We start from the raw sequence: 50,691 nt of genomic DNA, 5'->3' as shown, positions 1-50,691 counted from the left end.
ATATATTGATCTCTCATCAATGCAGATATTACTGGATATACTGGCTTTTCAGTTTAAGGGATAACACTGCCACGCCCGCAGCTCTGTCTGATGCGTACTCTTTCTCTCACACTCCCAGAGCTGCGAGGCGGGGTGGTGGTACTGGCCTGCTAATTTCCAAAGACTGGACGTATTCTCTTTGTTCCCTGTCACAATTCTCTCCCTCCTCCTTTGAATTCCATGCTGTCACTGTCTCTCATCCGGTCAAGCTCACCATTGCTGTTGTTTATCGCCCACCAGGCCCTTCCGGGGACTTCCTAGAGGAGCTCGACACTCTTGTCTCTCACTTCCCTGACGACGGCTCCGGCCTCATCCTTCTTGACGACTTCAACATCCCGACTGAGAAACTTCACCCTCTTGTTTCTCTTCTTGTCTCCTTTGACCTAGCGCTCTCCCCATCTCCTCCTACCCACAAGGCTGGCAACCAACTGGACCTCATCTTCACCAGGCACTGTTCTAGCGCTGACCTCTCCGTCACTCCTCTACATCTCTCTGACCACTACTTCATGTCCTTCACTCTCTCCCTCTCCTCCCCACCCACCCAATCTCCCCCCACCCGCATGATCTCTTCTCGTCCCAATCTACGCTCTCTCATCCCCACTGATCTCTCCTCTTCTGTTCTCTCTGCTCTCCCTGCCCCTGAATCTTTTTCTCTTCTTTCCCCTGACACTGCCACTGATCTTCTTCTCTCTACCTTGTCCTCCTCTCTGGACAATCTCTGCCCCCTTATCTCCAGGCCTGCACGCCCAACTCCACCGGCCCCTTGGTTGTCGGACTCGGTGCGCACTCAGAGACGGAGCTTGAGAGCGGCTGAGCGCAAATGGAGGAACGGCAAACTCCTGGAGGACCTTCATGCCTTCCAATCGCTACTTTCCTCTTTCTCCTCCTCTCTCTCTGCTGCTAAAGCTGCCTTCTTCTGCACGAAAATTCAAACCTCTGCTTCCAACCCCAAAGAACTCTTTCAAACTTTCTCATCCCTTCTCCAACCCCCACCCCCTCCTCCTTCCTCCTTTCTCCTCCCAGACGATTTCGCCAACTTCTTCGACAAGAAGGTCAACGACATCCGATCCTCCTTCCATCATCCGCCAGCAGTCCTGTCTCTACCACCCTCTCCATCATCTCCCTCCCCAACTTCCTCTTTGTCCCAATTCTCTCCCCTCTCTGCCCAGGAGGTCCTCTGGCTCATCACATCTAGCCGCCCCACCACCCTGTCCCCTCCTCTCTCCTTCAGTCTGCTGCACCGGATCTTCTTCCCTACCTGACCCACGTCATCAACACGTCTCTGGCCTCTGGCTCTTTCCCCTCTGCTTTCAAGACTGCTAGAGTCACTCCGCTTCTAAAGAAACCAACTCTTGACCCTTCAGACATCAAGAACTACAGACCGGTATCCCTTCTACCCTACCTATCTAAAACTCTTGAACGTGCTGTCTTCAATCAACTGTCCCTGTACCTCCACCAGAACAACCTTTTGGACCCCCACCAGTCCGGCTTCAAGGTGGGCCACTCGACCAAAACGGCCCTCCTGGCAGTGACCGAGTCACTCCAAACTGCTAGTGCGAACTCTCTCTCCTCTGTCCTGATTCTCCTGGACCTGTCTGCAGCATTTGACACGGTGAACCACCAGATCCTTCTCTCTACCCTTGAGGGAATGGGTGTCTCTGGCTCTGCGCTCTCCATGTTCGCGTCCTACCTGACAGGTCGCTCCTACCAGGTAACACTGAGAGGTTCTGCTTCGAAGCCACGTAGGCTCACCACTGGGGTTCCGCAAGGTTCGGTCTTGGGCCCTCTTCTTTTCTCCCTCTACACAACATCTCTTGGTTCGGTTATCCACTCCCATAACTTCTCCTACCACTGCTATGCTGATGACACCCAGCTGATTCTGTTGTTTCCTCCTTCTGACGCCCAAGTGGAGACGCGCATCGCTGCTTGCCTGGCAGACATCTCGGGGTGGATGTCGAAGCACCACCTGAAGCTCAACCTGGACAAGACTGAGATGGTGTTTTTCCCAGGGAAGGGCTGCCCGCACCGAGACCTGGCCATCACCATAGATGACTCCGTGGTGACGTCTACTCGGACCGCGAGGAATCTGGGTGTGACCCTGGACGACCAACTGTCGTTCTCGGCAAACATCGCTTCGGTGACGCGTTCCTGCAGATTCCTCCTCTACAACATCCGGAGGATTCGTCCCTTCCTCACCGACAAGGCAGCGCAGGTGCTGATCCAGGCTCTTGTCATCTCCCGCCTGGACTACTGCAACTCCCTCCTTGCTGGCGCCCCGGCTTCCGCCATCAGACCTCTGGAGCTCGTCCAGAAAGCTGCTGCTCGTCTGGTGTTCAACCTTCCCAAGTTCTCCCACACAACTTGCCTTCTCCGTTCTCTACACTGGCTCCCCGTAGCTGCTCGCATCCAGTTTAAAACTCTGGTGCTAGCCTACAGGGCAGTGAAAGGAACAGCTCCTTCATACCTCCAGGCTATGGTCAAGCCCTACACCCCCGGCTGACCACTTCGCTCTGCTGCCTCCAGGCGACTGGCTGCCCCGGCGCTCAGCGGCCCCTGCTTGCGATCAATGCGGTCACGGCTTTTCTCTGTTCTGGCACCTCAGTGGTGGAATGATCTCCCGACTGATGTCAGGACAGCGGAGTCGCTGCCCATCTTTCGACGCAGGCTGAAGACCCATCTCTTCAAGAAACACTACCCGGATCCTCCCTCTTAGGACATCACCTACTCTGTCCTAGCTCTTCTGATGCTCTTGTTTTCTAATCTTTCATTTCTAATCTGTCCTTTTTTTTTCTCATTCATTATAGTACCTAACTTATTGCACTTCTACTCTAGCTCTAGTTCTGCTCTTAGCTGTTGGTTTAGGAAGGAAATGCACTTACGATTTCTTGTGACCTGAAGTTCTTTTATCTACCTTTGTTGAACACACTTATTGTAAGTCGCTTTGGATAAAAGCGTCTGCTAAATGACCGTAATGTAATGTAATGTAATGTAATGACTCCTCCCTACATAACTGAAGAGCAACAGTAGTCTCAGATGCAGAAAAAGCTTCTGAATGGATTTTTTTTGTCAGATTATACCAATTTGGTTTTGATGACTGATTCACAGACTGGATTAAGAGTTTATACACGTTCTAATACACATATTATTCAGAGAGCTGCAGTCACTACACATGCTTTAACTTCACCAAGCTTGACCCTCCATTTGGGGGACCAGCAGAGGGCGTCCACTCTCTCTATCCCTCTTCACAATTTTCATTGACCAACTGGCTGCTGCATCCAAATTATGAAATAAAAGGAATTCAAACAGTGGGGTGAATTATAAGGTCAGCCCGTAATGCTGATTCTACAAAACCCACAATCCTAGCTGCATGAAACCCTCTCCCCTTTGACAGGTTCTATTCTGGACTGTGGCGTCCTTTGTGAGAACCAGGAAGAACATTAGCACTGTGAGTGGTGAAGAGAAGAAGAGCAATTGTTAAAATGTTGTCATTTCACATGTGTCGGTAGAGTCCCTGTGTTTATCACACCCAGCACGCACTGAGAGAGAAAGTGGTCCACCCAAAAGACCCCACACACACAAACACAAGAGAAACAACCTGATGAACCATTAAACAAACTCATGGCTCAACACAGGAGGGCCAACTCTTCAGGACAAGACTCAGCTGTTCAACTACACCAGAAAGACAAGAGGGACAATAACGTGCACATCCTGGATAGAACAGGGAAGACGGTTTGATAGAGGGGTAAAAGAGACTAGCTACGTAATAACAGATAGAAAAAACATCTTTGAACAGAGGAGGAGGTCTATGACACCACTTCCTCTCCCCAGGAGACTTAACAACCATTCACCTTCCAACAGACATGTTACAGCACAAAGGAGAACCCCAACTACTGTTGTTGTCGTCCACACCGGGCCACAGGGGTCTACACGGACGATTGTTACAGCAGCGAGGAGGACCAATCAGGAGGATCAAGGATCCTGATAATGACTCCACAGAGGTGAAATCCTGGGAATCCCTGCCAATCAGTCAGAACTGCAGAAGCCCCTCGGATGAGAGGCGAAACGTCCTCAAGTCTGTACTACCAAGTCCAGTTGCTTGAGAATCAACTTTCCTTGGATACCATGACCTGGATGACATAACCATTCACGCTAAACAATAGAGGATACACCTACAGTATTGCACTTATGGGGAGGGTAGTGTCGGTAAAATGTTACCGTCAATACTACTAATAATCCCAATCCCACTTTCCTCCACGTGGTTTTATCATCTCCACCCCTACCCCTAACTCCGCACAAAGTCACTTCATCAATAATAGAAGCACTTGAGGGCAGAAAAACATTCCACCAAGCTTCTCAAGTGTGGGCGTCTGCCGCACAACATCGATGCTGCAACTGCCAGATACATCATCGGTTGAAAGCCAGACTGAGGACCAGCTAAGACTGAAAATGTACTTAGATAAGTTTCAGCATTGACATTTGTCACCAACAGGAAAAATGGTCTGCTACTCAGGTGATGCCTAACAGGCTGGAGGAAAGCTTGGTAGGAGCACAGGGGAGAGAGCATGTACACCAGATAATACAAGACAGCAGGACAGTCCAGAAGGAGAGGATAGTAAGAGAAGAGACAGCTGATTCCCCATCCTCTGACTAAACTTACACTACCACTGAACAACTATGGCCAAGCTAAGTCTTAACTAAAACCGTCTAAGCCTAAACTACATTTAGGCCAGATCACTTTCCAGCAAAAGCAGACTTGTTTACAAATTTCCCCCTGGGCTGTGACACATGACTTTCTTAGGAACGACACAGTCAATGACAAAGAAGTTTAATGTTAGGAAAAGTGTTTTTATTTTGAATTAAATGTATTGAAAACACAGAAACTGTCATATAAAAACAAAAACAAAAAATCTTCTTAACATTGTCATGTGCTGCTTCTGCTGCCAACAGTGTCAACAACAATAATGTGGCATTTTATAATGATCATTATCAGCACTTACCACATCAATTAGGACAATAGACCATTACAGAGTTCTATTTTACTGTTTAATTAAATCAAAAGTTTAATATCAAAGTTGTGAAAAAGAAAGTTGTGTAATGAAAAGCGATAACATAATGTGATAATATAGTTTGAGAGGGGCTTTGAAAACATACACACATGTATTGCTCAGTCACTGTGTCATTAGAATTGAGAATAGAACTCTCCGATGCCTCTCAGTCATGGAAACATATTGTTACAACAAATACAGCAAATTGCAGCAGAAATTACTAATTTCTGAAGTTAAATTTGTCCTGACAGAAAAACCTCTTAAGATATTTGGAAATTTCTTTCATTTTCAGTCCATAGATGATTGGATTCAACAAAGGATGATACAAAAACACCTGTAAAGTCATGATTAAGCGTACAGTCTTTGTTAAACCAGATTCCACTCGAATTATAACAACATCATATGTGGTTAAAAAGGAAATGCTGATTAAAACCAGCAGGTGAGGTAAACAGGTCTGTGCAGCTTTACTCCTCACTTCTCTACTACTGCGATAGGTTATTATCAGAATCCTTGCGTATGTAAAAAGAATGAAAAGGAAAGGCAAAATTGAACAGTTTAACAAAGCAATCACACCAAAAATAATGCTTGCTGTTGACCTCACACACTGAAGCTTAATCAGTGAATTGTTGCAAAAAATCCCCTTCAAAGTAAGATTACACAGTTTCTCAAAGCTATTCAACATAAGGGCCAACAGAATGTGAGCAGCACAGAAAAGCCAAGCAAAGGCCACTAAGATAATAACAGTTCTTTTAGTCATGATGGTTGAATATTGCAGTGGTTTACATATAGACACATACCTGTCATAAGACATGACTGCCAACAGAGGGAATTCAGAAGCTAGAAAAGTGTAATACATGAACATTTGACAGAGACAAGCAGGATAAGATATGATCTGTTTGTCAGATAGAAAGTCGATCAAAAGCTTTGGGTAGACAGCAGTGCTGTAAAGACCAGAGTTCACTAACAGAGCTGCAATGAAAATGTACATGGGCTCATGGAGGTTCTTGTGAATACAGATAAGACAGACAATAGTGGAGTTACTGCAGATGATAAGAATATAAGCTGTAAACATGATCACAAAGTAAAGGGGACCATAAATGTGCACTTCTACATGTCCACCAAGAGTTATATATGTTACATTTAAATCATCATCCATGAAATTTCTCATATTATGAAATTATAACAACACAGAAAACATAAACATACAGACTGTATTGTTCTCTGACTCACAGACCATGAATCTCTCTTAGTGTGTGCTCACCTCCAGAGCTCAGGAAGTCAAGTATTTGAGAATGTGGTTCATGTTTTTATCTGACTGCTTCCCCCTCCATGGATCTCATTAAACTCTCCACCTACAGCAGCAAACACGTGACCCACATCATCAAACTCTGGAGGCCTGAACCTATAGTTGTTTTTGTTTATCGGGACTGAACATCTATTCTATTTTACTTCCCTGTTATTTCACATCATTGCATCATAGTTCTCAATGGTCATTGGAAAGTGAATCCCTTTGAGTACACTGTTGAGGGCACCTGACCTGAGGAGGTCATAATTAAGGATAAAGGGGTGAAATTTAGGGGAACCTTAAAAAAGCAGACCATTGATGCTGCAACTGCATACTAGGAGAAAAAAGTAGTAGAAATTTTGAAGGTGGCAAAAGCCAGGCTTGTGATAACCATTTAGAACTCAAAATACTAAAAAAGCTCAAATCCAGAGTGTCAGCATTGACATTTGTACTAGAACAAAAAAGGTCTGCTAGTCAGGTGATGCTCCAAGCAGAATTGCGGCTGAAGCATCATGACACCGCCAGCAGCATAGGTGAAGATGAAGTGGGAAGATCAGAGAGGAGCATCTCCCGGAGAGAGCTCTAGAGGATGCAACCAGCTAGGATCTAGTTTCTGCTGTGGTCCTTGAATGAATTGAATTCCCCACAAATGTTCACCGGTTGGGTGATCATCATCGCCCTCTCTGCTACAAACCAGCTACTCTGGAACATGTCATCCTGCTAAGTTGCATAAGAAGAAAATAACATCAGAGGAACTTCACCTTCAAATCAAATCAAATCGTGGAGCCATATAGCACATAAACATCTGGGAGGGCTTTACAGGACCACTGCAGCACAAGCATCCCGACCAGCCCAGGGCTATCTAGGAAGACAAGGAAAAACTCACAAAACCTTTAAATGTACAAGGAAAAGGAAGAAACTTTGGTAGAGGAATTTCAAAAAGGGACTCTCTCTCTACACAAACGGCCAGGTGTGGAATAAGAACCACTGGTGGGAAAATATACAAGAATACAGCAAAAGATCCATCCATCTTCTCCCGCCTATCTGGGGTTGGGTCTTGGTGGCAGCAGGGTTCTTTCAGTTGCTACCCAAAGCTCATGGCCATAGGTCAGGGTTGGAACGTAGACCGACTGATAAATCGGGAGCTTTATTTCCGGCTCAGCTACATCTTTACCACCATGTTCCATTACGACGTGTGCATCACTGCTGATGCTGCACTGATCTGCCCGTCCATCTCCTGCTTGATTTTACCCTCATTCATGACCAAGACGCTGAGATACTTGAACTCCGTCGCTTAGGGCAGCAACCCATTCTCAATCCGGAGGGGGCAATCCACCATTTTCCGGCAGAGAACGATGGTCTCAAATCCCCAAATCAGATACTCTTCTCACCTAAGCTGCACCTTGAGATCCGGCCCATGAATGTCACAAATAGGACCGGTGACAAGGGACAACCTTGACAGAGTCCAGCGCCCACTGAGAATGTGTTCAACTTTGTGCCGAGAATGAGGACACAGCTCTCACTTTGGTTATACAAGGACCGCATAGCTCGTATCAATGGCCCAGGTACCCCACACTCCCACTGTGTCTCCCACAGAATTCCCCACATTGCTCCTCCTGAATCTAAGGTTTGACATTCCGTCTGGGTCTCCTTTCCAGCACCCTGGAGGAAACGTTGCCAGGGAGGCTGAGGAGTGTGATTCCCCAATAATTGGTGCACACCCTCCAGTCCCTCTTTCTGATAAAGGGGACCACCACCCTGGTCTGCCAATCCTGGGGTACTGTCCCCAACCCCCACATGACACTGAAGAGCCAGAGCCTTCAGACTCCGGGGGCGGATCTCATCCACCCTCGTGCCTTGCCACCGAGGCGTTTCTTCACTACCTCTGCGACCCCTGCCAGGGGCATGGGTGGGGCTTCCTCCGAGTCCTCAGAACCTGCAACATGTCGGTCGGATTCATGAGTTCCTCAAAGTGTTCTCTCCACCACTTCACAACCCCAGTCCAGGTCAGCAGTTCTCCTCCCCTGCTGAGCACAGCCTATGACGAGCCTGATTGGCCGGATGGTTTGCCTCTTTTAAGGCCTACTCCATAGCCTCCCGAACCCCTCCCACATGGGTGTTTTCTGCCTCAATGACTGCTGTGGCCACAGCCCGTCTGGCCTCCTGGAACCTGACTTCTTGCTGGAGCCTTTGAACATGGCCCACTTGGATTCCATGTTTTTCCCCCAATTTGTTTCTTCATATTAGGGCAATGAATTGCTCTTAGTGGCTCTCAGCGTGGCTGGTGGATGGTGGGTGGACTTTGGTGAACCCATTAAACAATCTGCTAGCATGGGGAGAAAAGAGAGAAGACCCCATGGCCCATCCTCTGACTTTACTCACACTACCACTGACCAACTAAGGTTAAGCTAAGTCTTAGCTAAGCATACCTATCCCTAAAGATAATTTAGGCCAGCAAATCACCGTCTCGTCAAAGGAGACTCTGTTCACATGCTGTGTCACAGCACTTTAATTACATTCAGCAGGAAAGATGCATTTTTAGTCTGGATTCTATCAAGATAACACACTCTGGACAGAAATGAAAGGATGCACCCCCACACTCACCGTGTGCATGTGAGAGGACACACACAGGTTGTAACATTTCACCCTGAGGTGGTGACGAATGACTTTCATTGTAATGACTCAGTCAATAACGAGGAAGATTAATGTCAGGAGAAGTGTTTGAATTGAATGTAATGAAAAAACAGAAACAGAAACAAAGAAACAATAAAGAAAGTGATCTTCTGAACATTGTCATGTGCTGCTTCTGCTACTAACAGTGTCAACAACAGTAATGTTGCATTTTATAATGACCATTATCAGTACTTATGACAGCAATTAGGACAATAGACCATTACAGAGTTGTATTTTGCTATTTATCAATATAAAAGTGACAGATTTACTATCAAAGTTGTGAAAATGAGAGTTGTGTAATGAAAAATGACAACAAAATGTGAGTTTGAGAGGGGCTTTGAAACATGAAGTGTATTGCTCAGTCGCTGTGTTATTAGAACAACAAATACCAATGGATAAGATTTAGGAGAGAAGGAGAAAGGAATGAACTAACTGTGTTGACAGAAGAACCTCTTAAGATGTTTGGAAATTTCTTTCATTTTCAGTCCATAGATGATTGGATTCAACAAAGGATGATACAAAAACACCTGTAAAGTCATGATTAAGCGTACAGTCTTTGATAAATCAGATTCCACTCGAATTATAACAACATCATATGCGGTTAAAAGGGAAATGCTGATTAAAACCAGCAGGTGAGGTAAACAGGTCTGTGCAGCTTTCCTCTTCACTTCTCTACCACTGCGATGGGTTATTATCAGAATCCTTGCGTATGTAAAAAGGATGAAAAGTGAAGGCAAAATTGAACAGTTTAACAAAGCAACCACACCATAGAAAATGCTTACTTTTGACCTCACACACTGAAGCTTAATCAGCGAATTGTTGCAAAAAATCCCCTTCAAAGTAAGATTACACAATTTCTCAAAGCCATTCAACATAAGGGCCAACAGAATGTGAGCAGCACAGAAAAGCCAAGCAAAGGCCACTAAGATAATAACAGTTCTTTTAGTCATGATGGTTGTATATTGCAGTGGTTTACATATAGACACATACCTGTCATAAGACATGACTGCCAGCAGAGGGAATTCAGCACCTCGAAAAGTGTAATACATGAACATTTGACAGAGACAGGCAGGATAAGATATGATCTGTTTGTCAGATAGAAAGTCGATCAAAAGCTTTGGGTAGACAGCAGTGCTGTAAAGAACAGAGTTCACTAACAAAGCTGCAATGAAAATGTACATGAGCTCATGGAGGTTCTTGTGAGTACAGATAAGACAGATAATAGTGGAGTTACTGCAGATGATAAGAATATAAGCTGTAAACATGATCACAAAGTAAAGGAATCTATATTTGTGCACTTCTACATGTCCATCAAGAGTTACATATGTTACATTTAATTCATCATCCATTATACGTCTCATGTTAAAAGATGTTGGCCTTGTTTATCAGGACTGTACATCTGTTCTATTCTGATTCCCTATTATTTCATATCATTGCATTATCATTCTCAATGGTCATTGGTAGCTGAAGCTCTTTGAGCGTACTGTTTGTTGCCAATCTTAGCTGTAACACAGCAACTGAGGCTAAAATCTTCTCAAAGATGACAGAAATGTATATTTGAGTCAGCTGACCTGAGGTTGTGTTTAAAGCGAATTTACTCAAGTCATCACAATTAACAAATAACAACCTATAACCAAACAATCATTATTGGTGTCTCCCTCCTCCAGTAGGATTCGTTACAGGCACTACAAACTACAAAGGCACTGATTGGGGTCTTTTGCAACACAGAACAACAAACACACAAGACAAACAGATGAACTACACTACACTACAACAAACAAATCCAAGCTGATAAGTAGAAATAACTTCAACTGTACTTGTACAAAACCAATTGTGTTCATGTGTGTATTGTTACATGTACAGGATTATGGAGGAGATAGTTAGAACGGCACTACCACCTTTGTCCTCACCATCATCCTAAAACGAGTCCTTCAGCGGGGTTTCTATTCATCTCTGTCCTCCATTCTTCTGGCTAGCTCACCAGTAGTTTCCTCCCCTGCATGTTTCATTAATATGTCCACGTACGTTGGCATGAGACGCCTTTGCCATCGATCACTGTGGGTTGGCTCACATAGCACTAGTTTACCGCCAAGGAGCACCCGGTGCCTCTGGCAGTGACTGGCCAGCCTTATTCTCCATACTGATATCTTCTCACCCCTGGTAACCTCCCATACAAATGCTTGTTTGTATCATGCTTGTTCTGGTTGATCTGGTTCTGTCATTGTTCACAGCCTCCTGGTGTGGCACTCATCCAGAGACGTCTGCAGAGTAGGGTTCAGGGTCCATGGACTCCACAGTTGCAGGGAAAAGGAGCTAAGCTTGATATGTGGAGGGAGGTTGGAGTTCCACACACCGGCCATGCCATTCAGAACTTTCCGTGCTAGTACCTTCCTCACTTTAAGGTCTTAGTGTGACGATTTGACTCTTGAGCCCAGGGATTTGAAGTGGTTGACTTTTTAATAGCAGTGCCTCCTTTTGTTGTTAAATGTGGATGTTGTCGTGGGCAATGACCTTCCTGCTGCTCTCCATGCGCTAACCTCTCCCAAGTCCAGTGTTCTCCCAGGCTGAGCAGAGGCTGAAGATTAGCTTTTCCTCAGGTCTCATCTTCCCCGACCCGAAAATGCATTTTGTTGTGGAGGTGGCTGCCTCAGATGTGTGTGTGGTGGTTGTGCTCTCTCAGCCTTCACCCGTCTTTACGTGTACAACTACAGTGTACAAATGAACCGACGTGTGAGGTCTACATGGATGGTATAATTGAGTCTGTGACAAAAAACTTTAGTCTGGCTATGATTATTCCTGTGTAAATATTACAGGAATTTAGTTTGAGGTCCCTAGGATTTATCAAAGTGTTCTGCTGTAAGTGTGAAAGAAAAATATTAACTGTTTATTTACAAGTTTTGAACTAAGAGATCAATTAACAATAAAGCATATTTAAATACAAATAATAAACAAGCAATTCATTCCGTCAATTTAACAAAGCTGACCCCAGAGTGGCTCCAGCTTGAGAAGCGACTGACTGAGATAAGAGCATCACACAGCTGTTACACTCAGCAGGAGCCACAGGGACACACTCTACACACCTTTGCTCTGCTGACTGTTAGTTATGGAAAGAAAAACCTTCTGAGGCCATCTATTAGAAATGACGGTTAGATTTATCTTGTGCTTTTGTTACTGACTGTAACAACATCTGCTTTGTTCAATTCAATAACAGCTTCATTTTCTATGATAACAATAATAACAGTAATTGAAAGTCACACTTTACTGTAATTTAAGAGACAGAGGCAATGATGTATGTCAAGTTTTAACATTCTCTTTATTTCTCTAGATTTTATACAGATAGTATATTGATTATGTGGTTCTTTATGGAAACTGATCATCAAACTCTGAAACAAACTGTTACACTGAATACACACTGTGGAACTAAAGCAGCGTGGAAATGACACTCAAGTCCGTTCAATGTCATTCATTTGTCTCTATAGAACAACATCTTCAGGTGTTTGGAGATTTCTCTCATTTTCAGTCCATAGATAATTGGATTCAACAAAGGATGATACAAAAACACCTGTAAAGTCATGATTAAGCGTGCAGTCTTTGATAAATCAGATTCCACTCTTATTATCATAATATCATATGTGCTCAAAAAGGAAATGCTGATTAAAACCAGCAGGTGAGGTAAACAGGTCTGTGCAGCTTTTCTCCTCACTTCTCTACTACTCCCATAGGTTATTATCAGAATCCTTGTGTATGTAAAAAGGATGAAGAGCACAGGCAAAATTGAACAGTTTAACAAAACAATCAAGCCATATATGGACATAAATTTTGATCTCACACATGGAAGTGCATGCATTGCATTATTACAAAAGACTCCTCTCAAAGAAAAGTGACAGAGTTTCTTATTAGAATTTATAAACACCGGCACCACAACCTGACAAGCAGGGAGACACCAAGCTAAAGCAATTAAAACGCTGACCCTTGTTGTAGTCATGATGGTTGTATATTGCAGTGGTTTACATATAGACACATACCTGTCATAAGCCATGGCTGATAACAGCAGGAACTCAGCACCTAGAAAAGTGTAATACATGAAAAATTGACAAAGACAAGCAGGGACAGATATGATCTGTTTGTCAGATAGAAAGTCAATCAAAAGCTTTGGGTAGACAGCAGTGCTGTAAAGAAAAGAGTTCACTAACAGAGCTGCAATGAAAATGTACATGGGCTCATGGAGGTTCTTGTGAATACAGATAAGACAGACAATAGTTGAATTACTGCAGATGATAAGAATATAAGCTGTAAACATGATCACAAAGTAAAGGGAACCATAAATTTGCACTTTTACATGTCCATCAAGAGTTATATATGTTACATTTAGTTCATCATCCATTGAACTTATACAGAATATAAATGATATGAACATATAACCTGTATTGGATTGTCATACTCAGTAACCAGGCTTTGTGTTCATCTCCACAACTCAGAGAGTCAAGTATTTGAGTTAGTGGCCCATGTTTTTATCCGTCTGCTTCAGCCTCCATGGATCTCATTAAACTCTCTGACACGTGACCAACGCCATCAAACTCTGGAGGCCTGAAACTGGAGATGTTTATTGACGCTGTCTCCATTCTATCTTTAGGACCTTGGTAAACAACATTACTACATGACATCACACCCAAATCCTCATTTCCATGAATATAATATATTCTATTTGACCCTGAATTGAGGAGGCAGTAGCTCAGTGGGTAGGGCTTCCGCTTGGGAACTGGAGGGTAGCTGGTTCAAGTCCCTGCCGAGGTGCCCCTGAGCAAGGCACCGAACCCTCAATTGCTCCCCCCTCTGCGAAGGGTGGTAATGTAATGTAAGTCGCTTTGGATAAAAGCGTCTGCCAAATGCTCGTAATGTAATGAATTGAATCCTTGAATCCTTAAGATCAAGGCAGTCCAATGATTGAATTCAAAACAATATAGTTGTGTAACTCTCCACAAGAAGCCAGGCAGGAACTCACTACCTAATTATCTCTGTTAGTGTGCTTGAGTGTAAGTGGATGCCTGAGATCCCTCTGGCCTGTCACTTTGAGGCTAGAGGGGCTGATAGAGTTACAGCGAGGGGCCAATCAGAGGAGCTGACGGTGTGTGCTGCTCTGTCCGCCTGTAGACTCTATCTGCGTGCCTCCAGCAGGTGAACGCTGGGCTGTGTTTCATCTTCCAGCTACCAAATCCATGCAGTGTTGTTTTGTTTACTGTTGTGCTAAATAGCGATTAGCATGCTAGCAAAATTAGCATAGCTTCCAGCTTTGAGCAGCATGAGTTTGTATCGTGTGTGGCCTGGCTGTCAGAGGGCCATTTGGAGAGAGTCTCAGCTTTCAACCTGACCGCCATTCATCCCCCATTATCCACGATTCCAAGGTGACCATCAGTTTGTGAATACCAAACATTTATTTTAGTAGCCACCATCTACAAACGTCAGGCCTGCCACTTTGTTCTTCTGGGTTTGAGTTCATCTCAGTTTAGGCCCATAAGCTGCAGGGGTTGAACTTTGGTTTGGAAGTAACCGTTTGTTTGGGGAAAGAACAAGAAGCTTTCAGGAAATTGAAGTAAGTTTGATGTATTTTAAAACATATGAAGCTGGAGCGTCTTGCAGCGGTCACTGGGAAGAGGCAGGGGACAGCTTGGATCCGTCCCCAGTCTATCACAGGCCAAAGTGTTAACCACTGTGCTGCCCTGTTATTTTATAAGATTGAAAATAAAAGAGATTCATCATCATCGTTAAAACTGATATCACAACTAACAAATGAGATTGAAACTCTGAAATGGTGAAACAGAAACAGAAATTACATTAAATCAGCTGCTTCTGTTACTTCCTATTACAACTACAGCATTGTTGAATTTAATAGTTTTTGGATTTTTATGATAACAATAAAGACATAAACCACAATTTGCTTTCATTCTAAATCCTTTATTACACTCTAGTTATCTGATGTTATCTGAAATGAAAACATTGTGATTACATTTTGTAAACATGATGTTTTAGGACTTTGCATGAGGATATTGATTATATTATTAAACATTAAAATAGAGTTAGATCTTTGCCTGTTAGTCATGAATCAAACCTCCTGATGACATCCTGTGGAGAAGAAGTGACAGCACAGTTTGGGACATTAGTTTAATTTGTCTTGAGAGAACAACCTCTTCAGGTGTTTGGAAATCTCTTTCATTTTCAGTCCATAGATGATTGGGTTAAACAGAGGATGATACAAAAACATCTGTAAGGTCATTATGAAGCGTACAGTCTTTGGTATCTCAGATTCCACTCTAACTATGATGACGTCATATGAGCCCAAAAGTAATGTGCTTACTAAAACGATCAGGTGAGGCAAACAGGTCTGTGCAGCTTTCTTCCTCACTTCTTTACTGCTTCGGTAGGTTATTATCAGAATCCTTGTGTATGTAAAGATTATGAAAAGTGAAGGCAAAAATACAGTATTTATCAAAGCGATCACGCCAAATACACGGACTTCTATTGACGTCACACAATGAAGTGAATACATTGTGTTGTTACAAAAAAATCCACTCAAAATAAAATGACAGAGTTTGTTATTGGCATTCAAAAGAACTGCCACAAGAATGTGACAAGCAGAGATAAACCAAGCCAAAGTAACTGAAATACAAACTGTTGTTGTAGTCATGATGGTTGTATATTGCAGTGGTTTACATATAGACACATACCTGTCATAAGACATGACTGCCAACAGCAGGAATTCAGAAGCCAGAAAAGTGTAATACATGAAAAATTGACAGAGACAAGCAGGGACAGATATGATCTGTTTGTCAGATAGAAAGTCGATCAATAGCTTTGGGTAGACAGCAGTGCTGAACACAACAGAGTTCACTAACAGAGCTGCAATGAAAATGTACATGGGCTCATGGAGGTTCTTGTGAATACAGATAAGACAGATAATAGTGGAGTTACTGCAGATGATTAGAATATAAGCTGTAAACATGATCACAAAGTAAAGGGAACCATAAATGTGCACTTCTACATGTCCATCAAGAGTTATATATGTTACATTTAGTTCATCATCCATCAAGGATTCCAAATGCAAAATCTAAATGGCATAGATTATATAAACATACAGACTGAATTGTTCTCTGACTCACTGTTACCTGACCATGAATCTCTCTTAGTGTGTGCTCACCTGCAGGACTCAGGAAGTCAAGTATTTGAGAATGTGGTTCATGTTTTTATCCGACTGCTTCCCCCTCCATGGATCTCATTAAACTCTCCACCTACAGCAGCAAACACGTGACCCACATCATCAAACTCTGGAGGCCTGAACCTGCAACTGCTGTAGGCCTTGTTTTTAGGACTGTGTTTCTATTGTATGTTTTTACCACATTAAAACACGTTATAATCCTCCCTGCCATGGGTAAAATACTATGTCCTTAGGGAAGACGAACAGATGCAGCATCACCAAACAGATCACCTTTTGTCAGATTAATGATGGTTGAGTTCCTGGAAGGTAAAAGGAACAGTGATCTGACTTTCATATAAGGGTCGGACCTGTGAGATATACAGTAAGATTTGAGGAGGGTGATCTCACAGACACTAGTTTCACTCAAACGCTTTATGCCCATGTATCTAAGACTTCATATTTAAGGTAGACGACCTGAGGCCAAGGAGGCCAGCAGGGCAGACAGCTTAGGTGGATGGAGACAGAACAGGATCTTTAGATACTGGGACAGTGCCTGACATGGTCATGGTTCCATGTTGCTGGATTACAGCAGATCTGTTGAGGACCTGTCTGGCTCAGGCTCAATGGTGTTTGGTGACAGCAAGACTGCTACAGAGTTGCCTAGCACCTCAGGCTCAGATGTGCTGAGTGGCCGTGGCAGAGGTGGATGGTGACTTAAGGTTTGTTTAGATGGACTGCATCAGAGGCAGTTGGTGATTGAACTGCTGCATAGTCAGGACACAGAACGCTCTGTGCCACCAGACAAAGGCAAGATGGCTGTGGAACCCGTCAGTGACTCATCCCTGATGATACCATGGAGCAATGGGACTGTTTCAGGGCCAGGTTCTTAAACATTTGTGGTGCTAGGTGACTTGGTAAATGTACTGACCCGAGCACTGGCCCTGTGCTTTTGGCTGTAGAGGCCGGTATCCAGAGAGATCTCTCAAGTCAGGCCTGCACCTTTTGTTTCTCGGTTTGAGGTCATATCACTCATTTAGTTGCAGAGATTGAAATTTGTTACCAGTGGTTTGGAAAAAACCATTTGTTTGTGTAAAGAACATGCGGCTTTCAATACATTGGAGTACAGTTTTTTTTTTTATAATTTTAAACATCCAGCACAATTTCCTGTCTCATGATACAACTTTGGAATCTCAGAATCAGAGAAGGATTTCCTCCGTGGCATGTCAGACCTTCTGTCCATAGGGTTTCTGAAGGCCTTCATTAACATTATAAATGGGAACAAGGTTCAGGCATAAGGACTCCACCTCTCTTCCCTACTGTGTGGGACTGTGTGGGACTGTGTGGGACTGTGTTGGACTGTGTGGGACTGTGTTGGACTGTGTGGGACTGTGTTGGTCTTTGGGGGTGTTTGTACTGATCCCAGCCCAGCTCAGTCTTGAGTCAGCAATCCTCACCAGCTCTCTGTGGAGCTGCCATGATGGATACTAATATGTCATTCATAACATAATGGGGTTTTCTTCTTTGCTTACTACATAGTTTTTGTTGCCTTGTCTTAATGATTTCACTGTTCAGAACGACTCCGTGTTACACTGTGCATGTGATCAAATAGCTCATTGAACCTTTGACTTCTATTTTATAATCCATGCACCCGTTCTCCATAGCCCCTTATCCTTTCAGGGTGGCGGGGGTGCTGGAGCCTCTCCCAGCGCTCACTGGGCAGAGGGAGGGGACAGCTTGGATCGCTCCCCAGTCTATCACAGGGAGAACAGGCTGGAGCGCTCACCACTGTGCTGCCCTGTTATTTGATTTAAGATTATAATAAAAGAGTTGAAGTTTAATGAGGTAATTGGATAATAACATTCCAGGTGGTGTTTTTAATAACAATATTTTGATTCATCATCATCGTTCAAACTGATATCACAACTAACAAATGAGATTGAAACTCAGAAATGGTGAAACAGAAACAGAAATTACATTAAATCAGCTGCTTCTGTTACTTCCTATTACAACTACAGCATTGTTGAATTTAATAGTTTTTAGATTTTTATGATAACAATAAAGACATAAACCACAATTTACTTTCATTCTAAATCCTTTATTACACTCTAGTTATCTGATGTTATCTGAAATGAAAACATTGTGATAACATTTTGTAAACATGATGTTTTAGGAATTTGCATGAGGATATTGATTATATTATTAAACATTAAAATAGAGTTAGATCTTTGCCTGTTAGTCATGAATCAAACCTCCTGATGACATCCAGTGGAGAAGAAGTGACAGCACAGTTTGGGACATTAGTTTAATTTGTCTTGAGAGAACAACTTCTTCAGGTGTTTGGAAATCTCTTTCATTTTCAGTCCATAGATGATTGGGTTAAACAGAGGATGATACAAAAACATCTGTAAGGTCATTATGAAGCGTACAGTCTTTGGTATCTCAGATTCCACTCTAACTATGATGACGTCATAGAAGCCCAAAAGTAATGTGCTTACTAAAACGATCAGGTGAGGCAAACAGGTCTGTGCAGCTTTCTTCCTCACTTCTTTACTGCTTCGGTAGGTTATTATCAGAATCCTTGTGTATGTAAAGATTATGAAAAGTGAAGGCAAAAATATAGTATTTATCAAAGCGATCACGCCAAATACACGGACTTCTATTGACGTCACACAATGGAGTGAATACATTGTGTTGTTACAAAAAATTCCACTCAAAATAAAATGACAGAGTTTGTTATTGGCATTCAAAAGAACTGCCACAAGAATGTGACAAGCAGAGATAAACCAAGCCAAAGTAACTGAAATACAAACTGTTGTTGTAGTCATGATGGTTGTATATTGCAGTGGTTTACATATAGACACATACCTGTCATAAGACATGACTGCCAACAGCAGGAATTCAGAAGCTGCAAAAGTGTAATAGATGAAAAATTGACAGAGACAAGCAGGGACAGATATGATCTGTTTGTCAGATAGAAAGTCGATCAAAAGCTTTGGGTAGACAGCAGTGCTGAACACAACAGAGTTCACTAACAGAGCTGCAATGAAAATGTACATGGGCTCATGGAGGTTCTTGTGAGTACAGATAAGACAGATAATAGTGGAGTTACTGCAGATGATTAGAATATAAGCTGTAAACATGACCACAAAGTAAAGGAATCTATATTTGTGCACTTCTACATGTCCATCAAGAGTTACATATGTTACATTTAGTTCATCATCCATCAAGGATTCCAAATGCTAAATCTAAATGGCATAGATTATATAAACATACAGACTGAATTGTTCTCTGACTCACTGTTACCTGACCATGAATCTCTCTTAGTGTGTGCTCACCTGCAGGACTCAGGAAGTCAAGTATTTGAGAATGTGGTTCATGTTTTTATCCGACTGCTTCCCCCTCCATGGATCTCATTAAACTCTCCACCTACAGCAGCAAACACGTGACCCACATCGTCAAACTCTGGAGGCCTGGACCTGCAACTGCTGTAGGCCTTGTTTATAGGACTGGCCATCACCATAGATGACTCCGTGGTGACGTCTACTCGGACCGCGAGGAATCTGGGTGTGACCCTGGACGACCAACTGTCGTTCTCGGCAAACATTGCTTCGGTGACGCGTTCCTGCAGATTCCTCCTCTACAACATCCGGAGGATTCGTCCCTTCCTCACCGACAAGGCAGCGCAGGTGCTGATCCAGGCTCTTGTCATCTCCCGCCTGGACTACTGCAACTCCCTCCTTGCTGGCTCCCCGGCTTCCGCCATCAGACCTCTGGAGCTCGTCCAGAAAGCTGCTGCTCGTCTGGTGTTCAACCTTCCCAAGTTCTCCCACACGACTTGCCTTCTCCGTTCTCTACACTGGCTCCCCGTAGCTGCTCGCATCCAGTTTAAAACTCTGGTGCTAGCCTACAGGGCAGTGAGAGGAACAGCTCCTTCATACCTCCAGGCTATGGTCAAGCCCTACACCCCCGGCCGACCACTTCGCTCTGCTGCCTCCAGGCGACTGGCTGCCCCGGCGCTCAGCGGCCCCTGCTTGCAATCAATGCGGTCACGGCTTTTCTCTGTTCTGGCACCTCAGTGGTGGAATGATCTCCCGACTGATGTCAGGACAGCGGAGTCGCTGCCCATCTTTCGCCGCAGGCTGAAGACCCATCTCTTCAAGAAACACTACCCGGATCCTCCCTCTTAGGACATCACCTACTCTGTCCTAGCTCTTCTGATGCACTTGTTTTCTAATCTTTCATTTCTAATCTGTCCTTTTTTTCTCATTCATCATAGTACCTAACTTATTGCACTTCTACTCTAGCTCTAGTTCTGCTCTTAGCTGTTGGTTTAGGAAGGAAATGCGCTTACGATTTCTTGTGACCTGAAGTTCTTTTATCTACCTTTGTTGAACACACTTATTGTAAGTCGCTTTGGATAAAAGCGTCTGCTAAATGATCGTAATGTAATGTAATGTAATGTTCCTATTGTATGTTTTTACCACATTAAAACACGTTATAATCCTCCCTGCCATGGGTAAAATACTATGTCCTTAGGGAAGACGAACAGATGCAGCATCACCAAACAGATCACCTTTTGTCAGATTAATGATGGTTGAGTTCCTGGAAGGTAAAAGGAACAGTGATCTGACTTTCATATAAGGGTCGGACCTGTGAGATATACAGTAAGATTTGAGGAGGGTGATCTCACAGACACTAGTTTCACTCAAACGCTTTATGCCCATGTATCTAAGACTTCATATTTAAGGTAGACGACCTGAGGCCAAGGAGGCCAGCAGGGCAGACAGCTTAGGTGGATGGAGACAGAACAGGATCTTTAGATACTGGGACAGTGCCTGACATGGTCATGGTTCCATGTTGCTGGATTACAGCAGATCTGTTGAGGACCTGTCTGGCTCAGGCTCAATGGTGTTTGGTGACAGCAAGACTGCTACAGAGTTGCCTAGCACCTCAGGCTCAGATGTGCTGAGTGGCCGTGGCAGAGGTGGATGGTGACTTAAGGTTTGTTTAGATGGACTGCATCAGAGGCAGTTGGTGATTGAACTGCTGCATAGTCAGGACACAGAACGCTCTGTGCCACCAGACAAAGGCAAGATGGCTGTGGAACCCGTCAGTGACTCATCCCTGATGATACCATGGAGCAATGGGACTGTTTCAGGGCCAGGTTCTTAAACATTTGTGGTGCTAGGTGACTTGGTAAATGTACTGACCCGAGCACTGGCCCTGTGCATTTGGCTGTAGAGGCCGGTATCCAGAGAGATCTCTCAAGTCAGGCCTGCACCTTTTGTTTCTCGGTTTGAGGTCATATCACTCATTTAGTTGCAGAGATTGAAATTTGTTACCAGTGGTTTGGAAAAAACCATTTGTTTGTGTAAAGAACATGCGGCTTTCAATACATTGGAGTACAGTTTTTTTTTTTATAATTTTAAACATCCAGCACAATTTCCTGTCTCATGATACAACTTTGGAATCTCAGAATCAGAGAAGGATTTCCTCCGTGGCATGTCAGACCTTCTGTCCATAGGGTTTCTGAAGGCCTTCATTAACATTATAAATGGGAACGTGGTTCAGGCATAAGGACTCCACCTCTCTTCCCTACTATGTGGGACTGTGTGGGACTGTGTGGGACTGTGTTGGACTGTGTGGGACTGTGTTGGACTGTGTGGGACTGTGTTGGTCTTTGGGGGTGTTTGTACTGATCCCAGCCCAGCTCAGTCTTGAGTCAGCAATCCTCACCAGCTCTCTGTGGAGCTGCCATGATGGATACTAATATGTCATTCATAACATAATGGGGTTTTCTTCTTTGCTTACTACATAGTTTTTGTTGCCTTGTCTTAATGATTTCACTGTTCAGAACGACTCCGTGTTACACTGTGCATGTGATCAAATAGCTCATTGAACCTTTGACTTCTATTTTATAATCCATGCACCCGTTCTCCATAGCCCCTTATCCTTTCAGGGTGGCGGGGGTGCTGGAGCCTCTCCCAGCGCTCACTGGGCAGAGGGAGGGGACAGCTTGGATCGCTCCCCAGTCTATCACAGGGAGAACAGGCTGGAGCGCTCACCACTGTGCTGCCCTGTTATTTGATTTAAGATTATAATAAAAGAGTTGAAGTTTAATGAGGTAATTGGATAATAACATTCCAGGTGGTGTTTTTAATAACAATATTTTGATTCATCATCATCGTTCAAACTGATATCACAACTAACAAATGAGATTGAAACTCAGAAATGGTGAAACAGAAACAGAAATTACATTAAATCAGCTGCTTCTGTTACTTCCTATTACAACTACAGCATTGTTGAATTTAATAGTTTTTAGATTTTTATGATAACAATAAAGACATAAACCACAATTTACTTTCATTCTAAATCCTTTATTACACTCTAGTTATCTGATGTTATCTGAAATGAAAACATTGTGATAACATTTTGTAAACATGATGTTTTAGGACTTTGCATGAGGATATTGATTATATTATTAAACATTAAAATAGAGTTAGATCTTTGCCTGTTAGTCATGAATCAAACCTCCTGATGACATCCTGTGGAGAAGAAGTGACAGCACAGTTTGGGACATTAGTTTAATTTGTCTTGACAGAACAACCTCTTCAGGTGTTTGGAAATCTCTTTCATTTTCAGTCCATAGATGATTGGGTTAAACAGAGGATGATACAAAAACGTCTGTAAGGTCATTATGAAGCGTACAGTCTTTGGTATCTCAGATTCCACTCTAACTATGATGACGTCATAGAAGCCCAAAAGTACTGTGCTTACTAAAACGATCAGGTGAGGCAAACAGGTCTGTGCAGCTTTCTTCCTCACTTCTTTACTGCTTCGGTAGGTTATTATCAGAATCCTTGTGTATGTAAAGATTATGAAAAGTGAAGGCAAAGATAAAGTATTTATCAAAGTGATCAGGCCAAATACATGGACTTCTATTGACGTCACACAATGGAGTGAATACATTATGTTGTTACAAAAAATTCCACTCAAAATAAAATGACAGAGTTTGTTATTGGCATTCAAAAGAACTGACACAAGAAAGTGACAAGCAGAGATAAACCAAGCCAAAGTAACTGAAATACAAACTGTTGTTGTAGTCATGATGGTTGTATATTGCAGTGGTTTACATATAGACACATACCTGTCATAAGACATGGCTGCCAACAGCAGGAATTCAGAAGCTGCAAAAGTGTAATAGATGAAAAATTGACAGAGACAAGCAGGGACAGATATGATCTGTTTGTCAGATAGAAAGTCGATCAAAAGCTTTGGGTAGACAGCAGTGCTGTAAAGAACAGAGTTCACTAACAAAGCTGCAATGAAAATGTACATGGGCTCATGGAGGTTCTTGTGAATACAGATAAGACAGATAATAGTGGAGTTACTGCAGATGATTAGAAAATAAGCTGTAAACATGACCACAAAGTAAAGGAATCTATATTTGTGCACTTCTACATGTCCATCAAGAGTTACATATGTTACATTTAGTTCATCATCCATCAAGGATTCCAAATGCTAAATCTAAATGGCATAGATTATATAAACATACAGACTGAATTGTTCTCTGACTCACTGTTACCTGACCATGAATCTCTCTTAGTGTGTGCTCACCTGCAGGACTCAGGAAGTCAAGTATTTGAGAATGTGGTTCATGTTTTTATCCGACTGCTTCCCCCTCCATGGATCTCATTAAACTCTCCACCTACAGCAGCAAACACGTGACCCACATCATCAAACTCTGGAGGCCTGAACCTGCAACTGCTGTAGGCCTTGTTTTTAGGACTGTGTTTCTATTGTATGTTTTTACCACATTAAAACACGTTATAATCCTCCCTGCCATGGGTAAAATACTATGTCCTTAGGGAAGACGAACAGATGCAGCATCACCAAACAGATCACCTTTTGTCAGATTAATGATGGTTGAGTTCCTGGAAGGTAAAAGGAACAGTGATCTGACTTTCATATAAGGGTCGGACCTGTGAGATATACAGTAAGATTTGAGGAGGGTGATCTCACAGACACTAGTTTCACTCAAACGCTTTATGCCCATGTATCTAAGACTTCATATTTAAGGTAGACGACCTGAGGCCAAGGAGGCCAGCAGGGCAGACAGCTTAGGTGGATGGAGACAGAACAGGATCTTTAGATACTGGGACAGTGCCTGACATGGTCATGGTTCCATGTTGCTGGATTACAGCAGATCTGTTGAGGACCTGTCTGGCTCAGGCTCAATGGTGTTTGGTGACAGCAAGACTGCTACAGAGTTGCCTAGCACCTCAGGCTCAGATGTGCTGAGTGGCCGTGGCAGAGGTGGATGGTGACTTAAGGTTTGTTTAGATGGACTGCATCAGAGGCAGTTGGTGATTGAACTGCTGCATGGCCAGGACACAGAACGCTCTGTGCCACCAGACAAAGGCAAGATGGCTGTGGAACCCGTCAGTGACTCATCCCTGATGATACCATGGAGCAATGGGACTGTTTCAGGGCCAGGTTCTTAAACATTTGTGGTGCTAGGTGACTTGGTAAATGTACTGACCCGAGCACTGGCCCTGTGCTTTTGGCTGTAGAGGCCGGTCTCCAGAGAGAGCTCTCAAGTCAGGCCTGCACCTTTTGTTTCTCGGTTTGAGGTCATATCACTCATTTAGTTGCAGAGATTGAAATTTGTTACCAGTGGTTTGGAAGAAACCATTTGTTTGTGTAAAGAACATGCGGCTTTCAATACATTGGAGTACAGTTTTTTTTTTTTATAATTTTAAACATCCAGCACAATTTCCTGTCTCATGATACATTACATTACATTACATTACGATCATTTAGCAGACGCTTTTATCCAAAGCGACTTACATTCCATTATATTACCACCCTTCGCAGAGGGGGGAGCAATTGAGAGTTCGGTGCCTTGCTCAGGGGCACCTCGGCAGGGACTCGAACCGGCAACCCTCCGGTTCTTAAGCGGAAGCTCTACCCACTCGACTACTGCCTCCCTGATACAACTTTGGAATCTCAGAATCAGAGAAGGATTTCCTCCGTGGCATGTCAGACCTTCTGTCCATAGGGTTTCTGAAGGCCTTCATTAACATTATAAATGGGAACGTGGTTCAGGCATAAGGACTCCACCTCTCTTGACTACTGTGTGGGACTGTGTGGGACTGTGTGGGACTGTGTTGGACTGTGTGGGACTGTGTTGGTCTTTGGGGGTGTTTGTACTGATCCCAGCCCAGCTCAGTCTTGAGTCAGCAATCCTCACCAGCTCTCTGTGGAGCTGCCATGATGGATACTAATATGTCATTCATAACATAATGGGGTTTTCTTCTTTGCTTACTACATAGTTTTTGTTGCCTTGTCTTAATGATTTCACTGTTCAGAACGACTCCGTGTTACACTGTGCATGTGATCAAATAGCTCATTGAACCTTTGACTTCTATTTTATAATCCATGCACCCGTTCTCCATAGCCCCTTATCCTTTCAGGGTGGCGGGGGTGCTGGAGCCTCTCCCAGCGCTCACTGGGCAGAGGGAGGGGACAGCTTGGATCGCTCCCCAGTCTATCACAGGGAGAACAGGCTGGAGCGCTCACCACTGTGCTGCCCTGTTATTTGATTTAAGATTATAATAAAAGAGTTGAAGTTTAATGAGGTAATTGGATAATAACATTCCAGGTGGTGTTTTTAATAACAATATTTTGATTCATCATCATCGTTCAAACTGATATCACAACTAACAAATGAGATTGAAACTCAGAAATGGTGAAACAGAAACAGAAATTACATTAAATCAGCTGCTTCTGTTACTTCCTATTACAACTACAGCATTGTTGAATTTAATAGTTTTTAGATTTTTATGATAACAATAAAGACATAAACCACAATTTACTTTCATTCTAAATCCTTTATTACACTCTAGTTATCTGATGTTATCTGAAATGAAAACATTGTGATAACATTTTGTAAACATGATGTTTTAGGACTTTGCATGAGGATATTGATTATATTATTAAACATTAGAATAGAGTTAGATCTTTGCCTGTTAGTCATGAATCAAACCTCCTGATGACATCCAGTGGAGAAGAAGTGACAGCACAGTTTGGGACATTAGTTTAATTTGTCTTGAGAGAACAACCTCTTCAGGTGTTTGGAAATCTCTTTCATTTTCAGTCCATAGATGATTGGGTTAAACAGAGGATGATACAAAAATGTCTGTAAGGTCATTATGAAGCGTACAGTCTTTGGTATCTCAGATTCCACTCTAACTATGATGACGTCATAGAAGCCCAAAAGTACTGTGCTTACTAAAACGATCAGGTGAGGCAAACAGGTCTGTGCAGCTTTCTTCCTCACTTCTTTACTGCTTCGGTAGGTTATTATCAGAATCCTTGTGTATGTAAAGATTATGAAAAGTGAAGGCAAAGATAAAGTATTTATCAAAGTGATCAGGCCAAATACATGGACTTCTATTGACGTCACACAATGGAGTGAATACATTATGTTGTTACAAAAAATTCCACTCAAAATAAAATGACAGAGTTTGTTATTGGCATTCAAAAGAACTGCCACAAGAAAGTGACAAGCAGAGATAAACCAAGCCAAAGTAACTGAAATACAAACTGTTGTTGTAGTCATGATGGTTGTATATTGCAGTGGTTTACATATAGACACATACCTGTCATAAGACATGGCTGCCAACAGCAGGAATTCAGAAGCTGCAAAAGTGTAATAGATGAAAAATTGACAGAGACAAGCAGGGACAGATATGATCTGTTTGTCAGATAGAAAGTCGATCAAAAGCTTTGGGTAGACAGCAGTGCTGTAAAGAACAGAGTTCACTAACAAAGCTGCAATGAAAATGTACATGGGCTCATGGAGGTTCTTGTGAATACAGATAAGACAGATAATAGTGGAGTTACTGCAGATGATTAGAATATAAGCTGTAAACATGACCACAAAGTAAAGGAATCTATATTTGTGCACTTCTACATGTCCATCAAGAGTTACATATGTTACATTTAGTTCATCATCCATCAAGGATTCCAAATGCTAAATCTAAATGGCATAGATTATATAAACATACAGACTGAATTGTTCTCTGACTCACTGTTACCTGACCATGAATCTCTCTTAGTGTGTGCTCACCTGCAGGACTCAGGAAGTCAAGTATTTGAGAATGTGGTTCATGTTTTTATCCGACTGCTTCCCCCTCCATGGATCTCATTAAACTCTCCACCTACAGCAGCAAACACGTGACCCACATCATCAAACTCTGGAGGCCTGAACCTGCAACTGCTGTAGGCCTTGTTTTTAGGACTGTGTTTCTATTGTATGTTTTTACCACATTAAAACACGTTATAATCCTCCCTGCCATGGGTAAAATACTATGTCCTTAGGGAAGACGAACAGATGCAGCATCACCAAACAGATCACCTTTTGTCAGATTAATGATGGTTGAGTTCCTGGAAGGTAAAAGGAACAGTGATCTGACTTTCATATAAGGGTCGGACCTGTGAGATATACAGTAAGATTTGAGGAGGGTGATCTCACAGACACTAGTTTCACTCAAACGCTTTATGCCCATGTATCTAAGACTTCATATTTAAGGTAGACGACCTGAGGCCAAGGAGGCCAGCAGGGCAGACAGCTTAGGTGGATGGAGACAGAACAGGATCTTTAGATACTGGGACAGTGCCTGACATGGTCATGGTTCCATGTTGCTGGATTACAGCAGATCTGTTGAGGACCTGTCTGGCTCAGGCTCAATGGTGTTTGGTGACAGCAAGACTGCTACAGAGTTGCCTAGCACCTCAGGCTCAGATGTGCTGAGTGGCCGTGGCAGAGGTGGATGGTGACTTAAGGTTTGTTTAGATGGACTGCATCAGAGGCAGTTGGTGATTGAACTGCTGCATGGCCAGGACACAGAACGCTCTGTGCCACCAGACAAAGGCAAGATGGCTGTGGAACCCGTCAGTGACTCATCCCTGATGATACCATGGAGCAATGGGACTGTTTCAGGGCCAGGTTCTTAAACATTTGTGGTGCTAGGTGACTTGGTAATGTTATGTAATGTACTGACCCGAGCACTGGCCCTGTGCATTTGGCTGTAGAGGCCGGTATCCAGAGAGAGCTCTCAAGTCAGGCCTGCACCTTTTGTTTCTCGGTTTGAGGTCATATCACTCATTTAGTTGCAGAGATTGAAATTTGTTACCAGTGGTTTGGAAGAAACCATTTGTTTGTGTAAAGAACATGCGGCTTTCAATACATTGGAGTACAGTTTTTTTTTTTATAATTTTAAACATCCAGCACAATTTCCTGTCTCATGATACATTACATTACATTACATTACGATCATTTAGCAGACGCTTTTATCCAAAGCGACTTACATTCCATTATATTACCACCCTTCGCAGAGGGGGGAGCAATTGAGAGTTCGGTGCCTTGCTCAGGGGCACCTCGGCAGGGACTCGAACCGGCAACCCTCCGGTTCTTAAGCTGAAGCTCTACCCACTCGACTACTGCCTCCCTGATACAACTTTGGAATCTCAGAATCAGAGAAGGATTTCCTCCGTGGCATGTCAGACCTTCTGTCCATAGGGTTTCTGAAGGCCTTCATTAACATTATAAATGGGAACGTGGTTCAGGCATAAGGACTCCACCTCTCTTGACTACTGTGTGGGACTGTGTGGGACTGTGTGGGACTGTGTTGGACTGTGTGGGACTGTGTTGGTCTTTGGGGGTGTTTGTACTGATCCCAGCCCAGCTCAGTCTTGAGTCAGCAATCCTCACCAGCTCTCTGTGGAGCTGCCATGATGGATACTAATATGTCATTCATAACATAATGGGGTTTTCTTCTTTGCTTACTACATAGTTTTTGTTGCCTTGTCTTAATGATTTCACTGTTCAGAACGACTCCGTGTTACACTGTGCATGTGATCAAATAGCTCATTGAACCTTTGACTTCTATTTTATAATCCATGCACCCGTTCTCCATAGCCCCTTATCCTTTCAGGGTGGCGGGGGTGCTGGAGCCTCTCCCAGCGCTCACTGGGCAGAGGGAGGGGACAGCTTGGATCGCTCACCAGTCTATCACAGGGAGAACAGGCTGGAGCGCTCACCACTGTGCTGCCCTGTTATTTGATTTAAGATTATAATAAAAGAGTTGAAGTTTAATGAGGTAATTGGATAATAACATTCCAGGTGGTGTTTTTAATAACAATATTTTGATTCATCATCATCGTTCAAACTGATATCACAACTAACAAATGAGATTGAAACTCAGAAATGGTGAAACAGAAACAGAAATTACATTAAATCAGCTGCTTCTGTTACTTCCTATTACAACTACAGCATTGTTGAATTTAATAGTTTTTAGATTTTTATGATAACAATAAAGACATAAACCACAATTTACTTTCATTCTAAATCCTTTATTACACTCTAGTTATCTGATGTTATCTGAAATGAAAACATTGTGATAACATTTTGTAAACATGATGTTTTAGGAATTTGCATGAGGATATTGATTATATTATTAAACATTAAAATAGAGTTAGATCTTTGCCTGTTAGTCATGAATCAAACCTCCTGATGACATCCTGTGGAGAAGAAGTGACAGCACAGTTTGGGACATTAGTTTAATTTGTCTTGACAGAACAACCTCTTCAGGTGTTTGGAAATCTCTTTCATTTTCAGTCCATAGATGATTGGGTTAAACAGAGGATGATACAAAAACATCTGTAAGGTCATTATGAAGCGTACAGTCTTTGGTATCTCAGATTCCACTCTAACTATGATGACGTCATATGAGCCCAAAAGTACTGTGCTTACTAAAACGATCAGGTGAGGCAAACAGGTCTGTGCAGCTTTCTTCCTCACTTCTTTACTGCTTCGGTAGGTTATTATCAGAATCCTTGTGTATGTAAAGATTATGAAAAGTGAAGGCAAAAATACAGTATTTATCAAAGCGATCAGGCCAAATACACGGACTTCTATTGACGTCACACAATGAAGTGAATACATTGTGTTGTTACAAAAAAATCCACTCAAAATAAAATGACAGAGTTTGTTATTGGCATTCAAAAGAACTGACACAAGAAAGTGACAAGCAGAGATAAACCAAGCCAAAGTAACTGAAATACAAACTGTTGTTGTAGTCATGATGGTTGTATATTGCAGTGGTTTACATATAGACACATACCTGTCATAAGACATGACTGCCAACAGCAGGAATTCAGAAGCTGCAAAAGTGTAATACATGAACATTTGAAAGAGACAAGCAGGATAAGATATGATCTGTTTATCTGATAGAAAGTCGATCAAAAGCTTTGGGTAGACAGCAGTGCTGAACACAACAGAGTTCACTAACAGAGCTGCAATGAAAATGTACATGGGCTCATGGAGGTTCTTGTGAATACAGATAAGACAGATAATAGTGGAGTTACTGCAGATGATTAGAATATAAGCTGTAAACATGATCACAAAGTAAAGGAGACCATAAATGTGCACTTCTACATGTCCACCAAGAGTTATATATGTTACATTTAGTTCATCATCCATCAAGGATTCCAAATGCAAAATCTAAATGGCATAGATTATATGAACACACAGACTGAATTGTTCTCTGACTCACTGTTACCTGACCATGAATCTCTCTTAGTGTGTGCTCACCTGCAGGACTCAGGAAGTCAAGTATTTGAGAATGTGGTTCATGTTTTTATCCGACTGCTTCCCCCTCCATGGATCTCATTAAACTCTCCACCTACAGCAGCAAACACGTGACCCACATCATCAAACTCTGGAGGCCTGAACCTGCAACTGCTGTAGGCCTTGTTTTTAGGACTGTGTTTCTATTGTATGTTTTTACCACATTAAAACACGTTATAATCCTCCCTGCCATGGGTAAAATACTATGTCCTTAGGGAAGACGAACAGATGCAGCATCACCAAACAGATCACCTTTTGTCAGATTAATGATGGTTGAGTTCCTGGAAGGTAAAAGGAACAGTGATCTGACTTTCATATAAGGGTCGGACCTGTGAGATATACAGTAAGATTTGAGGAGGGTGATCTCACAGACACTAGTTTCACTCAAACGCTTTATGCCCATGTATCTAAGACTTCATATTTAAGGTAGACGACCTGAGGCCAAGGAGGCCAGCAGGGCAGACAGCTTAGGTGGATGGAGACAGAACAGGATCTTTAGATACTGGGACAGTGCCTGACATGGTCATGGTTCCATGTTGCTGGATTACAGCAGATCTGTTGAGGACCTGTCTGGCTCAGGCTCAATGGTGTTTGGTGACAGCAAGACTGCTACAGAGTTGCCTAGCACCTCAGGCTCAGATGTGCTGAGTGGCCGTGGCAGAGGTGGATGGTGACTTAAGGTTTGTTTAGATGGACTGCATCAGAGGCAGTTGGTGATTGAACTGCTGCATGGCCAGGACACAGAACGCTCTGTGCCACCAGACAAAGGCAAGATGGCTGTGGAACCCGTCAGTGACTCATCCCTGATGATACCATGGAGCAATGGGACTGTTTCAGGGCCAGGTTCTTAAACATTTGTGGTGCTAGGTGACTTGGTAAATGTACTGACCCGAGCACTGGCCCTGTGCATTTGGCTGTAGAGGCCGGTATCCAGAGAGATCTCTCAAGTCAGGCCTGCACCTTTTGTTTCTCGGTTTGAGGTCATATCACTCATTTAGTTGCAGAGATTGAAATTTGTTACCAGTGGTTTGGAAGAAACCATTTGTTTGTGTAAAGAACATGCGGCTTTCAATACATTGGAGTACAGTTTTTTTTTTTATAATTTTAAACATCCAGCACAATTTCCTGTCTCATGATACATTACATTACATTACGATCATTTGGCAGATGCTTTTATCCAAAGCGACTTACATTACATTATATTACCACCCTTCGCAGAGGGGGGAGCAATTGAGAGTTCGGTGCCTTGCTCAGGGGCACCTCTGCAGGGACTCGAACCGGCAACCCTCCGGTTCTTAAGCGGAAGCTCTACCCACTCGACTACTGCCTCCCTGATACAACTTTGGAATCTCAGAATCAGAGAAGGATTTCCTCCGTGGCATGTCAGACCTTCTGTCCATAGGGTTTCTGAAGGCCTTCATTAACATTATAAATGGGAACGTGGTTCAGGCATAAGGACTCCACCTCTCTTGACTACTGTGTGGGACTGTGTGGGACTGTGTGGGACTGTGTTGGACTGTGTGGGACTGTGTTGGTCTTTGGGGGTGTTTGTACTGATCCCAGCCCAGCTCAGTCTTGAGTCAGCAATCCTCACCAGCTCTCTGTGGAGCTGCCATGATGGATACTAATATGTCATTCATAACATAATGGGGTTTTCTTCTTTGCTTACTACATAGTTTTTGTTGCCTTGTCTTAATGATTTCACTGTTCAGAACGACTCCGTGTTACACTGTGCATGTGATCAAATAGCTCATTGAACCTTTGACTTCTATTTTATAATCCATGCACCCGTTCTCCATAGCCCCTTATCCTTTCAGGGTGGCGGGGGTGCTGGAGCCTCTCCCAGCGCTCACTGGGCAGAGGGAGGGGACAGCTTGGATCGCTCCCCAGTCTATCACAGGGAGAACAGGCTGGAGCGCTCACCACTGTGCTGCCCTGTTATTTGATTTAAGATTATAATAAAAGAGTTGAAGTTTAATGAGGTAATTGGATAATAACATTCCAGGTGGTGTTTTTAATAACAATATTTTGATTCATCATCATCGTTCAAACTGATATCACAACTAACAAATGAGATTGAAACTCAGAAATGGTGAAACAGAAACAGAAATTACATTAAATCAGCTGCTTCTGTTACTTCCTATTACAACTACAGCATTGTTGAATTTAATAGTTTTTAGATTTTTATGATAACAATAAAGACATAAACCACAATTTACTTTCATTCTAAATCCTTTATTACACTCTAGTTATCTGATGTTATCTGAAATGAAAACATTGTGATAACATTTTGTAAACATGATGTTTTAGGACTTTGCATGAGGATATTGATTATATTATTAAACATTAAAATAGAGTTAGATCTTTGCCTGTTAGTCATGAATCAAACCTCCTGATGACAAGCTGTGGAGAAGAAGTGACAGCACAGTTTGGGACATTAGTTTAATTTGTCTTGAGAGAACAACCTCTTCAGGTGTTTGGAAATCTCTTTCATTTTCAGTCCATAGATGATTGGGTTAAACAGAGGATGATACAAAAACGTCTGTAAGGTCATTATGAAGCGTACAGTCTTTGGTATCTCAGATTCCACTCTAACTATGATGACGTCATAGAAGCCCAAAAGTAATGTGCTTACTAAAACGATCAGGTGAGGCAAACAGGTCTGTGCAGCTTTCTTCCTCACTTCTTTACTGCTTCGGTAGGTTATTATCAGAATCCTTGTGTATGTAAAGATTATGAAAAGTGAAGGCAAAAATACAGTATTTATCAAAGCGATCACGCCAAATACATGGACTTCTATTGACGTCACACAATGGAGTGAATACATTGTGTTGTTACAAAAAATTCCACTCAAAATAAAATGACAGAGTTTGTTATTGGCATTCAAAAGAACTGACACAAGAAAGTGACAAGCAGAGATAAACCAAGCCAAAGTAACTGAAATACAAACTGTTGTTGTAGTCATGATGGTTGTATATTGCAGTGGTTTACATATAGACACATACCTGTCATAAGACATGGCTGCCAACAGCAGGAATTCAGAAGCTGCAAAAGTGTAATAGATGAAAAATTGACAGAGACAAGCAGGGACAGATATGATCTGTTTGTCAGATAGAAAGTCGATCAAAAGCTTTGGGTAGACAGCAGTGCTGAACACAACAGAGTTCACTAACAGAGCTGCAATGAAAATGTACATGGGCTCATGGAGGTTCTTGTGAGTACAGATAAGACAGATAATAGTGGAGTTACTGCAGATGATTAGAATATAAGCTGTAAACATGACCACAAAGTAAAGGAATCTATATTTGTGCACTTCTACATGTCCATCAAGAGTTACATATGTTACATTTAGTTCATCATCCATCAAGGATTCCAAATGCTAAATCTAAATGGCATAGATTATATAAACATACAGACTGAATTGTTCTCTGACTCACTGTTACCTGACCATGAATCTCTCTTAGTGTGTGCTCACCTGCAGGACTCAGGAAGTCAAGTATTTGAGAATGTGGTTCATGTTTTTATCCGACTGCTTCCCCCTCCATGGATCTCATTAAACTCTCCACCTACAGCAGCAAACACGTGACCCACATCATCAAACTCTGGAGGCCTGGACCTGCAACTGCTGTAGGCCTTGTTTATAGGACTGGCCATCACCATAGATGACTCCGTGGTGACGTCTACTCGGACCGCGAGGAATCTGGGTGTGATCCTGGACGACCAACTGTCGTTCTCGGCAAACATCGCTTCGGTGACGCGTTCCTGCAGATTCCTCCTCTACAACAGCCGGAGGATTCGTCCCTTCCTCACCGACAAGGCAGCGCAGGTGCTGATCCAGGCTCTTGTCATCTCCCGCCTGGACTACTGCAACTCCCTCCTTGCTGGCGCCCCGGCTTCCGCCATCAGACCTCTGGAGCTCGTCCAGAAAGCTGCTGCTCGTCTGGTGTTCAACCTTCCCAAGTTCTCCCACACAACTTGCCTTCTCCGTTCTCTACACTGGCTCCCCGTAGCTGCTCGCATCCAGTTTAAAACTCTGGTGCTAGCCTACAGGGCAGTGAAAGGAACAGCTCCTTCATACCTCCAGGCTATGGTCAAGCCCTACACCCCCGGCTGACCACTTCGCTCTGCTGCCTCCAGGCGACTGGCTGCCCCGGCGCTCAGCGGCCCCTGCTTGCAATCGATGCGGTCACGGCTTTTCTCTGTTCTGGCACCTCAGTGGTGGAATGATCTCCCGACTGATGTCAGGACAGCGGAGTCGCTGCCCATCTTTCGCCGCAGGCTGAAGACCCATCTCTTCAAGAAACACTACCTGGATCCTCCCTCTTAGGACATCACCTACTCTGTCCTAGCTCTTCTGATGCTCTTGTTTTCTAATCTTTCATTTCTAATCTGTCCTTTTTTTTCTCATTCATCATAGTACCTAACTTATTGCAGTTCTACTCTAGCTCTAGTTTTGCTCTTAGCTGTTGGTTGAGGAAGGAAATGCGCTTACGATTTCTTGTGACCTGAAGTTCTTTTATCTACCTTTGTTGAACACAATTATTGTAAGTCGCTTTGGATAAAAGCGTCTGCTAAATGATCGTAATGTAATGTAATGTAATGTTCCTATTGTATATTTTTACCACATTAAAACACGTTATAATCCTCCCTGCCATGGGTAAAATACTATGTCCTTAGGGAAGACGAACAGATGCAGCATCACCAAACAGATCACCTTTTGTCAGATTAATGATGGTTGAGTTCCTGGAAGGTAAAAGGAACAGTGATCTGACTTTCATATAAGGGTCGGACCTGTGAGATATACAGTAAGATTTGAGGAGGGTGATCTCACAGACACTAGTTTCACTCAAACGCTTTATGCCCATGTATCTAAGACTTCATATTTAAGGTAGACGACCTGAGGCCAAGGAGGCCAGCAGGGCAGACAGCTTAGGTGGATGGAGACAGAACAGGATCTTTAGATACTGGGACAGTGCCTGACATGGTCATGGTTCCATGTTGCTGGATTACAGCAGATCTGTTGAGGACCTGTCTGGCTCAGGCTCAATGGTGTTTGGTGACAGCAAGACTGCTACAGAGTTGCCTAGCACCTCAGGCTCAGATGTGCTGAGTGGCCGTGGCAGAGGTGGATGGTGACTTAAGGTTTGTTTAGATGGACTGCATCAGAGGCAGTTGGTGATTGAACTGCTGCATGGCCAGGACACAGAACGCTCTGTGCCACCAGACAAAGGCAAGATGGCTGTGGAACCCGTCAGTGACTCATCCCTGATGATACCATGGAGCAATGGGACTGTTTCAGGGCCAGGTTCTTAAACATTTGTGGTGCTAGGTGACTTGGTAATGTTATGTAATGTACTGACCCGAGCACTGGCCCTGTGCATTTGGCTGTAGAGGCCGGTATCCAGAGAGAGCTCTCAACTCAGGCCTGCACCTTTTGTTTCTCGGTTTGAGGTCATATCACTCATTTAGTTGCAGAGATTGAAATTTGTTACCAGTGGTTTGGAAGAAACCATTTGTTTGTGTAAAGAACATGCGGCTTTCAATATATTGGAGTACAGTTTTTTTTTTTATAATTTTAAACATCCAGCACAATCTCCTGTCTCATGATACAACTTTGGAATCTCAGAATCAGAGAAGGATTTCCTCCGTGGCATGTCAGACCTTCTGTCCATAGGGTTTCTGAAGGCCTTCATTAACATTATAAATGGGAACGTGGTTCAGGCATAAGGACTCCACCTCTCTTCCCTACTGTGTGGGACTGTGTGGGACTGTGTGGGACAGTGTTGGACGGTGTGGGACTGTGTTGGACTGTGTGGGACTGTGTTGGTCTTTGGGGGTGTTTGTACTGATCCCAGCCCAGCTCAGTCTTGAGTCAGCAATCCTCACCAGCTCTCTGTGGAGCTGCCATGATGGATACTAATATGTCATTCATAACATAATGGGGTTTTCTTCTTTGCTTACTACATAGTTTTTGTTGCCTTGTCTTAATGATTTCACTGTTCAGAACGACTCCGTGTTACACTGTGCATGTGATCAAATAGCTCATTGAACCTTTGACTTCTATTTTATAATCCATGCACCCGTTCTCCATAGCCCCTTATCCTTTCAGGGTGGCGGGGGTGCTGGAGCCTCTCCCAGCGCTCACTGGGCAGAGGGAGGGGACAGCTTGGATCGCTCCCCAGTCTATCACAGGGAGAACAGGCTGGAGCGCTCACCACTGTGCTGCCCTGTTATTTGATTTAAGATTATAATAAAAGAGTTGAAGTTTAATGAGGTAATTGGATAATAACATTCCAGGTGGTGTTTTTAATAACAATATTTTGATTCATCATCATCGTTCAAACTGATATCACAACTAACAAATGAGATTGAAACTCAGAAATGGTGAAACAGAAACAGAAATTACATTAAATCAGCTGCTTCTGTTACTTCCTATTACAACTACAGCATTGTTGAATTTAATAGTTTTTAGATTTTTATGATAACAATAAAGACATAAACCACAATTTACTTTCATTCTAAATCCTTTATTACACTCTAGTTATCTGATGTTATCTGAAATGAAAACATTGTGATTACATTTTGTAAACATGATGTTTTAGGACTTTGCATGAGGATATTGATTATATTATTAAACATTAGAATAGAGTTAGATCTTTGCCTGTTAGTCATGAATCAAACCTCCTGATGACATCCTGTGGAGAAGAAGTGACAGCACAGTTTGGGACATTAGTTTAATTTGTCTTGACAGAACAACTTCTTCAGGTGTTTGGAAATCTCTTTCATTTTCAGTCCATAGATGATTGGGTTAAACAGAGGATGATACAAAAACATCTGTAAGGTCACTATGGAGTGAACAGTCTTTGGTATCCCAGATTTCACTCTAACTATGATGACGCCATAGAAGCCCAAAAGTACTGTGCTTACTAAAACGATCAGGTGAGGCAAACAGGTCTGTGCAGCTTTCTTCCTCACTTCTTTACTGCTTTGGTAGGTTATTATCAGAATCCTTGTGTATGTAAAGATTACAAAAAGTGAAGGCAAAAATACAGTATTTATCAAAGCGATCAGGCCAAATACACGGACTTCTATTGACGTCACACAATGGAGTGAATACATTGTGTTGTTACAAAAAAATCCACTCAAAATAAAATGACAGAGTTTGTTATTGGCATTCAAAAGAACTGCCACAAGAATGTGACAAGCAGAGATAAACCAAGCCAAAGTAACTGAAATACAAACTGTTGTTGTAGTCATGATGGTTGTATATTGCAGTGGTTTACATATAGACACATACCTGTCATAAGACATGACTGCCAACAGCAGGAATTCAGAAGCTGCAAAAGTGTAATACATGAAAAATTGACAGAGACAAGCAGGGACAGATATGATCTGTTTGTCAGATAGAAAGTCGATCAAAAGCTTTGGGTAGACAGCAGTGCTGAACACAACAGAGTTCACTAACAGAGCTGCAATGAAAATGTACATGGGCTCATGGAGGTTCTTGTGAATACAGATAAGACAGATAATAGTGGAGTTACTGCAGATGATTAGAATATAAGCTGTAAACATGATCACAAAGTAAAGGGGACCATAAATGTGCACTTCTACATGTCCATCAAGAGTTATATATGTTACATTTAGTTCATCATCCATCAAGGATTCCAAATGCAAAATCTAAATGGCATAGATTATATAAACACACAGACTGAATTGTTCTTTGACTCACTGTTACCTGACCATGAATCTCTCTTAGTGTGTGCTCACCTGCAGGACTCAGGAAGTCAAGTATTTGAGAATGTGGTTCATGTTTTTATCCGACTGCTTCCCCCTCCATGGATCTCATTAAACTCTCCACCTACAGCAGCAAACACGTGACCCACATCATCAAACTCTGGAGGCCTGGACCTGCAACTGCTGTAGGCCTTGTTTTTAGGACTGGCCATCACCATAGATGACTCGGTGGTGACGTCTACTCGGACCGCGAGGAATCTGGGTGTGACCCTGGACGACCAACTGTCGTTCTCGGCAAACATCGCTTCGGTGACGCGTTCCTGCAGATTCCTCCTCTACAACATCCGGAGGATTCGTCCCTTCCTCACCGACAAGGCAGCGCAGGTGCTGATCCAGGCTCTTGTCATCTCCCGCCTGGACTACTGCAACTCCCTCCTTGCTGGCGCCCCGGCTTCCGCCATCAGACCTCTGGAGCTCGTCCAGAAAGCTGCTGCTCGTCTGGTGTTCAACCTTCCCAAGTTCTCCCACACAACTTGCCTTCTCCGTTCTCTACACTGGCTCCCCGTAGCTGCTCGCATCCAGTTTAAAACTCTGGTGCTAGCCTACAGGGCAGTGAAAGGAACAGCTCCTTCATACCTCCAGGCTATGGTCAAGCCCTACACCCCCGGCCGACCACTTCGCTCTGCTGCCTCCAGGCGACTGGCTGCCCCGGCGCTCAGCGGCCCCTGCTTGCGATCGATGCGGTCACGGCTTTTCTCTGTTCTGGCACCTCAGTGGTGGAATGATCTCCCGACTGATGTCAGGACAGCGGAGTCGCTGCCCATCTTTCGCCGCAGGCTGAAGACCCATCTCTTCAAGAAACACTACCCGGATCCTCCCTCTTAGGACATCACCTACTCTGTCCTAGCTCTTCTGATGCTCTTGTTTTCTAATCTTTCATTTCTAATCTGTCCTTTTTTTCTCATTCATCATAGTACCTAACTTATTGCACTTCTACTCTAGCTCTAGTTATGCTTTTAGCTGTTGGTTTAGGAAGGAAATGCGCTTACGATTTCTTGTGACCTGAAGTTCTTTTATCTACCTTTGTTGAACACACTTATTGTAAGTCGCTTTGGATAAAAGCGTCTGCTAAATGATCGTAATGTAATGTAATGTAATGTTCCTATTGTATATTTTTACCACATTAAAACACGTTATAATCCTCCCTGCCATGGGTAAAATACTATGTCCTTAGGGAAGACGAACAGATGCAGCATCACCAAACAGATCACCTTTTGTCAGATTAATGATGGTTGAGTTCCTGGAAGGTAAAAGGAACAGTGATCTGACTTTCATATAAGGGTCGGACCTGTGAGATATACAGTAAGATTTGAGGAGGGTGATCTCACAGACACTAGTTTCACTCAAACGCTTTATGCCCATGTATCTAAGACTTCATATTTAAGGTAGACGACCTGAGGCCAAGGAGGCCAGCAGGGCAGACAGCTTAGGTGGATGGAGACAGAACAGGATCTTTAGATACTGGGACAGTGCCTGACATGGTCATGGTTCCATGTTGCTGGATTACAGCAGATCTGTTGAGGACCTGTCTGGCTCAGGCTCAATGGTGTTTGGTGACAGCAAGACTGCTACAGAGTTGCCTAGCACCTCAGGCTCAGATGTGCTGAGTGGCCGTGGCAGAGGTGGATGGTGACTTAAGGTTTGTTTAGATGGACTGCATCAGAGGCAGTTGGTGATTGAACTGCTGCATGGCCAGGACACAGAACGCTCTGTGCCACCAGACAAAGGCAAGATGGCTGTGGAACCCGTCAGTGACTCATCCCTGATGATACCATGGAGCAATGGGACTGTTTCAGGGCCAGGTTCTTAAACATTTGTGGTGCTAGGTGACTTGGTAAATGTACTGACCCGAGCACTGGCCCTGTGCATTTGGCTGTAGAGGCCGGTATCCAGAGAGAGCTCTCAAGTCAGGCCTGCACCTTTTGTTTCTCGGTTTGAGGTCATATCACTCATTTAGTTGCAGAGATTGAAATTTGTTACCAGTGGTTTGGAAGAAACCATTTGTTTGTGTAAAGAACATGCGGCTTTCAATACATTGGAGTACAGTTTTTTTTTTTATAATTTTAAACATCCAGCACAATTTCCTGTCTCATGATACATTACATTACATTACGATCATTTGGCAGACGCTTTTATCCAAAGCGACTTACATTACATTATATTACCACCCTTCGCAGAGGGGGGAGCAATTGAGAGTTCGGTGCCTTGCTCAGGGGCACCTCGGCAGGGACTCGAACCGGCAACCCTCCGGTTCTTAAGCGGAAGCTCTACCCACTCGACTTCTGATTCCCTGATACAACTTTGGAATCTCAGAATCAGAGAAGGATTTCCTCCGTGGCATGTCAGACCTTCTGTCCATAGGGTTTCTGAAGGCCTTCATTAACATTATAAATGGGAACGTGGTTCAGGCATAAGGACTCCACCTCTCTTGACTACTGTGTGGGACTGTGTGGGACTGTGTGGGACTGTGTTGGACTGTGTGGGACTGTGTTGGACTGTGTGGGACTGTGTTGGTCTTTGGGGGTGTTTGTACTGATCCCAGCCCAGCTCAGTCTTGAGTCAGCAATCCTCACCAGCTCTCTGTGGAGCTGCCATGATGGATACTAATATGTCATTCATAACATAATGGGGTTTTCTTCTTTGCTTACTACATAGTTTTTGTTGCCTTGTCTTAATGATTTCACTGTTCAGAACGACTCCGTGTTACACTGTGCATGTGATCAAATAGCTCATTGAACCTTTGACTTCTATTTTATAATCCATGCACCCGTTCTCCATAGCCCCTTATCCTTTCAGGGTGGCGGGGGTGCTGGAGCCTCTCCCAGCGCTCACTGGGCAGAGGGAGGGGACAGCTTGGATCGCTCCCCAGTCTATCACAGGGAGAACAGGCTGGAGCGCTCACCACTGTGCTGCCCTGTTATTTGATTTAAGATTATAATAAAAGAGTTGAAGTTTAATGAGGTAATTGGATAATAACATTCCAGGTGGTGTTTTTAATAACAATATTTTGATTCATCATCATCGTTCAAACTGATATCACAACTAACAAATGAGATTGAAACTCAGAAATGGTGAAACAGAAACAGAAATTACATTAAATCAGCTGCTTCTGTTACTTCCTATTACAACTACAGCATTGTTGAATTTAATAGTTTTTAGATTTTTATGATAACAATAAAGACATAAACCACAATTTACTTTCATTCTAAATCCTTTATTACACTCTAGTTATCTGATGTTATCTGAAATGAAAACATTGTGATTACATTTTGTAAACATGATGTTTTAGGAATTTGCATGAGGATATTGATTATATTATTAAACATTAAAATAGAGTTAGATCTTTGCCTGTTAGTCATGAATCAAACCTCCTGATGACATCCTGTGGAGAAGAAGTGACAGCACAGTTTGGGACATTAGTTTAATTTGTCTTGAGAGAACAACCTCTTCAGGTGTTTGGAAATCTCTTTCATTTTCAGTCCATAGATGATTGGGTTAAACAGAGGATGATACAAAAACATCTGTAAGGTCATTATGAAGCGTACAGTCTTTGGTATCTCAGATTCCACTCTAACTATGATGACGTCATATGAGCCCAAAAGTAATGTGCTTACTAAAACGATCAGGTGAGGCAAACAGGTCTGTGCAGCTTTCTTCCTCACTTCTTTACTGCTTTGGTAGGTTATTATCAGAATCCTTGTGTATGTAAAAATAACGAAAAGCGTAGGCATAAATACAGTATCTATCAGAGCAATCGCACCAATGACACTAACGACTCCTGACCTCACACAATGAAGCTTCTGCATGGAATTGTTACAGAAAATTCCTTTCAAAGTAAAGTCACATAGGGTCTGAAAGAAAGCAGAAACAGCCACCAGAATGTGACCAGCACAGAAAAGCCAAGCCAAAGCCAGTAAGATAATAACAGTTCTTTTAGTCATGATGGTTGTATATTGCAGTGGTTTACATATAGACACATACCTGTCATAAGACATGACTGCCAACAGCATGAATTCAGAGGCTAGAAAAGTGTAATGCATAAATATTTGACAGAGACAAGCAGGGACAGATATGATCTGTTTGTCAGATAAAAAGTCGATCAAGAGCTTAGGGTAGAAAGCAGTGCTGAAAACAACAGAGTTCACTAACAGAGCTGCAATGAAAATGTACATGGGCTCATGGAGGTTCTTGTGAATACAGATGAGGCAGATAATAGTGGAGTTACTGCAGATGATTAGAATATAAGCTGTAAACATGATCACAAAGTAAAGGGGACCATAAATGTGCACTTCTACATGTCCACCAAGAGTTATATATGTTACATTTAGTTCATCATCCATTAATGTTATTAAATATAGAATATTGATCAAATAACATATACATTTATAAATATATATAATAACACTAATAATCTGTATTAGAGTTTCAGATTCATATCAATGTAACACAGATAACATAAACATACAGACTGTATTGTTCTCTGACTCACTGTTACCTGACCATGAATCTCTCTTAGTGTGTGCTCACCTGCAGGACTCAGGAAGTCAAGTATTTGAGAATGTGGTTCATGTTTTTATCCGACTGCTTCCCCCTCCATGGATCTCATTAAACTCTCCACCTACAGCAGCAAACACGTGACCCACATCATCAAACTCTGGAGGCCTGAACCTGTAGCTGCTGTAAGCCTTGTTTTTAGGACTGTGTTCCTATTCTGTTCTTACTGTATTGAACATTATAATCCTTATTGCTGTGGGCATATGAAGAACCCAGTGTTAGGCCTGACCTGACTGACTCCACTCGGCCCATAATGAACAGTTCAGTGAGTCGGGTCTGAGCGGGTCAAGTCTCCTTCACAGGCTGCGCTGTTCCAAAGCCAAAAAGCCCTAAAGTCGCTCCCCTGGTAACTACAGCTGCACTGCCTTGTTCCGTCAGGTCAGACCTACTTTACCAAACCTTATGTCTTGTTCAAGAAAGGGTATGGAAGGTTCAACACTTGTCCCTTGGAGTGGTCATGTCTTAATATGTTTTGTCCTACATGCCTTTGCACCTCTGTATAATCCCACTGGAAGTTCCTATTGCACACCCAGCCATTCGTGGAGAGGGAATCTCTCATGGAACTGCCTCTCCCGAGGTTTCTTCCTTTTTTCCTTATTTATCAAGGTTTTATCGGGAGTTTTTCCTCGTCTTCCTTGAGAGCTTTGGGCTGGGTCGGGAATTGTCCTAATGTTGTGGGTCTGTAAAGCCCTTTGAGACATTGTATGTGATATTGCGCTATACAAATACACTTGACTTGACTTGACTTATGGAATTCACACAAAGCAATTTGTGGACATTTCTCAGCAACAGCAGAGCCTAGTTCAGGCTAAATGAGGCCACTGCCTTTGGCTTAGCCTGACATCACATATCGCTTAGTCATCTGTCTGGCTCTATCAATGAAAAGCAAATACTAACTTAAAGCTGTGGGTCTTAACTGTAGAAATAAACTATATATATATAGATAGTTTATAACTATCTATATATCTTAACTATAGAAATGAGCCCCAGAACACAACGATATTACATTACATTACATTACATTACATTACATTACATTACGGTCATTTAGCAGACGCTTTTATCCAAAGCGACTTACAATAAGTGTGTTCATCAAAGGTAGATAAAAGAACTTCAGGTCACAAGAAATCGTAAGCGCATTTCCTTCCTAAACCAACAGCTAAAAGCATAACTAGAGCTAGAGTAGAAGTGCAATAAGTTAGGTACTATGATGAATGAGAAAAAAAGGACAGATTAGAAATGAAAGATTAGAAAACAAGAGCATCAGAAGAGCTAGGACAGAGTAGGTGATGTCCTAAGAGGGAGGATCCGGGTAGTGTTTCTTGAAGAGATGGGTCTTCAGCCTGCGGCGAAAGATGGGCAGCGACTCCGCTGTCCTGACATCAGTCGGGAGATCATTCCACCACTGAGGTGCCAGAACAGAGAAAAGCCGTGACCGCATCGATCGCAAGCAGGGGCCGCTGAGCGCCGGGGCAGCCAGTCGCCTGGAGGCAGCAGAGCGAAGTGGTCAGCCGGGGGTGTAGGGCTTGACCATAGCCTGGAGGTATGAAGGAGCTGTTCCTTTCACTGCCCTGTAGGCTAGCACCAGAGTTTTAAACTGGATGCGAGCAGCTACGGGGAGCCAGTGTAGAGAACGGAGAAGGCAAGTTGTGTGGGAGAACTTGGGAAGGTTGAACACCAGACGAGCAGCAGCTTTCTGGACGAGCTCCAGATGTCTGATGGCGGAAGCCGGGGCGCCAGCAAGGAGGGAGTTGCAGTAGTCCAGGCGGGAGATGACAAGAGCCTGGATCAGCACCTGCGCTGCCTTGTCGGTGAGGAAGGGACGAATCCTCCGGATGTTGTAGAGGAGGAATCTGCAGGAACGCGTCACCGAAGCGATGTTTGCCGAGAACGACAGTTGGTCGTCCAGGGTCACACCCAGATTCCTCGCGGTCCGAGTAGACGTCACCACGGAGGCATCTATGGTGATGGCCAGGTCTCGGTGCGGGCAGCCCTTCCCTGGGAGAAACACCATCTCGATATGCTAAAGTTAGGCAACACCTAGAATAGAAAGACAGCCATGGTAAAGTTCTACACCAAGTTCAGGTCTCCAGAGTTTGTTGATGTTGGTCACGTGTTTGGTATGTTAATGAGATCCATGGAGGGGGAAGAAGAAGTGCAATAAAAACACTGCAACCACTTTCTGACTGATTCAGATGAACACAGTCCAAATGTATTTCAGAGTCAGGTAACAGAAAGGTTTCTCTCATGTGAATGTCATTGATGTCCTTTGATAACCTAATGGATGATGAACTAAATGTAACATATATAACTCTTGATGGACATGTAGAAGTGCATATTTATGGTTCCCTTTACTTTGTGATCATGTTTACAGCTTATATTCTAATCATCTGCAGTAACTCCACTATTATCTGTCTTATCTGTACTCACAAGAACCTCCATGAGCCCATGTACATTTTCATTGCAGCTCTGTTAGTGAACTCTGTTGTGTTCAGCACTGCTGTCTACCCAAAGCTTTTGATCGACTTTCTATCAGATAAACAGATCATATCTTATCCTGCTTGTCTCTGTCAATTTTTCATGTATTACACTCTTGCAGCTTCTGAGTTCCTGCTGCTGGCAGTGATGTCTTATGACAGGTATGTGTCTATATGTAAACCACTGCAATATACAACCATCATGACTACAACAACAGTCAGCGTTTTAATTGCTTTAGCTTGGCTTTTACCAGCTTGTGAAATTTTAGTGGCAGTTTGGTTGAATGCTGATAAGAAACGCTGTCATATTAATTTGAAAGGAATTTTGTGCAACAATACAATGTATTCACTTCTTTGTGTGCGGTCCAAAGTGGTGACACTATACGGTGTGATTACTTTGATAACTACTGCACTCTTTCCTGTGCTTTTCATTCTTTTTACATACTCCAGGATTCTGATAATAACCTATGGGAGTAGTAGAGAAGTGAGGAGGAAAGCTGCACAGACCTGTTTACCTCACCTGCTGGTTTTAATCAGTTATTCCAGTTTGTGTGCTTATGACATTATTATTGTTCGGCTGGAATCTAATTTACCAAAGACTGCACGTTTAATAATGACTTTACAAGCCATTTTCTATCATCCTGTCTTTAATCCAATCATATATGGAATAAAAATGACAGAAATTTTCAAACACCTTAAGCGGTTGTTCTGTCCAGCCAAATCAATCTAATGTTACAAACTCTGCAGCCGTGTCTGCATCACTGAGTCCTGTCATGGCACTGAGTCCTGTCATGGCGCTGAGTCCTGTCATGGTACTGAGTCCTGTCATGGCGCTGAGTCCTGTCATGGTACTGAGTCCTGTCATGGTACTGAGTCCTGTCATGGCACTGAGTCCTGTCATGGTACTAAGTCCTGTCATGGTACTGAGCCTGACCATTTGGTTCAATGATAAACAAGCCACAGTGTTTTATTTTCAGTTAGGACAAGATGACTGATAAATGTGGAGTTATTCTTATTCTTATTGATGATTTATTTCTAACTGTCTGTCTGTAGGTGCAGTTATTATAGATGTTGGAATGCCTGACATTTAGCAGCATATGGAATTCAGATTCAATAAAAAGTATTGGTGAACAGTGATCTTTGTGTTGTTCTTATGACTCAGAACAGGACGGCCAGATGGACCAGATGTGTTTGGTCAGGCATATATTTACTTGTCAGAAGTTATTGCTCACATTTTCAACGTTAATGTTTCAGACTGTGTGTGTGTGTGTGTGTGTGTGTGTGTGTGTGTGTGATGTGTGTGATGCTACTGTTGTAAACAGGAGACAAACGATGGTGTAAGTGTCATTACCCTGATCTCAGAATAGTGAACATTCTCTATGTTAATAACTACAAACACACACAGTTAAAATATTGTTAAAGAAAAACCCTCAACACAAACCGTTTGAGGGACTGGAAGCTGAATATGAAACTCTGTCAGCAGCTTATTGATGGATTTCAATGGAACTTGCTGTGCTGATTGCTCTTGATCCATGGAAGAACCCATTCAATCTGGCTGTTCGGCTCAGCCAGCTTTAGTAATCATGTTTATGTTTGGGACGATAGCTTTTGAACCATAAGCCATATTATTATTGTTTAGACATCCATATGCATAGGCCACTCCCATTCTCCCCTCACTAGATTTTCTAATCTAGTGAGGCTAATTGTGGCTAAAAAAGACCAACATTGAAAACCAGGGCTGTTCTTAACTCTCATGCCCGCCTCACACTTACAACTCTCTGGGACACACACATTTAAAACTGCTGTTAAATCTTTATACATCAATATTTGTTCTACTTTTCCCCCCATAAATCTCTCAAACAACTTCTTAGTTGCTCAAAACTACCATTATCATAATTCATGATTTTAACCCTTTAAATACCTGTTTAACTATTTGAATGATTTCATTATTTATTACAAAAAAACACAAACAAGTACTTATTTCCATATAATAAGTAGGGGGGTGGGGCTGTGGTGGTGATTAGAGTCTTGGATATGTCAAAGACTAGCAAATGTTTTTTCTCAAGCACCTCTTCAAAGACTCATGACACACATCTCTCAAAAGATGCCTTTTTTCAAAAGTACTGCAAAAGGTCTCACACTAAAGGCACTACATGTATGGACTACATTCTTTCCATTTATGAGTGTTGTAATGATTGGTTGAGTTGTCGTACTTAATCAGGAATGACACTGGCTTGTATTAGAGGACTGGACAAAGTGTCCACTGCGGTTCATTGATTTGGCGAGAAATGAGGAAAAGCCGGGCTGGATCTTCAGATGGGTTTTATTGCCGTAGGACTTTTGGACAGCGCTGGTTCCGTCTTTCACAAACGTCAAAGAAGGACAATCAAATATTCCTGTGCAACCCTATTTATCCCACTTGTACAAGGCGTTACCATAGTATAGTAATTCACTGATGACCACATTGTCTAAACCGCTGTTGATTGGTGTAGCGAGCTTTGGCAGAGGCGGCGCTGTAATTCAAATCTGAAGGATGAACAGCTGTCTGTGGGGGGGAGTGAAATACTCCTTGCGTGTAAATTAAAGAACAACATTACAGTGTGATTAACCCTTCTCTAACCCCCACTAGTCTAATCCAGGCACCTCAGACTGAGAGGCTCTTCCTCCCTCCTGCTATCTAACAGATGCTGAGGCTTTGATGAGGTGATGCAGTGACCCTTCACCTGTTGGCAGATATGTGTTATCAAGCCGTCCTGGAGTGAGGATTGTCAAATCCTCTGTTTTACTGTTTGATTACCAGACTTGCCGGAGCCAGCAATTTGGTTACTGTAACTATATCAATCTCAGTTCCTGCATTTACTTATATATGTTTGACTTTAATTGTTATATTCCAACACTTGCAACTTCACACACACGCAAATCTATTGGTACATGGAAGTAAGAACATTTATTATTTTGCATTGAAATTTAAAATTACATCACTATTTACCTCAAAGCCTACTTTATAGGCCTGGTGTGTACATTCAATCACTTGGTAGGCACTTCTATCCAGCCTTAGTCTGTACCTTTGGCAAACAGCACTAATCATACAGGTCAGAGATTTGTTAACTTGCACTATGAATTATTTTTATCACAGTGTTTAAAATACTGAATATGATGAAACAGATGATGACACACATGATATCAGTTTGTATGAGGACATACTACGCCCCCCTCTGGACCCTGTGTGTACACGTGGCTGCTCTCAGAGCTGAATAAATGTTCAGCAGCTCCGTCTGCATGGATGAGAGCAGGAGAGAGCCCTGACAGTCTGTTTGACCTCTCATTCTATGCATACAGATGCACACACTGTTTGTAAAGGTCTCGATAACTCTATGTGTTTACTGGACAAACTTTGAGACTATTTGAACTACGAGCCAGGCATCAGATGAGTCGTCTCAGTTCACTATGCTGTATTTTGAAGACACTTGCAAGAGGGGCACTGGCAACTTGAGGTAATGCAGGTTTGCTTTAAGGTTGGAGTAAACAAAGGATTCTGTATTTTAAAGACCATAGATACTGAGTATGAACAAAGAGAGTATATAAGTGCGTGACTATCATATGTGGGTTAGATATCAGGGATGTGGAGCAGCTGTTCTGTATTTTCTATACGGTTCTCTGATATTTCTTACATCTCTCTGTGTCAGAATATAACACACACATCCATGAACTGTCAAGATTTGTAAGTGTGGTTAACTTCACATTGTTTATTAGGTCATTTTGCATTTTGTCAGTTGTGAAAATGAAGATGGGGGTGACTTTTCATGACTTTGATACATTCTTCCTTGTTTTGTGATGTAATATTTTTCATTACAGTTGAATATTGCACTAACCTCGGTTGGGCTGCATGTGCATACAGTGCACACATGCTTCTGCTTGTCTTTATTGTTTGAATATATGGGTTTGAATTTCCTTTGAAGTCGTCTAACTGTAATGACTTTTGTAAAGGACCACATTTCGTTAACATTGTTAGCCAGTCACATGCATGCAGGCTGCTGATATCTCTGGTTAAAGTTGGAGGTTCAGGTTTTACCCTGCTTTATGAGGTATCTCTCCCTTTGTCTTCTTTTCTTCTTTCATCTGTGCTGTTGTGCAGACATGAAGAACAACAGCAGCTTGACTCCGTTCTATTTTCATTTCACTTTGTTTTCAGACTACGGGGCCTTCAGATATCTGTTCTTCTTCCTGTGTTTGTTGCTGTACATGTTTATCATCTCTGCTAATGTTCTCATCATTGTGACAGTCTGCCTGGAGAAGTCCCTGCATCAGCCCATGTACATCTTCATCTCTTCTCTGTGCATTAACTCTCTGTATGGCTCAGCCGGATTCTTCCCCAGGTTTCTGATGGACCTTCTGAGCGACACTCATTTGATCTCACGTCCATCCTGCTTCATTCAGATTTATGTTATTTACACATATGCATCATATGAGCTGACTCTTCTCAGTGCCATGGCCTATGATAGGTATGTAGCTATCTGCCATCCTTTGCACTATCACCATAAAATGTCATTTAGGATGGTGAGAGATCTTCTGATGTTTGCCTGGATCTATCCTGTTTTTACTCTGAGCTTGATTGTTTATCTGTCCAGCAGTTTGCCTTTATGTGGGAATAAGATTCACAGAATTTTCTGCTCTAACTGGTCTGTGGTCCAGCTCTCCTGTGGAGACATAACTGTGAACAGCATAGTTGGTCGCGTTGTTACCATCACAACCATTTTCATTCCCCTGTCCTTCGTCCTGTACTCCTACCTTCGCATTCTGATCTTGTGCAGGAGAAGCTCCAGTGAATTCCGGGGCAAAGCGCTGCAGACCTGCCTGCCCCACATAGTGAGCTTTGTCAACTATTGCATCTCAGTGTTCTGTGAGATTTCTCTCAGTCGTTATAAATCTGATGAGATAAA

The 50,691-nt window shown here is 42.8% G+C and overlaps 13 protein-coding genes across 13 annotated transcripts in view; 2 read left to right on the top strand and 11 right to left on the bottom strand.

Moving 5' to 3' along the window:
• Window positions 1-5,304: 5,304 nt before the first annotated feature.
• On the bottom strand, window positions 5,305-6,240 carry LOC143006659 (olfactory receptor 10J4-like). Its single transcript, XM_076157898.1, has one exon. The coding sequence runs from the start codon at window positions 6,238-6,240 to the stop codon at window positions 5,305-5,307; it is 936 nt and encodes a 311-aa protein (XP_076014013.1).
• A 3,230-nt stretch (window positions 6,241-9,470) lies between these two features.
• Window positions 9,471-10,391, bottom strand: LOC143006658 (olfactory receptor 10J4-like). The gene has a single exon (XM_076157897.1). It carries the CDS (start codon window positions 10,389-10,391, stop codon window positions 9,471-9,473), a length of 921 nt encoding a protein of 306 aa, XP_076014012.1.
• Window positions 10,392-12,505: 2,114 nt separating this feature from the next.
• LOC143006657 (olfactory receptor 6N2-like) lies at window positions 12,506-13,426 on the bottom strand. Its single transcript, XM_076157896.1, has one exon. It carries the CDS (start codon window positions 13,424-13,426, stop codon window positions 12,506-12,508), a length of 921 nt encoding a protein of 306 aa, XP_076014011.1.
• Window positions 13,427-15,196: 1,770 nt separating this feature from the next.
• LOC143006656 (olfactory receptor 2A12-like) lies at window positions 15,197-16,123 on the bottom strand. The gene has a single exon (XM_076157895.1). The coding sequence runs from the start codon at window positions 16,121-16,123 to the stop codon at window positions 15,197-15,199; it is 927 nt and encodes a 308-aa protein (XP_076014010.1).
• Window positions 16,124-18,528: 2,405 nt separating this feature from the next.
• On the bottom strand, window positions 18,529-19,455 carry LOC143006655 (olfactory receptor 4C6-like). The gene has a single exon (XM_076157894.1). The coding sequence runs from the start codon at window positions 19,453-19,455 to the stop codon at window positions 18,529-18,531; it is 927 nt and encodes a 308-aa protein (XP_076014009.1).
• A 3,355-nt stretch (window positions 19,456-22,810) lies between these two features.
• LOC143006654 (olfactory receptor 11A1-like) lies at window positions 22,811-23,737 on the bottom strand. Its single transcript, XM_076157893.1, has one exon. It carries the CDS (start codon window positions 23,735-23,737, stop codon window positions 22,811-22,813), a length of 927 nt encoding a protein of 308 aa, XP_076014008.1.
• Window positions 23,738-26,327: 2,590 nt separating this feature from the next.
• Window positions 26,328-27,254, bottom strand: LOC143006653 (olfactory receptor 10J4-like). The gene has a single exon (XM_076157892.1). It carries the CDS (start codon window positions 27,252-27,254, stop codon window positions 26,328-26,330), a length of 927 nt encoding a protein of 308 aa, XP_076014007.1.
• A 2,598-nt stretch (window positions 27,255-29,852) lies between these two features.
• Window positions 29,853-30,779, bottom strand: LOC143006651 (olfactory receptor 1500-like). Its single transcript, XM_076157891.1, has one exon. It carries the CDS (start codon window positions 30,777-30,779, stop codon window positions 29,853-29,855), a length of 927 nt encoding a protein of 308 aa, XP_076014006.1.
• Window positions 30,780-33,363: 2,584 nt separating this feature from the next.
• LOC143006650 (olfactory receptor 4C6-like) lies at window positions 33,364-34,290 on the bottom strand. Its single transcript, XM_076157890.1, has one exon. The coding sequence runs from the start codon at window positions 34,288-34,290 to the stop codon at window positions 33,364-33,366; it is 927 nt and encodes a 308-aa protein (XP_076014005.1).
• Window positions 34,291-37,655: 3,365 nt separating this feature from the next.
• Window positions 37,656-38,582, bottom strand: LOC143006649 (olfactory receptor 4C12-like). The gene has a single exon (XM_076157889.1). The coding sequence runs from the start codon at window positions 38,580-38,582 to the stop codon at window positions 37,656-37,658; it is 927 nt and encodes a 308-aa protein (XP_076014004.1).
• A 3,554-nt stretch (window positions 38,583-42,136) lies between these two features.
• LOC143006648 (olfactory receptor 10J4-like) lies at window positions 42,137-43,060 on the bottom strand. The gene has a single exon (XM_076157888.1). It carries the CDS (start codon window positions 43,058-43,060, stop codon window positions 42,137-42,139), a length of 924 nt encoding a protein of 307 aa, XP_076014003.1.
• A 2,494-nt stretch (window positions 43,061-45,554) lies between these two features.
• Window positions 45,555-46,481, top strand: LOC143006643 (olfactory receptor 4C12-like). Its single transcript, XM_076157884.1, has one exon. It carries the CDS (start codon window positions 45,555-45,557, stop codon window positions 46,479-46,481), a length of 927 nt encoding a protein of 308 aa, XP_076013999.1.
• A 3,407-nt stretch (window positions 46,482-49,888) lies between these two features.
• LOC143006647 (olfactory receptor 6N1-like) overlaps window positions 49,889-50,691 on the top strand; it is a 948-nt gene continuing 145 nt past the window's right edge. Inside the window, exon 1 of the mRNA XM_076157887.1 lies at window positions 49,889-50,691. This exon is cut by the window's right edge and continues 145 nt beyond it. Coding sequence (XP_076014002.1) covers window positions 49,889-50,691 — 803 coding nt within the window.

The sequence above is a fragment of the Genypterus blacodes genome, unplaced genomic scaffold (assembly GCF_046128005.1).
Source record: "Genypterus blacodes isolate CSIRO-AG114 ecotype Tasmania unplaced genomic scaffold, CSIRO-AGI_Gbla_v1 ptg000075l_1, whole genome shotgun sequence".
NCBI lineage: Eukaryota > Metazoa > Chordata > Actinopteri > Ophidiiformes > Ophidiidae > Genypterus > Genypterus blacodes.
Note: the sequence above shows the minus strand (reverse complement) of the source record. Positions and strands in the feature narration are given on the sequence as shown.

Coding starts and splice junctions, on each gene's coding strand:
- LOC143006656 (XM_076157895.1), bottom strand. CDS start 16,123: ATGGATGATGAACTAAATGTAACATATATAACTCTTGATGGACATGTA.
- LOC143006650 (XM_076157890.1), bottom strand. CDS start 34,290: ATGGATGATGAACTAAATGTAACATATGTAACTCTTGATGGACATGTA.
- LOC143006643 (XM_076157884.1), top strand. CDS start 45,555: ATGGATGATGAACTAAATGTAACATATATAACTCTTGATGGACATGTA.
- LOC143006654 (XM_076157893.1), bottom strand. CDS start 23,737: ATGGATGATGAACTAAATGTAACATATGTAACTCTTGATGGACATGTA.
- LOC143006648 (XM_076157888.1), bottom strand. CDS start 43,060: ATGGATGATGAACTAAATGTAACATATATAACTCTTGGTGGACATGTA.
- LOC143006655 (XM_076157894.1), bottom strand. CDS start 19,455: ATGGATGATGAACTAAATGTAACATATGTAACTCTTGATGGACATGTA.
- LOC143006651 (XM_076157891.1), bottom strand. CDS start 30,779: ATGGATGATGAACTAAATGTAACATATATAACTCTTGGTGGACATGTA.
- LOC143006657 (XM_076157896.1), bottom strand. CDS start 13,426: ATGGATGATGAACTAAATGTAACATATATAACTCTTGATGGACATGTA.
- LOC143006649 (XM_076157889.1), bottom strand. CDS start 38,582: ATGGATGATGAACTAAATGTAACATATATAACTCTTGATGGACATGTA.
- LOC143006659 (XM_076157898.1), bottom strand. CDS start 6,240: ATGGATGATGATTTAAATGTAACATATATAACTCTTGGTGGACATGTA.
- LOC143006653 (XM_076157892.1), bottom strand. CDS start 27,254: ATGGATGATGAACTAAATGTAACATATGTAACTCTTGATGGACATGTA.
- LOC143006658 (XM_076157897.1), bottom strand. CDS start 10,391: ATGGATGATGAATTAAATGTAACATATGTAACTCTTGATGGACATGTA.